Below are 69,167 nucleotides of genomic sequence, written 5' to 3'. Positions count from 1 at the left end.
TTAAGACGATGACATCATGTACCTACATGGATTCTTCAGATTCTAAGACTGAGTCCTTAGGTATTTACATAGGTAGAGACTCTGGAGTTCTTTGAGGAACTCTGAAAATAAACCTCCACCACAGGCTACAAGATTTAGTGGCTCTGTGAGAATCTGTAACTGAATATCAATATGTCACACTTTTTTCCTGATCCACCTGAAACCTCCTCCCAGGGTTCTTCCCACATAGGTTCCCTGGTATGATGAAGGATCCCTAACATACTTCCAATGCATTTAACAATAAATAAGAATACATTGTATGATATTGAAATATAGTCAGTCTTCTCCGGTATTAGGCAGTAGGAGACTCTTCCTATTTCTTGCCTTTCTGAGAAACAACATGGCAGTTTCTGCCATGGCCGCAGAAACATATGACAACTTCTGCGAAAGCATTCATTGAAAGTGTATTTTTGCAATCTTAAGATTAGTGTTTCTTCCAAGGAAGACCCATTTCTACAAACACACACACACATCTATGCATGTATGTGTACCTATACATTCTTATATTGGCATACACATATAACTATGCTTAATGAATGCATAAGTATATGTAAATAATGTATCTATAGGTACATAATTTTATATATATATACACATTATTTAAGTATATGTATACCCTTATACACATATGTGTATACATTATATATATGTATATACTTATGTGTATATATAGATAATGTATGAGTATGTAATGTGTACATATGTATAAATTTATGTACCTTTGTATGTATACACACATGAATGCATATTTTCATACAGAGAAAGAGAAAAATACATAGACAAAACACAAACATATCTGTATAATCAAGTGAGAATTTTATTTCAAATACCACAGAGATCTGGTTAGTTAAATTTTTTTAAATGGAATAGATAGATAAATCTAATTTTTAATGGAATAGAGTTTACACATACTGTTTCATCTCATTTCTTTGGAGGGATGGACCTTCCAATGGGAGTGGGCCATGTGAAGTCAAACATCTTTGAGCCTCGTTTCCCCAGGGTACAGGAGATGTCAAACAACTCTTAGATGAACTGTGGGAAGCATGGGTGGTGATGAGAGTATTTCTTTCTTCCTCTCTCATCCTTTTTTTCTCAGTGTTTTTCCCTTCTCTCTTTCTTTGTCCCCTCTCTCCCCCCTACATCTACTTTTTTGTGGTTCCAGTTTCTTCTTTCTGTTAGATATTTTTCTTTCTTTCTTTTATTGTGATTAATAGAAGGGTTACATTATATTTATCAGATAAAAGGTGCATAACTTCAGACATTGATACCCTTTCTCATGATATGGTCCCCATTTCCCTCCCACCCTCCTCCCACTTATCTTGATTTCGATCCTTCCCTATCCAGTTTCAAATAACCAATTAAACACATAAAATAAATCAGATAAGAAGGTGAAATATTGTAACAATATGAGATAACCAAGGAATGGCAAAAGAGATGAGAGATAGCATAGTGCACTAAGAGCAACAGTCATTCATTATATGGCTTTTGTTTCCCTATCCTGGCAGTCCTTATATTTAGTGTCATACTATTTGGACATTTATTATATTCTATGAGAGATTAATATTGTCCAGTGATATTTCTGTGGATGGCCTTTGTGGTGGCATTTTGTCACATCTTGAGGCACCCTCCAATTAGATCTTTAATGACCCCACTAATTTCTAGAGATTACTACTGGGTTTTCAGTTCTCTTAGGTCTTTTCCCATAATGAACTTGGGATACTTTAATGAAACTATTTGTACCGTATATACACACACAGACAAACTGCATTCAGAACATCTAAAATATCAAGTATTCTGTTAGGTCATATTCATGTTGGAGTAGTCAGTGTTGTGAGACTAACTGTGCTGCACTAGCTGAGTCTCTGTGAGGGGCCATCAGGGCAGACACCAACCTCAGATGTCTATGAAAATATTCCATTTCTCCACCTTCATGAGCTTCTCTTTCTATCTCTATCTCTGTGTCTGAATTTTTCTCTCTCCCTCCTAAGCAGAAGTTCCTCAACAGTTGCAGTCCTGGTATGAACCTCTGTCTCCCTACCCTACATATGCCTCCATCCTACCCCACCCCAAGTCCCACTTCCTACCCCCAGTGAGAGGCTGGCCCAATGGTCAACCTGGTTAGGATTACAACAACATATCCAGTCTGGGCTGCTCTGGGGTCCTGGAAGCTGCAGAAAGTATGGGACTTCTGAGCACTAGGAGCTTATTCAAAGGGTCTGGAAGGAGCCTCACTGGGAGGCTCTTCAGTCCTCCTGAATGTACCTACTTAAGGCCTTCTCAGCAAGTTTCCTGTGCTTACTACTGTATCTATACATACAGACACATACACACAATTGTGTGCACAAACTATGACACTAATGACAGCATTTGCTCCACTTGTCTGTATGGCTGCATCATTTGTCACTATCTCATGTACTTTTAGTAATTTGTGAATCTAAAGTAGTGATTATGATGAATACCTTAGCCTATGAATGTAGAGAAAGGTTGATGTTCCATCATATTCCAGTCCAAGTCCACAGATGTCCTAAAACATACTATATTCATTATCACTGGATAGCTAAAATTTGCTTTTTGTGTTACAGGACACTGGCTATGATATGCTAACTTCTTCTGAACTTACAGTGTCTTATATTTCCAGTTGTGTGAAGTGACAACAGTTTTCTACAACTCCATCCCCATTACTATACTGGCCACAAGCCACAAATCCACAGAGGTGAAAACAGGGTATAGGTACCTGACAAGATGTTCTACACAGTTCATCCCCACAGGTACTCATCTCTCTGCTCTCTCTTAATGCTTGGTCACCTTTCAAAAAATACACTGACTTTTTCACATTTTACAGTCTCCACATTCATATGTGATAAAAATTTCTTCTCTAAAAAAACAAAATTATTTTATGAAAGCAGATTATAAGAAGACACATATAAATAAAAGTTTGGCAGAATTTAATCAACTCCACTAGTTCATATCCTAAAAAAATCACTTTCTAAATTCAAATTTTGTCCAGGACTGTGGCCTAATCATAGCATGCTTGCAAAAGCCCTGGGCTTTATTCCTCAGTACCATTCACACAGAAAAAGCCAGTGGCTTCAGTGGTGGAGAAAGCCCAAGACAGTGCCAAGGCCCTGCATTCAAGATGAAGGGCTGGCAAAAATAGTAACAGCTTTATTATGTTATAACTTAACACTTAAAATATCACACTTTAGTTAAATAGAAAAGAAATAAAAGGAAATAGAAACACTTGGAAAAAATCATATTAACTGAAGTAAGCCAGATCCAAGGGAGCATACGCTCCATACTTTCTCTCATTTGTAATAATTAATACATAACTAGTATTCTCCTAGCAGAGGATTAAAATAGCTCAAAAGCTTTCTCAGACAGAATAAGACTAAAAAAATGAACTCTAGAATATAGATTGTTCTCAATGTACTATGTGCAGTTCTTTTGCCATTTTCCCCCTTAGTGTAAATCTCAAGTCAATCTGACTTCGTGACCTGGTGTATTATATGTGCATTTATTTATTTATTTGAAATAGGGAAGGGAAAGGGGGAAAACAAGATGATTGGAAAGAGGTTGTAAAAGGGAAATGTTGGGGACCGACTGTGGGGTCAATGACCTTGGACCTGACCTTGGACCTACACAACTGTATACACAAGGAAGTAACTCTTATCATGATGACTTTAAGCAATGTCAATCAGTTCTTATCATGATGACTTTAAGCAATGTCAATCAGTTCTTATCATGATGACTTTAAGCAATGTTAATCCTTTCTCATTTATCCTATATGTGATTTGTTTACTATTTTGTATGAATGTAGCCTCTGGCAACTCCCTAGTTTTAAGAAGAGTATTTAAGGTCGGAACTTAAAATAAACGAGAGAGTCTCTTAGGCGGCAGTCTGGAGCTCACAGTCTTCTTGGACTGCTGACTTGGGCTGTAGTCCTCCTGAACTCCATCTGTTTGTCTCTCTTCTATTTTTTCCTAGTCCTTGCCCCTATTTCAGGAATCCCAATCCGCGAACCCTGGTTTGCTGCCGGCTGGCCCCGGCAGGGAAAGGGTGAGAAAGTCATGAGAAGGGGAATCAATGTTTAAGAAATAATGCACCCACTACTGGGGCATATAACAATAAAACTCTAAATATTAACCTGACAATAAACAAATACCAGAATTGTGCCAAGACCCTAGCCTAGTAGAGTGCTTGCCTAGCATGCACAAAGATCTGGGTTCAATTCCTCAGTTCCACATACACAAAAAAAGCTAGAAAATGTGCTCTGGTTCAAGTGGAAGAGCACTAAAGCCCAAGGACAGTGTAAAGGAAGTGAGTTCAAATCAAGGAATGGCAAATAGTAAGAGTAATAATAATAAAAATAACAGCTCTATTTAGCATTATATGAATTAATATTTAAAAATTTATCATTAGTTTAATATTTCATCAATAACTGTACAAATAAATTATTACATAATATTCACTTAAGAAAAAGATTTTGTCTTTGATCTGAACAATTAATAAAAACACAGGCACTTTTATAGTGAGATAACAAAGCAATCACTATGCAATTATTCCATATATAAACAACAAAGTTGAAAATATGGCAAAAATAGAACATTGGAGTTTTCAAATGATAAAACATTAAGCTCTGGAACTTCTATCATTTTTTATTAAAGAATTTATTGACCCTGATTTTTACATCACATTTCAAATCACATGTTTAACAAACAAATGCTCAAGAAAGGAATCTCTATATATAATCACTGGAACTTAGTGTTTAGAACATAATCAAAATTAGGCTAGGGGTTTGTATATCATGGGTGCATATTAATTTATGAAAAAATATTATGTCTATAGAGTCATAGGTTTTTATGTCTATGTAGTTATGTTTATATTTCCAAAACCATGTCCATAGCATTGGGTATGCAAATATTGAGTCCTCACTCTTGTAATCTTTGGCTCTAATAGCCACATATTAAGAATACCATGTGCCTTTTGTTCCTTCGCTCTTGACTTGTCTCACTTAACATGATTCTCTCTAGATTCAACCACTTCCCTGCGAATGCCATTATTTTATCTTATGTGTTGACTATGTAGATATATACCACATTTTCTGTATCCATTCATCTATAGTAGGGTATCTGGATTGTTTCCATTGCCTGGCTATTGTGAATAGTGCAGACATGAACATAGCTGAGCAGGTGTCCTTATAATATTTTGGGTCAGGATGTTCAGGATAGATGCCCAAAAGTGGTATGGTGGGATTGTAGGGAATGTCTATTTTCAGTTCTTTAAGAAAATTCCACACTGCTTTCCAGAGTGCCTGAGCTAGTCTACATTCCCACCAGCAGTATACCTGGTCTGTGCCACTGCCTGTGCTGTCCACACCCTGTGTTCTGGTTTCTGCATCTGGATGCTGCTGTTTGCTGGCCTTTCTAGAGTTCGGGGCTTCCTGGCCCAGCTCACTTTGCTGCAACTTTTGTGGCTTAGAGCCGGCAGCAAGGGCAGGGAAGGGTTCCTCATGTTTTGGTTTCTTTGAGAACGGGTTGGATATAAGCTTTATCTGGATTTCTTTTCCAGTTTGAGTATTTCTCCATTGCTTATTGAATTTGTTGTTGTGGATTTCTTAAGGCGTTTGGCTCATGGGATTCACTGATTCTCTCATTTCGTGGGAGAGAGCTAGGCTGGGTCCCTATTGTCTGGGCGCCATCTTCCGATTCCTCCTACATCTTTTTTTAAATGTTATTATTCTTCCCTTTTTTTGCATTCTTTTTTTCACTGTGGTTGTTCCTAGAAACATAGAGACAGCACTGGATACAAATAACATTTGTATTGATACAGTCACCTGCTTTTAATCTGTTGGTTCTTAACCCTAGTATTTGTTGTCTAAGAACTCACAATACTGTGGGATCTCCCCCCACTTTTTTTCTTTTTCTTTTTTTGGTGTTGTGTTGTTTTGTTTATTTTTAATTTAAAAAACATTTGTCACTGAACTCTCCTATATAGACCTTCCTCTTTTCTCTATATATTCTTATCACTCTTCTTATTTTCATAAGTTTTATTGTATTTTTTCTAAACTTTGTACTCAACTATTTTACCTTTCTATCACCTTAGGTCAGTTCTCCCTACGCTATCCATTTTCTTCATTACACTCCTACATTACTCTTTTCTTACCTCCCCTCTTGTCTTTCATACTATTTTTCTATCTCTGATCCTCTGTTCATTCTTCGACTCTTATAATGCATGAATCTACATTTGATGGTTGTTGAACAAGACTGTATATGTAGGTGTTCAATTATGCTCTAGGTCCAGAGGGACTTAAATACAATAGTGATTGGATTGAGGGGTTTATTGTTTTGGTCATAAAAGTGATTTGTAAGTGCACAAAAACAGGGAGCAATAATACTAATCTGAAATTGTGAACATCTATTGTCCAGCCAGTTAAAGAGGGCTAGGTTGGTTATATCTTAAAAATTGTAACCTCGTTTAGTTTTAATCATGCTCCCATTTTCAAATAGGCAGAAAAACTCAAGAAAACTATCAAATCAATAAATGGCATCTCCCACCCACTATAAACAGGAAATAGAAGTCAATGGCAAAACTAGAAGAGAGTCCTCTAAGTGCTACACAAATGCAATTGATAAACATAATTAATGAAAAGTGTGAAAACATATGGAAAGAAATGCAGGAGGAAGCCATACTTAAATGAGATGAAACCATAAACAAGGAGATATGTGAACAAGAGGAAGCCATAAAGGAGGCCATAATAAAGGTTTTTCAAAGAAAAATGGACGAGTTCATAGAATCCACAATTAAAAGGCAGATCAAATTCCAACAAATGTCCAGTGAGAATAAAGCTGCTGAGCTAACCACTCAAATGGAAACCAAGGAGTTAAAGAATTCCTATGACCTAAAACAAGAGATGCAAGGCATCAAAAATGAGCAATTAGAAGACAGGGAGATGAAGAAAGAGGTTAATGGAATTGCAAATGTACTTCAGAAAATCATATCACAGAACTTCCCAAATATCCAGAAGGATAGATCTATCAAGATACAAAAAGCTTTTAGACCCCCAAACAGACCTGACCAGAAAAGAACATCCCACAGCCACATTTTAGTCCTTACAGGATCAACAGAGACCAAGGGAAGGATCCTTAAAGCAGCTAGGAAAAAGAGAACAATCACCTACAAAGGAAAACCAATCAGAATAACCACAGATTTCTCAGTAGAGACCATGCAAGCAAGAAGAGCTTGGAATGCTGTATGCTAGGCCCTAAAGACAAAAAAAAACACCATTTAAGAATACTAACCAGCTAAGCTCTCATTCATTGGTGAGGGAACAATAAAATCTTCCACAGCAAAGGAAAGTTGAAACAGTGTGTATCCACAGAATCAGCATCACAGAAAAGACTCAAATATGTTCTACACATTGACAATCAACAATAACATGTTGTTAACATGTTATTAACAGAAAAATGGCACCTAAAAAGCATACCAGCTAGTGGTGGGGAGTTTGGATTAGTGGTAGAGTGCTTGACTAGTATGGATGAAGATTTTGATTCAATTCTTTGGCGGATACCACATACATAGAAAAAGTCTGCAAGTGGTGCTTTGGTTCAAGTGGTAGAACTCTAGCCTTGAGAAAGTCCAAGGACAGTGCTCAGGGCCTGAGCTCAAGCCCAGGACTGGCAAAAAAAAGCATAGCAGCTAATAACAGGAAGAATTGACAAGGCACTGAAAAAGTAAAAAATGGCAGCAATTATTAAATATTTTTTGATCCTAATCCTCCATATCAATGGACTTAACTAGACTATCTAGGTGGATCACTAAGTAAGATCCATCTTTCTGCTGTCCACAAGAGACATATTTTGCCCCATAAAACATATTCTGAGATTGAAAGGCTGTAATCTCTACCAAGAAAAACCTGGTAACTCATGTAGACTGAACAACACATTGTTGAATCACCACTGGGTCATTGTGGAAATCAGAAGAGAAATTCAACAGTTTATGGTATTAATCAAAAAGGAGCACACAAAATACCAGATCCTTTGGGACACAGCAAATGCACTAAACTTTGAGGAAGATTTATAGCTCTGAGTGCCTACATTAACAAATTGGAAAAATCTCAAACCAACAATTTAATGGTTCCACTTTTAAGTTTTTGGAAAAAGAGCAACAAACCACTAGAAGGAAACATGATATTAAAATTAGAGCAGAATTAAGTGACTTGGAGCCAAAAAATAAAAGTAAAAACCATGAAAGAAAAAACAAGGAGTTGGTTCTTGAAAGAAATTAACAAAACTAACGGAGGCTTAGCAAATATGACTGAAAAAAGGGAGCATACCCACATAAACCAAATCATAGATGAGAATGAAAATTACCAAGATCCAGAGCATCATAAGGGGATGCTTTCCAAACCTTTATGCCAACAAATTTGAGAATCTAGAAGCGATGGATGAATTTCTAGCCAATATTAACATACTGAAATTGAACCAAGAAGACCTAAACCAACTAAACAGTACTATTTCAAGAATTGAAATAGAAATCGTAAGAAGTGACTTCCCGTCCAAGAGAAGCACAGGTCCTGATGGACCTGAATTCTATAAGGTCTTCAAAGCAGAGGTCACACCAAAACTCTTCCAACTCTTCAATGAAATTGAAAGTGAAGGCCCTTTGCCAAACTCATTCTACAAAGCCAGTGTTAGACTTCTTCTGCCCATTTCTTTGATGAACTTTGATGTGAAACTTTTCAACAAAATACTGGCCATTGTCTTCAACAACTCATCAAAAAAAATTATACACTATGATCAAACAAGATTGATCACAGCATGCAAAGCTGGTTCAATATATGCAAGTCAATTACTATAATCCATCCCATCAGGAGAAGCAAGGACAAGAATCACATGATTAAATCTCAATAGATGCAGAAAAAACATTTGACCAGCTCCATCAGAGCTTCAGGCTCTGTAGAAATTAGGGATCCATGGAACATTTCTCAGTATAATAAAGGCTGTGTATAACAAATCCACAGCTAGCATTATGCTTAATGGCCAAAAGCTAAAGTCATTTCCTCTAAAATCAGGAACATGATTTTAGAACGCTTCCACTCCTCTTTAATGTGGTGAGTAATAAGGCTAGAAGCAAACATAAAGGGGTCCAAACAGGGAAACTTTCTCTCTTTGCAAATGACATGACTGTATATTTAAAGAACCTTACAGACCCCACACTCCCAAGTAGCTTGAGCTGATTCAAAACTTTAGCAAAGTAGCAGGGTAAAAACTTAACCCTCAAAACTCAACTGCTTTCCAGTATACCAATAATGAGAAGAGTGAGGAGGAAATGAGGAAAGCAACTCCCTTTGCAGTAGCCTGAAAGAAAATAAAATACTTATGAATTAACTAAGGAGTATAAATGTTCTTTATGATGAAAACTTTTAAAACCTGAAAAAGGAAGTCAAGGCATATGGAATAATAAAAGAAGCTGTATAGCAAAAACAATCCTCAGCCGAAAGAATACTGCTGGAGAACTATCAATACCAAACTTTAAAACAGCTTGGCATGCAAACAGGCCTGAGGAACAATGGAGTAGAACTGAAGACCCAGAAATCCACCCACAGCCCTATGGCCACCTAATCTTTGACAACAGAGCAAAAAGAACAGGATGGAAGAAAGACAGCCTCTTCAACAAATGGTGCTGGCAGAATTGGTTATGCACGGGTAGAAAACTAACATTGGATCCTTCTATGTCAACCAGTACCAGAATTAATTCCAAATGGGTCAAAAACTCTTGAAGCAAAAACAGATACTATGAAAAAAAAACCTTTACAAGAAGGAATAGGAGATACAGTAGGGCTCCTTGGCACAGGTGGAAACACAGAAATATAACACATTAAAGAATGCTTGGACAAATGAGATTGCATTAAACTGCTGAGCTCCTGTACCACAACGGACGTCGCTAGCAAGTTAAATAGAAAGCCCACAGGGTGGGAGAAGATATTCAATGGCCATACAACAGAAAAGGACTGTTGGGAGCCGGAGTGTAGAGACAGAATCTGCATGAATCTGCATCACTGAGTAAGATAACTACACAAAGAAGTGAGCTGTCATGTATGATGCCATGCCTATAAATTTTGAGCTATACTGTCATTATTGTGAACTTCCTCACTTTATTGATGTATCTTTCTGCTGAGACTTGATTACCATTTGGTACAAATGTGTTATTGCCTTATCACATTCTGCTTAATTGATCTGAGACCTGTTTACCATTTGGTGCTGACAGTTCCCTGGTTTCAAGAAAGTACATAAGCCTTCTTGGGCTGCTGACTTGGGCTGTAGTCCACACCTGTTTGTCGCTTGTCTATTTCTTTTCCAAGGCTTCACCTCCTAATTCAGGGATCCCAGTTCGCTGCTGGCTGGCCTCGGAAAGTGGCAATGGAACAGAGACCTGAAAATGTGGGACGACGGTAGAGGGCCCCACAGCGGTGATGTCTTAAGAGAGTGAGAGAGTGGGAGAAAGTATATTCGGAGTAAAAATAATGGGACAAGATAATAGCCGCAGGCTTTATGTGCAGGCCCTTAGAGGGACACTCTAAGCCAGTGGATTGCGGGAAGGGCAGGGGCAGCTTGAAGGTGTCCTACAGTTTATTGAGAAAGTGTGCCCGTGGTTCCAGAGGAAGGAACCCTAAATTTGGAAACCTTGCTAAAGACAGAGAAAAAACTTGAGCAATTCTATGAAACTGTTCTGTCCATCTGCCCATGGATTCTTGCAGGATGGGATAGGTCCTTTGGGTGAGGGTGGCCTGGCAGCATCAGAAAGGGAAGCATACTAGGAGCCCCCTGGGAGAGTTCTCTGCTGCCCATGTAGATAAAGTCACAGGTCAGCAAATTTATCCATTACTGATTGATCTCAAACTCCAGAATGTAAGCCGACCTCCCCCTCATCCTGGTGGGTTCTCTAAGGAGTTTCCCTTTGCCCCTCAGGAATCTCATGGGATGGGAAGTCCATCCCTCAGTAATTCCCCCCTTTTTTGTACAACAAATGTTTAGAACAATGCCTACCACCTTGAAGACCCCCCTGAATTACAAAGCAATCATGTGGGCAATACTTTCAGTTTTTTACAGTGCAAAGTGGCCAGTTATAATGGAGCTCAGGCCAGGGGCAACAACAATGCCTAGCCTAGAATTTTGATCTCCTCCCAGGCCTTAAGTTCCCACCTCCTAGAAACTCATCAGCAGGTCCCCTCTCCAAGGCTTAGGCAGCCTACCAGCTCATACCCGCTGCACTGGTGAGAGTTGTTCAGCCTCTGTTCTTAAAGAGAACCTGCCCAATAATCTCTAGGGAGACAGTCAATGTCTAGTTTTGTTTGAGAGCCTTTTGTAGGTAGGTTAGGATGGCCTCTGCCTTACGGCAATCAGGAAATGGAAATCTCCTTAGGGGAGGTGCTCCCTGAGTTCCGGGTCCCATGGTTTTTCCATTACTCTGATAGCTTAAGGCCAGGGATACCATCAGAAGCTTAGGAGTTACATAAAAGTCTGTGCTTCTCTGTCTTGTTCTTGTTACATGTTTTTCATTGGGTTTCCTTGTGGGGTGTGTGTGTGTGTGTGTGTGTGTGTGTGTGTGTGTGTGTGCATGCTTGTGCACACATCTTTGTTATCTATTCAAATATATCTGGGAAGTAAAAGTTTTGGTCACACCTGGGGTAGGTATCAAGCCTGGTATGGCCCCTCCCACTCAGATGCAGTTCAGGTGAGCTGAGGTCAGACAGCTGCAGGCTTAGTCTAATTTTCCTTTTCCTAACAACCTGCTGAAGTGAGAGTCTGGAGACAATTGATGGCAAGACACAGACTTCCGTCTTAGTTCCCCTACGTTTAAGACTCCCACCCAGCATTCATCTGCAAAAAAAAAAGTGTGACATCAGGAACAAGCTCTGGAAAAATAAATTTCAGCTAAGTTGCCTTGTTAGAAAGCTTTGTTTTAAAACATGGTTGTCACCTGCAAGAGTAACATTGGCAAAAAAATTCTCTTGACACTAAAATGTATGGCTGATATTAATTTTATGTGCTTTAAGATCTTTTAGTATGAATGGGTGTGAGTGGGTGTGAGTGAACATGTTAAATTGTCAGTATGCTGTATAAAACAATGGATGAATTAATACTTGAAACACAAAGGCAATTGGGTAAATCTAAGTTTAAACTTCAAGAAAAGTATTAGGTTGGAATGTTTCTAATGTCTCAAAGGATTATTGCATTATTTTAAAGAGGAACTGCTTCAGAGTATTTTTCTAAAGATCCTGAAATCTGCAATTTAAAAACCTGGTATTGTAATGAAGAGTTGTTTACATTGTAAACATTGTATCCTGTTTAGCACAGAGAAACTAAGCTTGGAATATGGAATTTATTACCTTGAGTTAAAGTTCGGAAACAAGTATCAGAAATTTAAATGTGAATTTGGGTATCAATATCAGAAACTTTGTCTGTCTGTCTTTTAAAATTGTTTAGGTAATCAAATGCAAAAGAAAGGACCTGAAAACTTAGGATAGTCCTGTGAGCCTATCTTTGGGTGTTAGATGTGAACTGGCAAAAGTGCAGCTCTGGGTTCCCCATGGTGGGACAGGACCTAGGGAGGGTCCATGCATGGTGAAAAACTAAGCTGGCACAAAGGCTGTGCATCTAAACCTCGTCAGATGGGAACAGTGGACCATCTTCATCTTGTCTCTTTTTCCTTGGAGACTGACACTGGAAATCTGATGGTGAATGTGTAATGTGATTAGCATTTCTTAAACTGCCCCTTAAGTATATTAAAGTGGGAAAGGGTTTTAAAAGAATGTATAAATATTTATCTTATCATGATTGGGTTTCATGCTACTTTACAATTAGATGTATTTTAGAAAAAGAAGGAAACTCAAGTCTGGACTTTTGGTGCAATGATGTTTGTAATTCTTGCATTAGGAAAAAATTGTTATTTGAGTTTAAACTGTTATTGGAATTCTAAGCAGTAACTAACCAATACAAATAAACAATAAATAACTAAATATAGAAAATAAAAGAGAGAGAAAGAAGGGAAAGTAGGCTACCATAATGATTGCTTAATTGCTATTTCAGTTTGGTCTTTTAAGTTTATAATAATTTCCAGCAGACCCATGGAGGAGGACAGCAGATCCGTATTCAAATGTAATTTTGGCCCTTACCAAGTTCCAAGTAAGATCATGCTTAGAGAATATTTCTGTGTTGACCACCTTGTTGCTTTAATTGGAGTAAAGTGGCCTTATGAAGGACTCATTGATCTGAAAACTGCAGTTCTGAGTCAGCCCAGACAGAGCAAAGTCCCTGTGAAACTGTGGCGTCTAATCTAGCAGCAGTGTGCTAGCGAGTCAGAGCTGCATTGGAGCTAGCTACAGTGACAGAGTGCTAGCCTTGAGCTGGAGAGGTGAGGGACAGCACCCAGGCCCTGAGTTCAAGTCCACCAAACAACGAAGTGAAAAGCCAATTCCCGTGTGAGACATTCCTGGGAAAAAAAGCAATGAAGCATCCACATGCAGAAAGCCTCTGCATGGATGGCAGAGATAGTGTCAGAACTAGAGCGAGTCGTGGTGGCCACTCAAAATTACTCAGAGCTGGAAGGTTTTTTTCCTGCCCAATCAAACAAACTGATCAGAAAAACTGCAGAGCCAAATTGAAAGAGAGAAAGATGTTTTGAAGGGTTTGGATCCCGAATTTAGTGGAGACACAAGGTTCCTATACTTCCCAAATTTCCCGGAGAAAACCTGAAGAATACCCTTTTCTTCTATCTTTTTTTTCGTTTTCTACGCTTTTTCATTTGCATTTTATGATTTTTTTAATGTAATGATTCTTTCCAACCCCTCTCCCTTTCCTTCTGTCATTGTGATCATTCCTAGAAACATAGTGACAGCACTGGGTACAGACTGGATACAAAGGCATTTATCTTGATACAGTCACCTCCTTTTTAATCTGTTGGTTCCCAACCTTTGTATTTGTTGTCTAAGAACTCACGATTGTGTGGGATCTCCCCCCACCTTTTTTTCTTGTTTTTCTTTTTCTTTTTTTGTTTATTTTTACTCTTTAAAATTTCTATTATGGAATTCTCCTTCCTCTTTTCTCTATACATCCTCCTTATAACTTTTCTTTTTTTCATAAGTTTTATCTTATTTTTTCTAAATTTTGGACTCAACTATTTTACCTTTCCCCCTAAATCTTGTTTAGTATTAATCTTGCTCCCATTTAGAAATGGGCAGAACAAGAAACTCAAGAAAAATGGCAAACCAAAGAATACCATCTCCCACCCAATATAAACAGGCAATGGCAAAACTAGAGGAGAGACCACTAAATGCTATACAAATGCAATTGATAAACATGATTAATGAAAAGTGTGAAAATATACAGAAAGAGATACAGGAAGAAATACTTAAAGGTGATTAAACCATAAACAAGGTGATATGTGAATGAGAGGAAGCCATAAAGAGGCCATAATAAAGGATTTACAAAGAAAAATGGACGAATTCATAGAATCCACAAACAGAAAGGTGACCGAACTGCAACAAATGTCCAAAGAGAACAAAGCTGCTGAGCTAACCACTCAAATGGAAATCAAGGAGTTAAAAAAGTCCATACATAATCGAAAACAAGAGATGCAAGCCATCAAAAATGAGCAATTAGAAGCAAGGGAGATGAAGAATAAAGCAAAAAGCTTTGATAGCAGGTTAGACAATTCAGAAGACAGAATTTCTGGAGTTGAAGATAACCTAATTATTTAGAGAAAGAAGAGAAAATGAGTCAAACCAAACCTACGAAATATGAGAGAATACATCAGGAGGTCCAAGATACAAATAGGAATCCTAATTTAAGGCTAATTGGTATTGAGGAGGGCCTGGAGAAATAGGTCAAAGGTATTGGAAATACTCTTCAGGGATAATCTCAGAGAACTTCCCAAATATCCAGAAGGGCAGGCCCATCCAGATACAAGAAGCATTTAGAACCCCAAACAGACCTGACCAGAAAAGGACATCCACCATCATATTATACTCCAAACTGGATCAATAGACACCAAAGAAAGGATCCTAAAAGTAGCTGGGGAGAAGACAACAATCCCCTACAAGGGAAAACCAATCCAAACAACCACAGATTTCTCATCAGAGACCATGCAAGCAAGAAGAGATTGGAAGGATATATGTCATTCCCTTAAGAAAAATAACTACCATTCAAGAATACTGTACCCCAGCTAAGCTCCCATTCATAACTGAGGGAACAATAAAAACCTTCCATTCCAAGGAAAAGTTGCAACATTACGTAGCAACCAAACCAGCATTACAGGAACTTCTCAAAGATGTTCTACACACAGAAAACCAACACAAATGTGATAGTGACAGAGGAACGGCACCTAAAAATAATACCAGCTAATAAGTACTGCAAGAACTGTCAAGCCACAGGCCCTAATGAAAGCTTTTAAAAATGGCCGGAACTAGTTAATATTTTTCAATCCTAACCCTCAATATCAATCCACCTAACTCTCCAATTAAATAGCATAGACTGTCTAGTTGGATCAAAAAGCAAGATCCATCATTCTGCTGTCTTCAAGAGACACATCTTGCCCGCCCAAAACAAATATTTTTTGAAAGTGAGAGGTTGGAATAAAGTTTATCAAGCTAACGGCCCCCATAATCAGGCTGGCGTTGTCATCCGCATATCAGATAAAATAGACTTCAAAAGAAAATTAGTGAGAAAAGAAAAAGAAAGTTATTACATACTAAGAGAGGGTTATCTCCTCCAGGAGCACTTAACCATCTTAAATATCTACACACCTAATCCCAGAGTTCTGACGTTCATCAAGCAAACTTTACTTTCACTATATCCACACATAGATGGAAACATAGTGATTGCTGGCGACTTTACTGTCACCTATGGACAGATCAACCAGGCAAAAAAATCAACAGAAAGCTCAGAATTGAACAGCTGCATAGACCAACAAGACCTAATGGACATCTACAGATTATTTCACCCAGCAACATTACAATATACATTTTTTTCAGCAACAGCACATGGAACATTTTCCAAAACAGACCACATTTTAGGGCATAAAACAAACCTGGGCAGATTCAGAAAGACTGAAATTATTCCCTGCTCTCTCTCAGACCGTCAACAAGGGCATCAAACTGCAAGTACATACCAATGTCCACCAAGGATAACCTGGTAACTCAAGGTAATTGAATAGCACATTGTTCAATCGCCAATGGGTCATTGAAGAGATCAGAACAGAAATTCAACAGTTCATATTCAACAGTCATACAACAGAACAAAACCTAGATACTTAAGGCCATATAGAATGACACTAAATGAAAGGACCTCTAGGATATAGAAACAAAACCCATATAATGCGTGATTGCTGTTTTTAATGAATATGTTATCTCTCATCTCTTTTGCTCTCTTGGTTATCTCATATTGTTACAATATTTCACCTTGTTATCTGATATATTTTTATGTGCTTAATTGGTTATTTGAAATAAGAGAGGGGAACGAGGAAATCAAGATGAGTGGGGGGAGGGAGGAGGGAAATGGGGACCATGACATGAGAAAGGGTATTAATATTTGTGAAGTAATGTATCTTCTATCTGGTTAATATAATGTAACCATTCTATTAATTTCAATAAAATTGTATGAGAAAATATATGAGTAAAAAAAGGAACAACCATCCCAGTCAAAGATAGGTCAAAGAGTTTTTTTTCTTTTTACCATTAATTTTTTTCATATTATTTTATTATTAATAGAATGGTTACATGATATTTGCAAGGTAGGAGGTGCATTAATTCACATACATTAATACCCTTTCATATGTCTTGATCCCCATTTTCCTTCATCAGAAAGAACGACATTGCCCCATTCGTAAGGAAATGGAAAGACATAGAAAAAAATCATAGTAAGTGAAGTAAGCCAGACCCAAAGACACATAGGCTCCATGGTTTCCCTCCTTTGCAACAATCAGGACACATGAAGTACACATCTAGTATACAGGGGATCACAATAGCACAAAAGCTGTCTACACACGGCCACATGGAATGAGGCTAAGTTTAATGTACACCAGGATAAGGAAACAGGAGGCTTATCTTAGTGATAGTTGTTTTCAATCACTAAATTGTTGCATCATGTGAAGTTATTTCTTTTCTCTTTTGTTTCCCCTTATGCTTTATCTCATGTTGTTACTGTATCCAACTTTGGTACCTGCTATCTTATATATAAGTGTATTTGTTTATTTGAAAAAGGGAAGGTAAGGGATGAATGGGAGGTAGGGAAAGTGGGAGAAAAACACGGGAATGGGTAACAATGTTCAAGAAGTAATGTACCCACTACCTGATGAATATAACTGTAGCCCCTCTATATATCACAATAAAATAAAATAAAAACTAAAAATGAACTATTGTCTTAATAGTAAATATTTCACTTTTATTAGTAAGTTCCACTTGACCTCAAGACAGTTAACATGTTAAATAAAATAACTCAGCATCTTCCTTCTTCACAGCAATACTGAAACTGGTTTTTGAAAACAGATCAACCAACTCTCTACTCATGCAAATGAAACTGCCCTTTGCAGATGATGGTCAAGATCACAACTGTAGAACAATCCTTGAAGCCTGGAATAACATTTGTTGAGTTCAGCCTAGTTCTGTAAGTAAAAGAAATGACAGATCCAGTGACTAAAGATCACTACAATGTAATATTGTACAGCAAGATCTCTGTAAAGTTATCTGTATAATGCCATATGGATAATATTCATACATCCAACTTTCCCCTTTTTTCTGCCTGTTGCCAATGTGTCTTTCTTTGTTTCTATATAGGCAAATTTAGATTGCAGCATACATACTGATGGTGTGTAAATGGATGTTTACTTGAGTAAAATTCTCACAAACACATTTCTATTCATCTCATTATTACTTTATATTTTAACTTGTTACCAAACACACTGATCCATCAAATCAATGTAGTTATTACCTCCAGTTTTGATCAGTATATATGCTTATACAGAATATATATGTAACATATACTATACATAACTAATAGCATATGTTCATAATACATTAATTTGCATTCTGTAAATATTGTATGATGTATAGTCTAGGATAAATGTATAGTATAGGATATATAAAATACTATATATTCTACAGGTATATTACATACATGAAACATATATAAGAATACATCCAATCCTTCATAGGACATGACATTTACTCTATATTTCACCAGTGTATTATATACACACATCACATACACATTTATATCTAATCACATACTAGGTAACGTTATGTAGACATTCTTGCATTCTTTTAACCATCTGAAATATTCCTAGATGGATCTAACAAATTAACATTTTTGAGATGATATGGATGAATGATTCTCAAAGAAGTCTCAACATCAGGATCATGGTACAGAAATCTAACTTTCTCAAGACTACCGTATACAATTTTTGAAACCTCTCGCAACTATGTTGAACGTAAGAGTTTTTCAAAACTATCATGCACAGTTTCATCTCAGCAATCAGTCAAACTGTCAATATAAGGGAATTTTGTTCCAGAACAGAGATATCAAAACATATTGCTGGGTCAATTTTCTTCAAAACCATTTATGTAGGTTGATTTCCAATAGAGGTATATTTAAAAGGAGGCTGATAAAAGTAGAAGCTACACTATAATCCCAATTGCTTCTATGAATTCATATACTGATACATGTAACATATATACTATACATAGTGTGGTGTTAAGAATAAAAAAGAATTTTGTGTGTAATATTTTACAGCTATGGCCATGAAGTGTTAAAGCGTAGTTATGTGCCGAGTGCTGTTTGCTTACCATTATAATGGATTTATTTTCTGACTGGACCTTACATATATGGCTGTATATTGTGTCTCTATCTAATAAACACACCCATATATGTACACAAATGTACATACAAATATCTATGTATACATGCAAATCCAGGATTTATTCTGACCAATAAAATGATGGAATCTCCATGCTTGTCCCTACATATAACAAGGCTTTAGAGTATACCATAATTTCACTAATACCTTTTGTTACCCTAAGTCTAATACCCCTTAAGGAAGGTCTGGTTTCAAAGATGCTATGCTTCTCTCTCTCTCTGTCTCTATCTTCTCTCCTTTCTTCTTTCTTTTCTCCTTTCTAAGCCATCTCTAGGTTCTCTAGGTATTCTTTTGTTTGCATGAGTCAGTTTAGGGGCTTGAACTCACTTTCCCTGAGATATTTTGCCCACAGCTCTACTTCTGGCATTTTGGGGGGACAAATGGAGATGTGTCTCCATGCCATGACCCTCAGATCTTAGCTCCTGAACAGCTAGCATTACAGATATGTGCCCACCCCTCTAGATACTCTTATTTAAACAAGTTAAGCTTATAGAAATGCCTTGTACTAAAATCCATACATGTTGCTACAAAAAGAAAGCATTCGAAATGGGTTTCAAACATAAATTGAGTAACTAATTCTGAACAATCCCAAATTTACAATTTATGAACAAGTATCAAACATGCCCTTAACTTTAAACAGAGGACATTCTTATGTTAAAAATTGTGTTGGTGGACGCTGGTGGCTCATACCTGGAATCCTAGGTATTCAGGCAGCTGAGATCTGAGGATTGGTCCAAAGCCAAGCTGGACAGGAATTCAATAAGACTCTTATTGCTATTAACCACCAGAAATTGGAACTTGAGCTGTGACTCAACATGGCAGAGAACTAGCTTTGATCAAAAGTGCTCCATGATCAAACATACACATATGCATGTATGTATGTAGGTATGTATATATGTATGTATGCATACATGCATGCATGTATGTTATTCAGGAAAATGTTTTCCTTATAGATAAAATTGTATAAAAGTCTACTTACATCATCTAGGTCTTCATCATCATCACCAATATCATCAAACTGGACTTCATCATCCTCTCCAGGACCAAATGTGTCAGATTCATTGATTTTAGCTAAAAGTAACAATACATTCTTCATATAAGCAAAGTATTTTCAAAATATATGTATATTTTGAAATATATGTATATACATATACGTATATATGTATATATATACGTAATTCTGTATATATATGTATATACACACATACACACAAATGTGTATTTATTTATAATGGTTTTCCCTACAGAAATATCCATGAGGAATAAATCAGTAGAGTGTTAAATCAGTAGAGGAATACAAAGCAGCTCAAAAGTGTTTAACATTCTAGGTGCCATCTCCAGCAGGGCAAACCACAAGTACCTCAAAAAAAACTCCTATATAGAACAATGTCAAGACCATATGAACTTCATTTCCTACAAAAATAAGCACTCATCTAGGGGATGCTGGCTCATACCTGTAATCCTGGAATACTCAGGAGACTGAGATCTGAGGATCACAGTTCAGTGTCAGCGAGAAAGTCTCTCACTCTCTTATCTTTAGTTAACCACACAAAATAGCAGGCAGTCATGTGGTAGAGTTCAAGGGGTAGAGTATTAGCCTTAGCACACCAACCAGCTCTGAGTTCAAACCCTTAGGACAGGCAGGAAGAGAGACAGTAAGACACATGACACATACACAGAAATGTACATACGCAAAAATATTAAGATCCTATTTCAAAAGAAAAGTTGGAGTTCTGATACTAGGGGTTCATTCTTGTATTCCTAGGCTGGGAGATTACAGTGGATTGCAGTTCAAAACCAACTCAAGCAAAAGAAGTTCATAACACTACAGTTCCAATGAACTAGTAAAACAAGGCTAGATAGGCAAGACTTAAATAGCAGAGCACCAGCTGTGAGCAAGCAAGCTCATTATGAGGCACCAAAATTTGTGGCTCAACTGATAGCCACAAGAAACCACCCAGATGCATGGCTCACACCTACAATCTATTTGCTATTTGCGGACAGAAAATTATTTAGTTGTTTAGGCTCATATTTATAATCTCAGTTATTTGTTGATAGAAAGAATCATGGTTCAAATCCAACCTAGGGAAATAGTTGGCAAATCTCAATTCAACTAACAAACTGGATGTAGTTGTGCATGCCTTTGGTCTCATCTTACAAGAGAATCAACAGGTAGAAGGATCTCGGTATTCGTTTAGTCTCTGGTTAAAAAAATGTTAACAGCTTCCCTGAAAAAAAAATACCCACTGGAGATTTCACTCAAGTGGTAGAGTACCTTTCTAGGAACCTAGAGGTACTAGGTAAGCAAATCCCAATAGTACCAACTGGAACAGAAGAGGAAAAGCCTTCTCTCTGCATATTTGCAACACAACACACAGTCAGACAGCCAGACACATATACACATGTACATATTTATATACTATATACCTATTTTATTACAATTATGTATATGTATCACATACATATTATATACATTAATATATTGTCATGTATATATTATTCCCTATATATTATAATGTATGTATGTTAACATGTATATCATAGACTATTTATGTATATGTATATTATTCCTTGATACATAAACATTAGGAGCTTACAAACTCACAAATTCCTCCACAAATATTGTTTATGAGGCTGGGGAGTAGTGCCACATGCGTATAAGTCTACTCAGGAGACAAGAGATCTGAGAATCACAGTTTGAAGACAGCCCAGGCAGGGATGTTCATCTGATCCCTGATCCTATAAACTACTCAATAGGTGGAAATGAATCTGTGACTCAATGGGTAGAATGCTAGTCTGGAGAAAAAAAGCTCATTGGCAGAGTCCATACTTTAAACTCAAAGCTCAGGATTGGCAAAAAAAAAAAGTCTGCTGGCAATTTTATCACAACTTGTTCAGCTAAACCCTTACACACAATAACAACACATAACAATGTAAAAGAAGAATGGAAAATTACCATGTTCTGGAAGTTCTTCATATGCCTTCAGATTTCTAGCTTCATCAGCATTATACTTTAAAATCACATCAGCTTTGTTATCCTTAGGAATAAACAAACAGCCTTGAAAGTGCTTATAACAAATATTATCAGTGGTTTCTTCAATGACAGGCCTTAATATAAAGCTCAACTGGCCAGGCTAGAGAGCTAACCAGCCTAATCCTAGCTACTCAGGAAGCTGAGATCTGAGGATTGCCATTCAAGGCCAGCGCAGGCACTGAAGCCCCATGAGACTTATCACCAATTAACCACTGGAAAACTGGAAGTGGCCCTGTGGTTCAAGGGATAGGACCAGACGCTTGAGCGGAAGAGTGGAAGGACAGTGGCCAGGACCAGAGTTCAAGCCCCATGACTGAAAAAATATTGTCTGGGTTTAAATTATCAGGAAAGAAGTATGTTACATACTTATGGTAAGTCATAACATGTAAAGGATTACTGCACTTTCAATCTTCATAAAAACAAAACAGAAAAAGCTTTACATTTTATTATTTAACGCTGTTTGTTGACTGGAAGGCTGCAAAACAGCAGTGTAGTTTTTTGGTCAAACCAACCTTTGAAAACTGACTGGAGGCAACTCAATCAGTGCACAACACCAAGTTCAAGGGTGTTTTACCGCTTCCTTATTTGCTTTGAAGTCTGTGAGTATAAGTGTGTTTTTGCCCTGACCCCTGCTTTGAATCCAGCAAACAGCTATAGAATGGTCTTAAAATGCAATGGTCCTTTGCCCTATGTTCTGTCATTCTCAGGATATGGAAAGGGTCACAAAAAGGAAAGTTGTTAGGAAAGTGGAAGAGTCACTTTGGGAATTACGGCCAACAACAGGAAAAATTTCAGCCACTAGAATGGTATCTACAAGGAGTAAGAAACTCGACCTACCACGTTTTAATAAAGTTAAAATTTAAAAAAACTAAGGGCCGGGAGTTTGGCCTAGTTGTACAGTGCTTGCCTAGCATGCACAAGACCTGGGTTCGATTCCGTGGTAACACATACATAGATTAAAAACCCAGACGTGGTGCTGGGTCTGAAGTGGTAGACCTGTAGGCTTGGGAAAGTCCAAAGACAGTGCTCAGGCCCTGAGCTTGAGCCCAGGACTGGCAAAAACTTTAGAAAGAATTAGAGTAAATGTATTAAAAAAATGTTAAGATATGTTAAGATGTTGATGAGACTGCTGTGTCCATAAGTGGAAACTACCAACAAAATATATTTCTGTTGTTTTTTTTTTAAACGGGTGGAATTGTGGGGTCAGGAGTTTAGCCTAGTGGTAGAATGCTTGCCTAGCATGCACCCAGACCCAGGATCAATTCCACAGTACACAGAAAAAGGCCAGAAATGGTGCTGTGGCTCCAGTGTGCAGGTCCTGAGATTAAGCCAAAAGACTGGCAAAAACAAAACAAACAAAAGAAAACACATGGGGGGTGGGGATGAGTTGTAGAGGTAAAAAATTCTGGGAGGATACTGATTTGAATACTTTGTTTTCAATGACAATTATAATTGAACAAATGATCAGAAGAAATAAAGGAATTGGGCATTAAAACCAAGAGGAGATAACAATCATCTACAGATTATTCTACTGAGCAATAGCAAAACAAAACTACTACTTCTAGTAGTGATACTTTCTTACATAGTTATATTTTTTTTTAACTGATGAAAATCAAATACACTTTTTTTGCCAGTCCTGGGCTTGAGCTCAGGGCCTGAGCACTGTCCTTGGACTTTCTCAAGGCTAGCACTCCACCACTTGAGCCTCAGCACCACTTCTGTCTTTTTTCTATGTATATGATACCAAGGAATCCAACCTGGGTCTTTGCATGCTGGGCAAGCAATCTACCACTAGGCCAAACTCCCGGCCTCAAATATACTTCTTAAGTTTGAAACTTATAGAGGACTCTGCCATTTATTTTAGTAGACATTTTCAATTTATAGCAAACAGTTAATAGTTGGCATGCATGTCTCAATGTTCACGAAAACGCTGTAATATTTTTATAATTTTACTGCTTCATGTAGTCATGAACCATGTTCCCAGCCCCACACTTGTGATTTCCTCAACTGTGTAAAGTTCCCAGATTTGGATTTCTAAACCCAGTAAATAATGAGCCTGGGCCAGTGAAATACTCTCTGTGTACAGCAGCAGTTACTCAGGAGATTCCAGGAAGAGGATCATTATAATCTACAAGTCAAAGCACACAGTGGGCCAAATCCTGAGATTCCCATTAAACCCAACAGTTTGTTCATATCCTAGGACTGGCACCAAAAGAAAAAAAATGGATAGAACATGACTTGGGCCTCTAGTGAAACAGAGGTTTAAGGTGTGTATGTATTCAAAGATCAATAAAAATTCATTTTTAAAACACTGCAAAGAAAGAAGACAAAAAGCTCATGTAATAAAGAGAAAGTAGGGAGGTGAATATGATCAGCATAAATAGAATGTACAAATGGAAATGTCCCAATGAAACCTCCCACATATAATCAATATGCACTAATAACATTGCAAAGCAGTGAGAAAGACCAACTTGTCTGTAAAATTAATCCACTCATTGAAAACATCACCATAAACTGCCATTTTCATTTTAGAGAAGGTAATTTAAACAGCAGTAAAGACAACACATATGATAACAGCAATGGGAATATCAACCAACACCATTCTTTTATCACTGACTGATGCTTAACACAGAACTTTTAAATAAATGATGATATTTATCTAGACCTACTAGAGATTTAAAAGAAACAAAAAACATTTTCCCACAAAAACACGTGTATCTGAATAGCCATTATGGAAACCCTTGTGGATAAAAATAATCCTGTGTCTTCAAATTCAACTAGCTCTTAATAAATATCAGCATGAGGAGAAGGGACAGGGCCTGGAATTGATCACAGATGCTAATTCTGTTACTAAGTAATAAAGACACAGGAATTTTTACCTGATAGTCTCACAGACCAACCAGTATAATGTCTGAGGCATTTATCCAAACCTGTAAAAGCAATTTATTGCATATTACCACAAATGATAAAGAGCAGTGTTAGATATACCAGTCATTATTATTCGTCTATTTTGGGCAAAGTACCCATGAACAACTGGAAGATGAAAAGGTGCTGCAGAAAGCCAACACAACCAGGACCACAAGTTCAAGTCCACAGCACTTTCCTGTTACAATGAGACATTGTCTTTCACACAGTATATAACTACTTTAAAAAGAATTAACCCACTATAATCAGAGGTGTAGCTCATTGTGCAAACATAACTTTCCTACTATGCACAGTCCCTGGGCTCAAATCTCATCAGCAGAAAATAAAGGGGGAAGACATAATAAAGCAAAAAATATAAGATGTCCTGACAGTCATACATGAAGCCTTGCATGACATATGCCAAATTTACTTCAAATCCTTGGCAGAAAAATTATTCTTTAACAAAAAATGAGACCAAGTACCACAACTGTTAGTGATGACAGTTTGTTATCCAAATAAACAAGAATTACCCATCGAAACCAAACCTCTACCCTCCATCTACAGAAATGTAGGTCCTGTCATTGGCAGAACAGTGTGTTGCAAAATGCTTACATTAACAATCCTTACCTCAACCCAAGGTGAGTGACTCATGACTGCAATCCCAGCTACTTAGGAGGACTGCAGTTCAAAGCCAGCATGGGTAGGAAAGTCCATGATGCTTTTAGCTCCAATTAACCACCACAAAGCTAGAAACAGATCTGTCACTCAAGTGGTAGAATGCTAAGCCTTCAGCAAAGCCCTGGGTTCAAGTCCCACTATTGGCACAAAAATTAAATTAAAAATAAATAAATACATAATGGGGAGGAGTTTAATTGTGGTGAATCATGATGAATCAAGATTTGTGCCCATACCAAAAAAAAAGGTCCAGAAAACACTTTGGTCACTTTCACCATGTCATCACTCAACTAAGATTCAATTAGCAAGTCTTCACCATACATGCTCCAACACCAATGGTAATAGTCTCATACACTATAATAAAAAGCCACTCACACAGGCTTACTCTCCTATAGTAGAGCAATACAAATAAAGTAAGATAGCTCCTACAAATAAATGCCAGTAAGTTGGAGAAGAAGAAACTCACAGACCCAAGTGTGTGTATCACATATGTATGTCAGATAGATGATTAGACGTAAAGCATCTATCATGTGGCATATATACATATATATACACACATGTAGTCCATCCTAGGATATATAGGGCTGATATGTACATATGTATCACATATATATATGCATCTCCTACACATAATGTAATTTATAAACCAGTCTAATTCAGAATTGCCTAATACCACATACATTTCCAGGAACTGACAAAATGAACACTGACTTCTTTAGTACACCCTGCAGTCTCTTTCCATCTGAAATAATTCCTACGTTTTTTATTCCTTACTACAACCAATACTTAATTCAATCGAGACCGCTTGTTTTATAGATTCATTTTATTTGTTTCCTCAGTGTTATATGCATAATGAATCTTTCTACCCAAATACAATAGAGATGGGGAAAATGAGAGTGATCAAGGATCTTGTTTTACTTTCTATATCATAATGCACATCACTCTTTTTCCAGAGAGTTTTGAGAGTTCCACAAAAAAATCTCTTCTTACTTTAAAAGAAATTACTTTTGTGTTATTTTGTTGTTAATATGAAGATGCTATACAGAGAGGTTACCATTGTATAAGTCAGGTATTGAATACATTTCCCTTTTTGGACAAGATCACCCCTTACTTAGCTTTTAAAAACCAATTATTTTTATAGCAAACCCATATTACAGCACAACAAGGGGATGGGCCAGAGGACCTGAGTTCAAAGTCCAGTACTACCACCACCCTCAACAATAAAACGAATCCATGAAGTAAAGAAAAATCCATACTGTACCTTTTTCCTCAGCTTTCCTCTGATATGACATAGCCTCCTTACGCCATCAAAACACATTGCTTCTAATCGTCCATTTCCCAACATTTTGAGAACTTGTGCATACTCTGTAGTTGGGATATAATTCAACATTGGTCTGAGTTCAAGACCCAGGACCAGTGTAATACATATATATGTACATACGTTTATACATACTAGTATCACTCTCTGCCAAATAAATCTCCCTTGCCTCAGAGAAAGCTAAAACAAACAGCTTCATTATTAGTAAGTCCTACGTTTACACTATCAACTAGTCTATAAGATAAAAACACTGTTCAGAGGTAAAATGTCAGATGTTGAGTTCAAGTATTCCTCAAACCATCCCAATGTTCTTAAGAAGGGTACTGTTAAGAATAGAAGCCATGGACATCTTGTGGGAAAAGAATAAAAGTGGGGTAGGAGGGGCTAGGTGTTTGGCCTAGGGGTCAAGTGCTTGCACACTCAAAGACCCGGGTTTGAGTCCTTGGTACCACATACATAGGAAAAACACAGAAGTGGAGCAGTGGCTCCAGTGGTAGAGATTTAGCCTTGAGAAACCCCAAGTGCTCAGGGCTTTAGATCAAAGCTCTGAACTGGCAAAAATAAAAAGGAGAGTAGGAAAGGGAAATAAAATGTAATAGAACCTACACAACACTCCATAGCAGAGTTAATCCAGAGAAAATCTGACACACGAAAAGGCTGTCTACACAGCGGTGAGATTCTTTTCTGATAGCTACTGAATATACATGTGCTCCAAACATTTCCAGCATGTGGCAACAAAAAAGAAATGTATGAAAGTTTGCTGTTAAGTTCCACATCTTATACAAATAAGAAATTCAAAGGCAAATATAGAAAGGCCTTTGGTGATAGAAAAGCATGTTTCATGTGATTGAAAAATGTGAACATTTCAGAAGATGGTGGTCACAGTGAGAACTTTGCAGGAACAGCTAGAAAAGGCCAAAGAGAGCCTAAACAACGTAGATGAAAACATCCCCAAGCTCACGGGGTGAGATCCAAATGACGTGAGACCCATGCAAGCCGAACAGCTGGCCCTTTCTGGAGGTAGAGGACGTGGTAGTTTATTGCTGAAGCGTGGATTCTCTGATAGTGGACGAGGACCCCTAGCCAAACAGAGAGACTTGAAGGGGCAGTCGGTAGGCTGGGTGGGGAGCATCAGACAGGAAGAGAATCATACCAAGAGAGCAACCCAGAGGAGGAGGATGTCAATAAGCTGGCACTACAGTCTTCAGCTGTAGCTACCTCTGAAGAACACACACACAGAGACCGCCTTATCCAGGATCAAAATATGGATGTAAAGGGAAAGTAGAGGTATCGATGAATATTTGGCTTATTGTTGGGTACTCTTCAGAAATTTAAACAAGAATCTACTGTTACTACTGAAAGGCAAAACAGACGTCAGGAAATTGAACAAAAACTTTAAGTTCAGGCAGAAGAAGAGAGAAAGCAAGTTGAAAATGAGAGAACTACTTGAAGAGAGACATGTAAAACAGACAGATGGTGGCTTTTGGAAGGTTGGGCTTCCGCAGCTGCAAGAAGAATGCAATGAACATAATGCCAAGGTAATTAAGTATAGACAAACTAACACAGATCTCCATTTGTTCTATATTCCTGGAAGAATGTGTCCAGATACCTCACAGAGACAAATGAATGCGTTATTTGAAGGTAGACGCTCAAATCTGCAGAACAAATAGGCCTAGAAGGCACACCATGAAAGAAAAAGACCATCAGCTAGTGCACAATGAAGAACAAAAGTGGGAACAAGAAGAAGGTAAGGTGGCGCAGCCAGAGGAAGAGTTGGAGGAGACAGGTAATCAGCACAATGATGTAGAAATAAAGGAGGCAGAAGAGGCAAAGAAAGTAGGCATACTGCATAGTGATGCAGAGAAAGAACAGGAGGAGGAGGAGGAGCAAAAACAGGAAATGAAGGTTAAGTTGGAGGAGGAAACAGAGGCAAAGGAAAGTGACAAACAACAGGATAGTCAGCCTGAAGAAGTTATGGATGTGCTAGACGGTTGAGAATGTCCAAAATATAATTGCTGAGCAGAAAGTGATGGAAACTAATCAAGTTGAAAGCATTGAGCCTTCAGAAAATAAAACTAGCAAAGAATTGGAGCCAGTGATGGAATTTGAAGTTGAGCCAGATAAAGAATATAAGTCTCTTTCTCCTGCAAAAGACAATGTTAGTGTTATAGAAGTGGAGAAGAAATCTGAGGAAAAAGCATTTCAAAAAGAATCTGAATCCCAGCCTGAGCCTGTGGCTCAGCCTCATGCCCTCCCTCTAACCCAGGCGCAGTCTCAGCCCCATCAATTTCATCAACCCCAGCCTCTTTCTCAGCCTGAGACTTTGACATTAGCTGTTTCAGCTCAGGTTATTCAAGAACAAAAGAATCAACTACCTGAGAGGAAAGTGTTTGCTGTTGAGCCTGTACAACTCGCTGAAGTGCCAGTAGTGGAACCAGTTTAACAGCGCACTCCACAGTACAAGCTGAAGCAACAGCAGTAGTAGCAGTTCTAGTAGCAGCTCAACCAGTAGCAGCAGCAGAAACAGTTCTAGCAGTGGCAGCGTAGTAGTCAAAGCAGTTCTAGTAGTAGCTCCAGCACAAGTGGTAGTAGTAGCCAAGATAGGAGCAGCAGTACTACCAGTAGTAATGAGAGTAGAAGTCAAAGTAGGGTCCGGGGACACAATAGAGACAGAAAGCACGATAGGAGCATGGATCCGAAGCGAATGGATACGTCAGGATTAGAGAGAAGTCACAAATCTTCCAAAGGTGGTAGTGGCATAGGCACAAGAAGATTGAAGGATAAGAATTCCAGGTCTGACAGAAAGAGATTTATATCAGAGGGTAGTCGACCAGGCAAAAGATCTTCAAGAAGTGAGAGAGACCGAAAATCAGATGGGAAAGACAAAAGGTTTTAACGGAAGAAGCCAGGCTTTCCTAGCCTATTCTTTGCAGCAGAAGATTTCTTGAGTTAAAGGATTACCTTTCCTTGTATGGAGGATGCTGCCTTGAGAATTGCAGGTTGTAAAAAATCTTTTTGGAAAACACAGACTGTTTGTTTACCAGACATTCTTGTACTTTTTGCATAATTTTGTAAGAGTTATTTATGAAAATTATGCGATGTTCCGGAATATGTAAAAATAATAATAAAAAGATTAACATCTCTTGTCATCTTTTCTAAATATCCTATAGGCTTCAGTAAGAATCTGTATATCTTAATAGGTAAATCTATTAAGTCTGTTCCCTTCTAATTCTGTATCGTACATTACTTTTTAGGAATAAATGTTCATTTCATTACTTTGAGATGCCTTTTTGACCCTTGTATAATCATTTTCAGTTTTTACCACTGCATACTGAATAGGCTTAGGGTGTTTCTGGAGACTTCCTCACTTACTTGGCTTTAGCTCTCAGGTCTTTGCAGCTTAATAATCATTTACTATTTTCTGATCTCCCTTGTTCATCTAAGCATTTTCCTATTTTGGTTGTCATTTTCCTGATGATGGGAGCATCATACATCTGTCTTTGATGTTACCTCTGTGCTAACAGTATATGCAATCTGTTAAACTAATGGTCACTTTTTTCTAAGAAATCTTCTAAACTTGGATTTTGAATTTGTGGTCTTGTGTTAACATTTCTGTTGGCTCTAAATGAAACATGCCAATATGTGTTTTAGAGAATTTTTGTTCAAGGAACCACTGTATGGAAGGCTTGACTATGTAAGTAAGCAAAATAACACGCAAGCGTACCAAGTGATAACTTTGGAGTTTTATAAATCTGTATGGAGTATTTGTTGCCATTACAATACATGTGCAAATAAATGTGGCTTAAGTCTTGTGTGACTTCTTAGGATTAGTACTTGTGTTTTGATATGGGCATACATTGCAAAATGGCCTGTTTTTAGTTCATAAGAACACTATAGCTTTGTATATTCAAGTTAATGGTTTCCAGACTTAGTTTTTTTGTTCTCTGTGCAACTTGTATAAGTGTGAGTATGTTAAACCAACTCTTAAAACCTCTTTCAGAAATAGAAGAGGCAATCCAAAATTTCATATGGAGTAATAAAAGACCCCATATAGCAAAAATGCTTTTTAGCAGAAAGAACAGCGCAGGAGGAATTTGCATACCAAACTTTACACTCTGTACCGAAGTTTTATATAAAATTTCTGGATGAATACTGAAAAAATACAAAATGTAAATCTGGACAACTGATCAGAAATTGGGATTAATATCTGTTTCATGCCTGGTGTGGTAAGAATTTCCCCATAAACAAGCCAGCAAAGAGACGGACATTAGTTGGAGCAGAGAATGGTGAAGTGTCAGCAAGCCTCCCTTCCATCTCAAGAAAAATGGGTACTTCTCCTTACGACCCAATTACACAGGAGGCAATAAGAAGAAGGAGGAGCCTTGACAACAATAACAATAGTAATATAATGACAATGATAGTAATAATAAGAGGAAAACAACAAATGAGAGAGAAAAAATTACAGAAAGATTCTACCTTACTGAAAGTAAAGGGCTAGGGATATGGCTACAGTGCCTCTCATCAAGCACAGTCACTCAATTCAGATCTCATCTACATTCGGTTTGTAAACAGTTTCATACCGGGCTGCAGTAGGAATTTGTCCATAAATCAGCTGCCAAAGAGGTGGATATCAGCAGGATCACAGATGTAAAGTTTTGAGTCCAGCCTGGACAAAAAATTTAGCAAGCCCTTTCCTGCTCAAGACAAACAGGTGCCTCTCCATTACACAGAAGGCAAGAAGGAGGAGGAGCATGTGATAATCATGGTGCTGCTGCAGATGATACAAATTAAACAAAAATATAGTAAGATTCCTTCCATCTCAAGAAAATACACTGTGTTGCTACTCCTTATTACCCTACTATCCAGGAAATAGAGGATCACTAATGAAAAGATTCCCACCCGCCTGAACAAAGGACTATCACACAGTTTGAATGTCACTACTCCAAGTTTGCTATGTTTTAAAAAAGATCCTTTGAGGCTAAACATCTACAAAGGTATCATTAATAAGAGAAGCCTAACTTTAAAAGACTTACTTACCTTGTCCAGCCTCTTTAAAGACCAACTCTCTTTTCTGAGATTCATTCTCATTCTTACCTCTGCGCCTGTTTTTACCTCCTTTACCTGATTATAAAAGTAAATGAGAGTATTAACGGTCGCACTTTATCTACTTTTTAAGCGTCGTTACAAGTACTCCGGATGGCTGTACATACAGAGAGGAAAAGGGAAGGGATGTGGAACGGGTATACAATGGCTCCGGTGTAATTTATCCTTTTCTGTGATTGGGAGTTCCAGGAGTTCCTTTTATTGCATGCATGTTTTTAGTGTACCTTAAATAAAAACCTAATTTGTGATCTGCCCACTGGTTTGGAAACAGCAGAGTGGCAATGGCATGCCTTTGGGATACTGCACTGAATCAGGACGCATAGGACTGGGGGCCTTATTTGGAAGTGGTGGAACACGGCACGTCTTAACAGGTCTAGGGAGAAATGAAGTGGCATTTCTGCAGCCAGCTGTCAAACACAAAGAGCGTACAGAGCTCTGGGCTCAAGAGCATGAACATGGAAGACTTGTTCAGGGTTATGAAGGATGGATCTGTCCCGTTAAAAATAAACACACACATAAAAAATCACCCTTTTTGGTATTTAAATGTTCACGAAACGATCGGGATAATTCACAGGACCGCACGCGTTAGGTCTGTCTACAAGAGGAAGTTCAGTCGATGCCCACGTGTTGGCAGTGCTTAAATCGAATCTGTGGCGTTTCGGTGGAGAAAACAAAGGACCCTGCTGGTCTTTAGTCGCACACTATCCAGTGCTGGGAAAGGCAGGAAAAACCTGGCTAAGTATGCCACAGTGCTCCGAATGTGAAAATCTTACTGTACTGTATGAAGGGCTGACCTCAGAAAACTTTGCTAGAGATAAACCCACACAGGATGGGTGTCGGGCGAGGGTGGGTCAAGGCCCCACCCAGGGCTCGGCTGGAAGTTTCCTGCCATATTGCTAACCATCTATGCGTCTGAGGCACAGACGCCAAGCAGGCCTTCAGGTTGAGAACGACTTCCAGAGAGTTCCCGGAAGGCCCGGCGCCCCACGGGCCAGGCCCGGACGGCTCCCAGCGAGCCTGAGGTGCAGTCCGCCCTCAGTCGGAGGCAAAATCCTGCATTCTTGCCCAGGAGACCTACACAGGAGGACGCCGGCTGCACCCAAACGACCACACTCGGAAATGGGCCAATCGTCCCGGGGCCTCCGCCCAAGCCCAGTCAGAAGCAGCAGTCAAGCCGGAAGGAGAACTGGCTGTCTCGGGCCTAAGGAGGTTCAAGGCCCGCACACGAGACGGACGAGCCGGCCCGGAACTAGCCGCATTACCTTTATTTTTCGGCATGGTGGGTGGGGGAGACTGGAAGCGCTCTCGGCAGGTGGCCACGAGCTCCCAACACGAACACCGGTTCCTGGTACTGTGTGGTGGGCGGCAAGCTTAAGAGACACCGGAGGCAACAGTGGCAGTTGGCCTGGCTTCCGCTGCCTGGGGGTCATGACCCTGCTCCTGCGCATGCGCAACTCAGTCCTCATGCCAGGCCAGGCCCACAAGGCCCCGCCCCTCCCCAGCCCACCTTTCCCACCCCCCCTTGCCCCAGGCCCTCCTGTGTCTCGGGGAGCATGACCCTGCTCCTGCGCATGCGCAGGTCAGGCCTCAGGTGAGGCCCACAAGGCCCCGCCCCTCCCCAGCCCACCTTTCCCACCCCCCTTGCCCAGGCCCTCCTGTGCCCATCCCCGCCCCGCCCCCTCTCCGGCCTCCACAGCCAGTCCTGCTCCAGGGAAAGTCCCAGACCCGCAGACAAAGGGCCCTCACCACCCGTGCCAAAGAACCGGGCCACACTCCACACATCAGCTCTTCCTCCCGGGACACCTCCACGTTTAACCGCTCCGCACCAGGATTTCCACCTTTGCTGCCTTCTACCAGCCCCACAGGGGAGGGAAGGGCCCCGGGCTCCCCTGTCAGCCCCTCCCTTCCCAAGGTGGCTCCCGGGTTCCTCCTCTCCTCCCCTCCCTTCCCAGGATAACACACAGCCCTCTCCTTCCCCTTCCCCTGCTCACTTACCCATCCAAGCTGGCTCAGAACTTGCACCTCTCCTCCCCTCCCTTCCCACGGTGGTTTCCAGCTTTCTTCTCTTCTCCCGTCGTCCTTCCCCGGGTGGCCCCTAGCCTCCCCTGCCCTCCCCACCCAAGGTGGCTCTGAGCTTCCACTTCCTCTCCCCTCCCTTCCCCCCTGTGCCTCCCAGCGCCTCCCCTTCTCCACCCTTCTTCTACCGTCCCAAGATGGGGCCGACTTCCCGCTTCCCCAACCCCCTCTTTCTCCCGCTGCCAACCCTGAAGGCATTCCGCTTGCACGCTGTGCCTGTGGGGCCTACATCCAAGCCTCCCTCCCTTTCAGAGTCCTGTGGTCACTTAGGTCCTCTTCTTCCCTTCCGGCCTGAGCCCTCCATCTCAGGCGAAGCTGAATGATCAGACTTGCAGCAGACAAGACCCTGGGGTGCGAACCCTATAGCCTCATGGGAACTGGGGTGCAAGAAGGACGAGGGTAACACTGTCCATACACAGTGTCCGATACCAGAGGAAAATTGATGTTGCATGTCTGCTTGCCTTCTGTTTCACTATACATGTGGGATACTGCCTGTCTGACTTTCTGCAGTAATCCTTTCTAAAGAAAGGTTATGAGCCTGTGTGTATTTACCTTAGGCTTCCTCAAATTCTGCTAATTACCTTGTGGAAAGCCTCCTTTGATCTGTCTCCAAACCCGCACCGAGAAATTGAACTATAGCCTGTGAAAGGGGGAGTGTAGAAAAGACTCCTGCAGTTGAATTATATCTGCCTATTAAACTTATTCCTCAACCTACATGGTAATATTAAATATGGATATGGACTATCGATGTACACAGAATCCCTCATTCACTACCACAGAATGTGAGGGACGCAGATGGCACATGAAGCCTCTGGTGAACATGTGTGTATAGAGTTCTGCATGATAATTGCTCATAGGTAGGTAATGCATGCCATTAACCCTGCTTTGGTTAACTACTACCATGTCTAGATTCTGAGGAAATTCTCAACTCCTTTTCTGTTCTCTCTAAAATGAGCAACAAAGACTGTCATGTAAAAAACAGCAGAAGAAATTCAGGTAATTGAGTGTTAGTGGTTGCTCAGCCTGAGTGATTCCAAGAGCACTTTCTCCCCGTTTTGCAAAAAGAAAAAAAATATTTTGAGAAATGAAAATATTGGGGCAATGGTGATACCCACAGATGAGGAACCATGTCCAGGTATTTGTCCAGTCAGTGAACTCATATAGTGCACTGCTCTTCCCCAAACACAATGGGGAACCTGTGTCTCCCAGGTTCTCTAGCAGTCTCAAGGTGCTCAAGGCTAAGGTCAGGCAGTCATCTACCAGCAAGGAAATATGAAGTAAGATGAAGCTGAATGATCAGATTTGCAGCAGACAAGACCCTGGGGTGGGAACCCTATAGCCTCATGGGAACTAGGACTGGGTGCAAGAAGGACGAGGGTACACAGACAGCGTTCCTGTGACCATTGAGGTCAGAGGGAAACTGATGGTTTTGTTACTGCTTTTCCTCACACTGACTAAACACATGGGATACTGCTTGGCTTCTCGAGTAATACTGAAGGATGAAGTAATAGTGCAGGATAAAGGAGGAGAGAGGCCTGCTTGTCCAAAGGTGGTCAGAAAGAACCCTAGAAGGTATTTCTGAAACCCTGGACAGTTCAGCCAACAGAGAAGAAACAGAGCTGTCTGGCAACCTATTTTGGCCAAGCCCAGGAGCCCATCCTGCAGAAAGAAGGTACTTACACAAACTTCCTGCAAATGACCAGGAATGTTACATTTCAAGGGGTCCCTCAGATTCCGCTGCTATGCTTTGCCCAGCCTGATTTCCTCCTTCCCAGAAGGGAAGGCAATCCTTTGCAAGAGTAGTTTCTAGCTCCACTGTTTCAGATCTCTCTCAAAATTGTCAAAGGAATGCCAGTCTTTCAAATTCTCCTAGCTTTTGGGGCTGCACACTTTGGATCCCTCTCCTTGAGTATTTGCTTTTAAAAATAGTAATGTATCAGTCTCTTTAAAGTGTGTTCTTGGTATCAATGACTGCTTTATATTTTAAAGGACCTTACCAAAAATACCTCTGTTCTGTTGTTCATTACTTGCTTTTTTATACATTTAAATCACTCAACTAGTTTCTCTTACCTTGATTGTTACCTTTTATTTCCAGGAATGCAATTCGAAGAGTGCTTACCAGCAGAGCCATGTCCTCAGCTACAATTTGCTTTATATAAATCAAGGGACTTCGGTCTGTGGTTTCCTAGGAGATCCTGGAGCTTTGCTGACCTAAAGTTTAATACTGCTTATTCACGCTCGGCAGGGAAACAATTGATCACACAACTAGTTGACAATAATTAACTGTAACTATCTAATAAAATTAATTACTAACAATAATTAAGGACTGTGCTTGCCTTTGGAATAGCCGAACTGTGCAATTTGTCCTCCCCCACACCATTGACTAAAACCAAGAGAAAGGAGGGCTTTCTGTATCCTTTTATTTTGTTTCTGCAGGGCTGTGGGGCTTATTTCTTCCTGGCATTGGATTGTTTTGTTACATGTGCATGCTGGTTCTCTTAAGAGAAAATCTTCAGCAGAGCTCTTAAGGTTCCTTTCTCTTTTTATTCTCTGGTGATGTGTCCTGGACTCCAGCTGTTACATACAATGCCTGAATGCTTAGACTGAGCCTTGTACTCAGCTTTCAAGTCCTTCTTTTTTTTATGCACCTCAACAATAATCAGAATGTATTACAGAACTCATTCCAGTTGTTAATCTTCTTTCAGGCCTGCTTGTCACTTGCTTGGTTTTAAACTAGCATCATTTGTTTAGTGTCTTAGTTTTGCTCAGAAAGAAAGATACATGTGACCAAATACAGAAGTTCTGAATCAAGCTTGGACCTGCTTCTTGTGTGTTTATTGCACCCTAGTTACATCTCTCTTCCATTTTCTGCACATGGAGGAAAAGACCAATACATCCCCTTAATTTCTCCCTAATGTACCCCTCTCTGGTGACCACGAGTTACCATGATTGGTCAAGACTATAATGAGGATGAACAATTCACAATAAGCAGATGTGGCATCATTGAGAATTCCAGATTGAAGCCGGTATTTTCTCTACCATCCCACGATGTTACAATGAGTGAGTACAGTATGGAGTTCTCACTATTGTCATGTCTTTCTCTTGTTTCTGATCATTTTGCCTTTCTTTTTAGTTTGTTTAGTTTATAGTTCCCGCTCTTGCCTCATTTCTTTTTCTCAGCCTTTCAGTTCTTTTAATGAACAGTCTTATTATAATCTTCTATTTTACAATCTTTCCTTTTTCCCCTTTTATTTCCCTTTTGTATCTTTTCTTTTTTTCCTTTACCTTTTGTCTTTTTTGCTGCTATTGGATGTTACTCTCTCATCTAGCTCCACTTTAGCACCTGTATGGTGCCTGAAGGCGTAAGTATGATTTGTCTTAAACCACTGCAAATGTGAGAACATGAGGCAATGTTGCAAGTATGAGAAGTCTTCTGTAAAGATCAGTATTATGTTGTTTGTATAGGAGCTGTCATAATGTTTATGTTTTTTTAAGTGTAATCTGGAACTGGTGAACCTAAAATTAGGTTCTGGTCTCTTAGAGTATGTAGTGCAATAGCTATTAATATGCTGTAGTGTTAGGCACAGTGGTTCACATCTGGGAAATAGAGCAAGGAAGATTGAGTCAAAAAGTGAGACCCTGGAAGGTACTTGGGACCAGACAGAAGAACTTTCCAAACAAGAGAGAAGGCCCACCCATTGCTCACACCCTAGAATGGTGGGCACAGTGCTTGGATTGTACACAAAACACAATTGGTATCAGCCAAAAGACACCCTCTGGGTGACTCAGGAATCCAGTGGAACACCAACTCCAGACTCGTGAGTAACCCAAATTCCCCAGACCTGAGCTCCCACCATGTAGGAGAGGAGTGAACCCAAGGGGAGCGCAGGACCAGATGCTCTTCCTAGATTTTCGAAGGCCTGGGAAAGCACAAGTTCGCAGCTCACGCCTAGCTAAAGTAACTACAGATCTCAACTCCCAAGTTTCCCTTGCCATCAGGCCCAAAGGCAGAGTCCAAACTGGGGAATGCAGCCCAGTACACGAGAGTGTGCTTACCCCTCGGAGAATCCACCCACTTGCTCAGCAACAGCATGCCACCCGAGCATCACAATGAAATCAGAGGTTCCACTAAGAGATTGGATACTGGACACAGGGAACACTGAAGATCAAGACCTTCCCAATAAACTGAAGAATTCCTTTTTTCTAATTGCAGTTCTCAATTTTTACTATTTTCCCGTTAACTTTATTTCAATATTTTATCCATTTTTTCCTTTACTACTACATCCTCATTCAGGTCAATCCTAGAAAAATACCGAAAAGTAACTACTAGACTTTCTCCATTATTGAATACATAATTAACTCAAGCTATAATTTTGAATCCCCAGTCCCACATATTTTAATCTTTCTGTTTTTATTTTTATTTATTTACTTTTTGTCAGTCCTGGGCTTCAGCTCAGGGTCTGAGCACTATCCTTGGACTTTCTCAAGGCTAGAGCTCTACCACTTGAGCCTCAGCACCACTTCCGGCTTTTTCTATATATGTGGTATCAAGGATTCGAACCCAGGTCTTCATGCATAGTAGGCAAGCACTTTATCCACTAGGCCAAATTCCTGGCACCCTCTTTATGTTTTTAATGTCTTTTAATCTTAATGATTTTAAGTTTAAGATTACTTCTTTATTTGCATAATTTTTATGATTTTATTACTGATTTCTGTATATTTTTCTTTTTATTATTGTTTTTTTTTTCCTTTAACTGATTTAAGGTTTGATTTATCTTCCCTCTACTATTTTCCTCCTGTAAGTTCCTCCTCTCTCTTCTTCTGTTACTTTTCATTACACTTATTTCTGGCCCTTATTCTAATTCCTTAGCTTGTTGATTTACAGTTATTTGTTGTTGACACAGACTATACCTTTCTGTCTAGATTGACTCAATACCACAAGGATCAGGTTGGTTTTTGTCTTAAAACTCTGGTGGCATTGGATCTGTTTTTAAATTGACCAAAGGAGAGAGAGGGAGGTTGAAAATACAAGTCTAAGATTGCAGCCTTGTAAAGTTTGGATTGGTTCTTATCTTAAAATTATTACCTGGTGTAGTTTTAGCCCTGCTCTCACTTCCAAATGGGAAGAACAAGACATAGGAATTCAAGAAAAAGGGCCAGTCAAGGAACCTCGTCTCCTGCTCAAAATAAATAGCCAACAGATGATAATCCTAGAGGTTTGAACCCTCAAAATGAATGGAAAGATGGAAAGCATGAAGAAGACCATATGTGAGGAATTCCAAAATGGTATAGAATATGAGAGTGCTCAAACAGAAATAAACCAGATAAAGAAGTTCATACAAGGCATAAAGCAAAAGATGCAAGCCATTAAAAAATGACCAACTACAAGGAAGGGAGATTTAAAACAAAGGAGAAAGTATTGAAAGCAGAATATGTGATGCAGAAGAGGGACTATCCAGAAAGAAAGATTATGTAAATGGAGATCATGTAAATATATATGTCTATATTATATAAAGACCAGAAAATTATTCAAAACAAATCCAAGAAATATGACAGAACCCTTTGGTAGCTCCAAGATACAATTGGGAAGCCTAATCAGTATTGAGAAAAGCCTGGAAAAAGGAAGAAAATGTAGTCGTATATACATTAAAGAGAATCATCACTAACAATTTCCCAAATATCCAAAAGGACAGACCCATCCAGATATAAGAAGCTTTTAGAACCCCAAACATCAGAACCAAGCATTCTTTCACTACATTCTGATCCGTATAGAATCAATAGAGACTAAGGGATCCCGAAAAGCAGCCTATAAAGGCAAACCAATCAATATAACCACAAATTCCCTATGCTGTTTGAAATAAACAAATGAAGGTATATACAATATGCCAGGTAACAAAGTCAGATACTGTAACAATATGAGGTTAGCCAAAGGGCAACAAAAAAGAAAACACAAGCGGGGCAAACATGTTTGGGAGGGACTTGGGGAGAGAAATGGGGACAAAAACATGAGCGAAGCTATCCATGTGTGAGAAGTAATGCATCTGCTATCTGGTGAATATAGCTGTAACCCTTCTATACATTACAATTAAAAAATCCCACAGATTCCCCAGCAGGGATCATGCAGGCAAAACTAGCCTGAAATGATGAATGTCAGGGCCTAAAGATACATAACTACCAAACAAGAATAGTGTGACCAGTCAGCTTTCTCAGCTATGGGAAAAATAAAAACTTTCCACACCAAAGAAAAATTGAAACAGTATATTTTGACCACACCAACATTATAGAAAATTCTCAAAGATATTCTACACAATGAAAACCAACAGGAATAAGCAATTTTCAATTCTAACCTTCAACATAGAAACAAATGAAAGGCTATACGAAACATAGCACACAAATGGCCCCCCATGACTAGAGTCACCATGCTGCTATGAAATAAAGACTTCAAACTAATATTAGTGAGAAGAGACAAAGAAGGATATTACATATTAATAAAGGGATCTCCCCTTCAGGAGGATATAACCATTCTAAATGTCTACACACATAATGCGGGAGCACCCAACTTCATCAAACAAACTGTATTCACACTAAAACACACACATAGATCCAAACACAGTGATTGTTGGTGACTACCAGACTGGTGTCACCTCTGGACAAGGCAAACAACTGATCAGAGAAACCTTCGAACTGAACAACTGAATAAACCAACTAGACACAACAGATATATCTGCAGATTATTCCATGCCAAAACACCAGAATATGCCTTCTATGCAGCATCACATACAACATTTTCCAATGTAGATCACATTTTAGGGCATGAAGAAATTTGTGCAAAGTTTAAAAATACTGAAATTATTCCCTGCATTTTCTCCGACCACAATGAAAAAGCCCAGGATCTAATGGATTTACAGCTAAAATCTATAAGAGCTTCAAAACAAATCTCACTCTAATACTCTTCAAACCCTTCAATGACATTGAAAATGGAAGTTCTCTACCAGACTCAGAATGCCAGCATAACCCCCATTCAAAAGCCAGACAGGTGAATAGTGCTGCAATGAATATTGTTGTGCTAGTGGGTTTAGTATGTTTTTGTTTCTGGGTGATTGGGTAAATGCCAAGTAGTGGAATTGCTGGGTCATAGGGGAGTCCTATGTTTAGCCTTTTGAGGCACTGCCACACTGCTTTCCATAGTGGTTGAACGAGTTTGAAATTTGATAGGGAAGGGGGGAAAACCAATACGGGTTAGGGGTGTGGGGGGGGAGGGAAACGGGTACCAAGACATGTGAAAGGGTATCAATGTATGTGAATTAATGCACCTTCTATCTGGCAGATATCATGTAACCCTTTTACTAATTACAATAAAAAATGAAATATTAAGCAAAGAAGGTCATTGTAAGGTGAAAGTACCTTATGACTCATAAGGCCTGTTTTGCTTATATTATTGTGTAAGCATAAAAACAGATTTTTTTGCCTATGCTTCTTCTAACAAGAATAAAGAAATTTTCTTACAAAAAAAAAAAACAAAAAAAACCAACAAACAAAAAAAAAGCCAGACAGGGACTCATCAAAGAAAGAGAAGTATAGACTGATGCAAAAATTTTCAACAAAATACTCAACAATTCATCCAAAAAAATCATACACCACAATCAAACAGGATGCATCAGAGTGATGACACAGAGCTGGTTCAATATGCACAAGTCAAATAATACAATTCATCACATCAACAGGAGCATATACAAGAAACACACAATCATCTCAACAGATGCAGAAAAAGCATTTGATTAAGATCTAACATCCCCTTATGATAAAAGCTGTGAGAAACTAGGAATCCACAGGACATCTCTCAACATAAGAATGAATGTGATAAACCGACAGCTAGCATTATATTTTAACGGCAAAATGTTAAAACCATTTCCTCTAAAATTAGGAATGAGCCAAGGATTCCCACTCTCTCCACTCCTCTTCAATATAGTATTAGAATTCCTAGCTAGGGCAATAAGGCAAGAAGCAAGCATAAATGGGATCCACAGGGAAAGATGAACTAACGTTTTCCCTCTTTGCAGATGACAAGATTATGTATTGAATGAACTTTATAGTCCCCACTCCTAGGTAACGCAATCTGACACAGTAGCAGGCTATAAAATTAACTCAAAAATCAACTGTTTTACTGTATGCCAACCATGTCTAAAATCAGGAAACCAACTCCATTGTAATAGCCTCTAAGATTTAAATAAAATGAAATAAACACTATTCAGGAGGCTGAGATCTAAATGTTGTGCTTCAAAACCTGTCCAGGCATAGAAGTCCATGAGACTCTTCCTTCCAAATAACAACAGGAAATCCAGAAGTGGAGCTGTGGCTCAATGTAGTACAGTGCTAGAGCCTTGAGCTGATGAGCTCAGGGACAGCTCCCAGGCCCAGAGTCTAAGCCCCATGATGAAAAAAATAAATAAATGAAATGTAAACACTTAGGAATTAGCTTAACAAAAGAAGGCAAAAACTGGCAGTGGTTCAGGCCTTTCTGAGCTCTCACCAAGATACCACTTCTAGCATCCTAGCAGAACGTTCATACCTAAAGATCAATTCTAAGTAACCTTGAGCATCACAGAGATCTCATTCAGAGAGGAAAAAATCAGGCAGCTAGCTCACCAAGGAAGTTTGGAGTGAATGGCTCCTCTCCCCAAACAAACAGCTGTGGAAACAAAGCCTCCCACTGGAACGTGAGTGGACAGCACTTCTCGGCAGCGTGGACCTGCCAGCTACAGACAGAGCCTGACCGAGCTGTGAGCCATCACTCATCCACAATGCAGACCTACCAATTTCATGGACTCAGACAAACAAGGGAGTTTTTATTTTTATTGATACAGTCCCCTGCTTTTTAATCTGTCAGTTCTTAACCTTAGTAATTCTTGTTTAAGAACTCACAATTGTGAGATGACACCCCTTTCTTTTCTTTTTTAATTTTTCAAAGTTTTATTATTGATCTCTCACATATGTACTTCTCTCTTTATTTATATATTCTTTTTATCCCTCTTTTTACTAATAAGTTTTATCTTACTGTTTTCTAAATATTGTATACAATTATTATACCTTACTATCTTTTTAGGTCAGTTATTCTCACTCTTCATTACTAAATTATTCTTACTCTTCTACATTACTCTTTTCTTATCTCCCCTCTTGTCTTTCATACTGTTTTTCTATCTTTGGTCCTTTGTTACTTCTTCAAGTTTTATAATGCATGAATCTACAGTAGATTGTTGGTGACCAAAACTCTATAGCATGTATTCAATTACACTGCAGATCCAGAGTGACTTAAATATCATAGAGTTTGGATTGGGGTTTTTTGGTCATAAAACTGTGTTCTGTGGGGGTGTCAGATTTGTGTGTAAGGGCACAGAGAGAGAGAGACAGCGAGAGAGACAGAGAGATAGAGACAGAGAGACAGAGAGAATAATAATACCAGCCTAAAATTGTGAACTTTTATTGTCTGGCCAGCTAAAGAGCTCTAGGTTGGTTTTATCTTAAAATTGTAATTGCGTGTGTGGTCTTAGTCTTGCTCCCATTTTCAAATGGGCAGAACAAGAAACTCAAGAAAAATGGCAAATAAAGGAATAGCATCTTCCCACCCAATATAAACAGGCATAGAGCAGTTAATGACAAATCTAGGGGAGCAGTTGGTAAACATGTTGAATGAAAAGTATGAAAACATAAAGAAAGATATACATGAATGACTGGTTTGGATCACCAGTGGTTCATTGAAGACATCAGAACAGAAAATCAACAGTTTATGAAAATTAACAAAAAGAAACACAAAATAACAGCTCCTTTGGGACACAGAAAAGGCAGTCCTCAGAGGAAAATATAATGGTTTCCCTTATTTGTCATAATCAGTAGAGACCTTGGGCTCTACTAGCAGAGATCTGCAATAGAGCAAAACCTTGATACATAAGGCCATATAGTATGAAGCTAATGGAAAGGACCTCCAGGATATTGAAACAAAAGCCATATAACAAATGATTGTTGTCCTTAATGTACTATGTTATCTCTCATCTCCTTTGCTCTCCCTTGGGTATCTCATATTGTTACAGTACCTCACATTGTTATGTGATATATTGAATTTATTTGTATTTGGTTATTTGAAATTTCATACGGAAGGAGGGAAAAACCAAGATGGGGGAGGCGTGGGGGGGAGTGTAAAGGATACCAAGACATGTGAAAGGGTAGCAATGTATGTTATTAATGCACCTTCTATATGGCAAATATCATGTAAACCTTTTATTAATTACAATAAAAAATATTAAACAAACAAACAAAAACAAATTTAAAAAATCACAATCCAACACATTAATGGTGCACCTTCAATTCTTGGGAAAGGGCAACAAACCACCCACATCCCAGTAGGTGAAGGCAAATTATTAAAAGTCAAAGCAGAATTAAATGAATTGGAGTCCATAGAAACTATAGAAAAAAGTTAACAAAATGGACATTACCTTAGTAAATCTTACCCAAAAAAGAAGAGAAGACACCCCAATAAACAAAATCACAAATAGAATGGAAATATCAAGAGTGAAATTAACGAGCTACATGGCAGCATAAGGGAATACTTTTTGAACATTTATTCCAACAAATTTGAGAATCTAGAAGACATGGATGAATTTCTAGCTAAGATTAACATTCTGACACTGAACCAAGAAGACTTAATCCAACTAAACAGACCTATTTCAAGCACTATTTCAAGAAATGGCAATAAGAGATCTCTCATCCAAGACAAGCCCAGAGCCAGATGGATTCACAGCTGAATTCTATAAGGTCTTCAGAGTTCACATCAATATCCCTCAAGATCTTCAATGAAACTGAAAGTGAAGGCTATTTGCCAAACTTGTTCTATACATCCACTCATCCCAAAACCAGACTCATTAAAAAAGAGGACTATAGACCCATTTCTTTGGTGAATATTGATGCAAAACTGCTCAACAAAATACTAGCCAAACATCTTCAGCAACTCATCAAAAAATTATGCACTATGATCAAACAGGATTCATCACATGGATGCAAAACTGGTTCAATACATGCAAGTCATTTAATACACTTAATCACATCAACAGTAGCAAGAACAAGAACCACATGATTGTTTCAATAGATGTAGAAAAGACATTTGCCAATATCCAACACCCCTTTATGCTAAAAGCTCTGGAGAAACTGGGAATCCATGGAACATGCCTCAATATAATAAAGGCTGTGTATGACAGAACCCATACCTAGCATTATACTTAATGGCCAAAAGCTAGAGCCACTTCCTCTAAAATCAGGAATGAGACAAGGATGCCCACACTCTCCTCTCTACACTCCTCTTTAACATAGTACTAGAATTCCTAGCCAGACCAATAAAGCAAGAAGCAAGCATAAAGGGGATCCAAATCGGGAAAGAGGAAGTGAAACTTTCCCTCTGCGCAGATGACATGATTCTGTATTTAAAGAACCCTACAGACACCAGTCCTAAATTGCTTGAGCTGCTTCAAAACTTTGGCAAGATAGCAGGGTATAAAATTAGGCTGCAAAAGGAAAGCGCTTTCCTATATATGCCAACAATGAGAGGAATGAGGCAAAAAATAGGAAAGCAACTCCTTTGGCATTAGCCTCAAATGCAATAAAGTACCTAGGAATTAACTTCACTAAAACTGTTCCTGGTTGGGAGAATTAACATTGTGAAAATGTCGATATTGCCACAGCAACATTCTTTAGTGAAACAGAAAGCAATCCAAAAATTCAAATGGAATAATAAGAGACACCTAATAGTAAGAACAATCCTTAGAAGGAAAATAGCACTGGAGGAATATAAATAGCAATCCTCAAACTCTATTACAGAGCTATAGAAATAAAAACAGCTTAGCAGTGACACAAGAACCAGCCTGAAGACCAATGGAATTGAGACAGAGACCCAGAAAATAAACAGCAGATCTATGGCCACCTAATGTTTGATAAGGAAGCCAAAAACTAGGATGGAAGAAAGGCAACCTGTTCAGCTAATGGTGCTGGCAGAATTGGTTAGCACCTGTAGGAAACCAAACTTGGATCCTTCTTTGTCTCCCTGCACCAGAATCAACTCTAGATAGATCATAAACCTCGAGGCAAAAGCAGATGTCCTGAAATGTTTATAGCAAGGGTAAGAGATACAATGGTGATCCTTGGCATGGATCAATTCCAGAAACAACCATCTCATTTGAACGTGGACTAAAGGCTTAAAGAGAGTTCTCTGAAGAATAAATCACACTGACCAATGAACATATAAAAAAATGCTCAGCAACGCTTGGCATAAGAGAAATGCAAGTCAAAAAAACTTTGGGATTCCACCTCAATCCAGTTTCAATGGCCATTATGAAGAAATCTAATAGCAACATATGCTGGTGGGGATGTCACTAAAAGGGATCCAAAGTTCTTCAGCCACTTTGGGAGAGCTCCCCTATGACCCAGCAATTCCACTCCTGGGCATCTACTCAAATATCCAGAAACAAGGGCATACTAAACCTACAGTACAGCTATGTTCATTATGGCACAATGCAATTCTATACTGCCATCAGAAAGAACTATATTGCCCCATTTGTAAGAAAATAGAAAAGACTTAAAAAATCACAGTAAGTGAAGTAAGCAAGGCCCAAAGATACACTTGCTCCATGGTTTTCTTCATTTTTAATAATTAATATGTGTCTAGGATTTTCTTAGCAGAGAAATTGTTCAAAAACCATAAATATGTATTCAAAAGCTATGGGTATTTGACCATATATGATTAGGCAAACCCAAAAAACTTCTCAAATAGTTTTGTGGTTTTTAATGTTTTAAATTTGGGTTTTATTGGCTGTCTTGGGACTTGAACTCAGGGCCTGGGCACTGTCCTTGGATACAAGCCTAGTGCCCTCCTACTTGAGCCACAACACCACTTCCGGCTTTTTCTGTGTATGTGGTACTGAGGAATCGAACCCAGTGCACGCTAGGCAACCACTCTAACACAACTTATTTTTCTTTTTTTCCTCCTTATAATTTATCTTCTGTTGTTGCTGCAACTGACTTTGATCCCTGGTGTATTGTACATGTATTCATTTGTTCATTTAAGTCAGGGAATTGAAGGAGAAAAACAGATGATGAAACAAAGGACAAGGGATGAACCAGTGAAGCAGAGATGTTTACAAGATATGATGGAAATGAACTTCACAACTTGGGATGGTTGGGGGAAGGGAAAGTGGAAGCAAAATATGGGAAGGTGTAACAATGTTCACAAAGTAATATACTCACCACCTTATGAATGTACCGCTAACCCCTCTCCACATCATGCTGACAGGAAAAAAAATGTAAGATCCTATCTTGATAAAAGTCTAGATATTGTGTGGGTGCAAGCTAGAGGCATAGCTGTGGCATTGTAGTATGCCAGCTGGAATGAAAACATAGACCAACTTTTTATTTGTTTATTTGTTTGTTTATTTATTTTGTTGGTCATGAGGCTTGAACTCGGCCTGGGTGCTCTGCCAGCACGAGGCTATTACCCTCCCCCAACTAGGAATTCAAGCACTGAATTGATAATAACATTTGTTTATTCTCGAGATTAGAAGAAATGTTTTTATTTCCTTGACTAGCATGATATTGGCTTTGGGTTTGCCATGCATACCTTTTATTATGTTTAAGTGTATTTCCTCTAGCCCTACTTTCCTCCAAACAGTTATTGTGAAGGGATGTTTGAATTTTTTTGCCAGTCCGGGGCCTGAGCACTGTCCTTGGACTTTCTCAAGGCTAGAGCTCTACCACTTGAGCCTCAGCACCACTTCTGGCTTTTTTCTATGTATGTGGTACCGAGGAATAGAACCCTGGTCTTCATGCATGCTAGGCAAGCACTTTAACCACAAGGCCAAACTCCTGGTCCTGTTGTTTGTTTTGCAAGCATTCTTTTTGCTTCTTTTTTTTAAAATATATTTTTATTGTAATTAATAGAAGGGTTACATGGTATTTGCCAGATAAATGGTGCCTTAATTCCCACACACTGATATCCTTTCACATGTCGTGGTCCCCATTTCCCTTCCCCCCTCCTCCACCTCATCTTGTCTTCCCCTCTTTGACACAGCCGTGTCAAAGGAAAGGCTGCTGGGTCCGGTGGGTTGCAGCAGGGGCATGCTGGGCTCCAGGGACCCCTCCGCAGAGGCCTTCAGGCTCTGGTGTCGCTTGCTCACATATAGCCAGTGCCCATCATGGAGAACCTGCCTCGGCTCTTCACACAGATGGGGCACCTCAGGGGCTGCACGGGGCCACTTCGGGGAACAGCAGGTGGGGAACACACCCATTCCTCTTTTGGGAGGCTGCTCTTATCTTCATGAGACCAGGGTGGGATGCTACGGGGTCTGGAGAGGTGACCTACTTCCCGACAAGAGCCCTGGAGTGTCCTGTCGCTGGGATTCCTCACAGGTGTGTTCAGGATCCTGTAGTGTTGGGGAGACAACAGTTCTATGTGGTCGTCGCGATTGACAGACTCAAAGGAGCGAACCCTGTGGAGTGGGGGTCTACCTCGGGAAGGATGCCAGCCCTGCCGGGCCCTAGCTGCTGGGGCTGTGCTTTCTTCATCTCCTGGGAGGTGAGACGGGGATGAACTCCACGGAAGATGGTGCCACCCAACTAGAATCAGAGGTTTTGTGGAAAACATTGTGGCAGCGACAGGAATCGTTGTCAGGGATGGCAGACCTCGAGGCCTTCAGGTCCTTCAGCAGGGCTTTGATGTTCTGAATCTGCGAGAGGAGGGACAGCGAGGGTGCTTTGTGTGAGGGCAGGTTCCTGTCCAACTTACTGGAAAATCTGATGAAGAAAATGCCCTCTTTTCTTGTTCTTTGGGCTTCTTATCCTGCACAGCAGCATGGCTTTCCAAGTCTTTTCCGGGTGTCCACTGCCTCTTGGTAGGGCTCCTGTGTCTGGTAGAGCTGGTCTTGTAAATGGAGCACATGGTGTCCTGGATTTCAGAGTTTCCTGACAAGTAGAGATCGCGTTTCTTGTTTAGGAGGGAGTCGATGGCAAGGACGTGGCAGGCATGGTTGGACAGCATTGTGTTCATGACATCGCTGTTTTTGCAGCCCGGCTTCTCAGACATGTGCAGCACCATGCTGGGGACTCAGGCCTTCCAGAGAAATCCTGCAGAGATAAGGTGACATTATAGGGCACTTTCCCGGTGTAATTCTCATTGAGCTGCAAGTTGCCAGTGCCTGGTGGATATTGGTCCTCTTCACGGGGTCAGAAGAGAGGGAAGGAAATTGATGGCCCCTGTGAAGAGCTCGATGGGGAGGGGCTTCAATTCTTTGCCCACCATCTTCTGGTATAAAGCCTTCGGGCTGAAAGGCTCCACAGTGAAAGGGAGGATCCTAGCCAACATGAAGTCCACGTTCACGCCAATGGAGTAGACATCGAATTGGGGGTCATATTTCTTCCTGGCCAGCAGTTCGGGCGCAGCACAGGCAGGACCCCCACACTGGGTGCTGAAGGGGTCCAAATAATGCAGAATCGCTGCACCGTTGGTCAATCCGACGTCAATGAGCTTGATATTGTCTTCATCCAATACCAAATTCTGTATTTTCAGGTCTCCGTGCACCACCCCAGCCCCGCGCAGACATTCCGCTACGGAGACGAGCTGCCAGATGCATCTTGGGGCTTGCGACTCCTCCAGCCTCTTGTCACAAGTCACTTGTTTGGTGTTAAGTTGCCACCGGACACAGCTCCAACACGAGATAATACCCAGCAGCTGTGTGATGTTGGCGTGGCGGATCATCTGTTAGATCTGCTCCTCTCCCCTCAGATTTTGGATGACATAAGTGTCCTTCTTGGCTCCCTTCTTATTCATGATTTTATTGTTACCATCTCTTCGGTCAGTCCATGCAGCCCCTTGCTCTCGCCCAGCTTTCTGCTGCCATGAGATAGTTACCCACTTGCTTGTGGTGCTGGAAGCTGCAGAGCAGCTCACAGAGCACACCACTACCCAGACTGGCAAGAAACTTCCCTTGCAAGCCCTTGGAAGGCCACTTCCTGCCGGGCCCGCGTCCTCCGAGCTCAGGCCGCCCCGGGCGCTGCCGACTCGCCCAGGAGCCGGTCCCCAACTTCGCTGTCATGGCACTCGCAGCTCTTAAGCTCCTCGGGGTCCAGTGCCCCAACTGCGGATATTGCTTTTGTGGGTTGATTTTATGACCTGCTACTTTGCCAAACTTCCAAACCAACTCATGTAGCTAGGATGAGGAAATCTATAGGGTTCTTTAAATACAGGATCATGTTGTCTACAAAAAGGAATAGACTTTCTTCTCTTCCTATTTGGATACCCTTTATATGTTTCTCTTGTCTTACTGCTCTCGCTAGGAATTCCAGCACTGTGGTTGAAGATGAGTGGGGAGCTAGTAGAAACCTCGGAAAGCAATAAGAGTTCCTTCCTTAAAAGTAAACGGTCCTGAGTTCAACCCCAGTACCACCATTGGGGCAGGAGGGTTGGGGTAATACAAACAGTTTTTGTTGTTGTTGGTTTTGTTTGTTTGTTTGTTTTTTGCCAGTTGTGGGCCTTGCTCAGGGCCTGAGCACTGTCCTTGGACTTTCTCAAAGCTAGAGCTCTACCACTTGAGCCACAGCAGCCCTTCCACTTTTTCTGTGTATGTCGTACTGGAGAAATGGACCCCGGTCTTTGTGAATCCTAGGCAAGCCCTCTACCACTAAGCCAAACTGCAGGCCCTGTAAGCTTGTTTTTAAGGACATTTTTTGCCTCTGTGTTCATGGAAGAAATTAATGTATAAAAATTCTGTTTTTCATTGTGCCCTGGACTGCTTTTGGAATTGGGATAACACAGGATTCAGCAGTTATGGTTTGGTTTCTAGTGTTCCTTCCTTTTCTCAGTTTTGCAAGAAATCATGAAGTGCCAACAAAAAACTCAAAGCAAATTAGATTACATTACTGGTCAAATTCTTTATTTTTAGTTTTTCAGTTGTTGGATGGGCAAGTAATTAAAGTAGAGCCATGTTATGGCAAACCATCTTATGCCAGTCATGGTAGAGACAGAGGACTACCTGTTTCAAGAACTAGAGTGACTCAAAGAAGTCTGATCTATGGAAGAGGAGGAAACTATGGCCATTCTTCGTCTGAAGGGAACTTTGGTAATGTTTTAAAAGAGAAACATACACACATAGGATTGAAAGCCAGGAAGTTTGTAGAGACAGAATTAATTCTCACTCACTTCCTCATGAGCAGAACTTAAATTTACTGCTAAAAGAAAGCTAGTTTTTGGTGTTTAATTGGAGGTAAGAGTTTCACTGACTTTCCTCTCTGAGCTCTCTTTGATCAATGATTTTCAGATCATAGCCTTCTGAGTAGCTAGGATTACAGGTCTGAGCCATCAGTGCTTGGCTTGCCTGCCTCCCTTGCTTGCCTGACTGCCTCCCACCTTTCCCTTCCTCCTTCTTTACCTCTTTCCTTTTCTTTCTCCTTCCTTCCTTCCTTCCTTCCTTCCTTCCTTCCTTCCTTCCTTCCTTCCTTCCATCTTTCCTTTTCTTTTTTCTTCTTTTCCCTAATCCTATAGCTTCAACTCAGGGCCTGGGCACAGTCCTTGAGCTTCTTTTGCTCAAGGCTACCACTCTACCACTTGAGCTGCAGTGCCACTTCTGGCTTTTTTGTTTTCCATAGTACTAAGGAATCGAACTCAGGATTTGATGCATGTTAGGCAAGCACTCTACCACTAAGGCACATTCCCAGCCCCATAACTGTTCCTTTTTAAAAACATATTGCCCAAGTCTTTAGTGCCGGGGCTGGCTCTCTAATTAACTACCAGAAAGCTGGAAGTCGAGCTGTAGCTCAAGGAGTAGGGCAGTAGCCTTGAGCTGAAGAGCTCAGGGACAATGCCAACGCCCAGAGTTCAAGCCCCATGACTGACAAAAATAAACAAATAACAACAACAACAACAACACAAAACTGTATTGCAGGACATGGAATACTGTCTCCTTAGGGGCTGGAGGTAGGAGGTTTGAGCATTCCAGGAAAAGTCCGTGTGAGATCCTATCTGAAAACCAGAATGAAAAGGCTAGGGGAGAGGCTCTAGTATCTACACAGCAAGTCCAAACCCCAGTACTACACAAAGACTAAAGTGCCTGCCTTGTTACTTGTGTTATGATATGCAAACTTAAATTAATGTTCTTTATAAAACTTACCAAAAAATTGTTATACCTTTAAAATGTACTGAATATTTATGAAAGCACCAAAATCTAAATTATAGAAAATAAGATCTTTATTTTGTAATAAAACAAAAAAAACCAGAAAATTAAAAAGAAAAAGAAAACTACTTCTAAGCATTTTAATAAGTAAGATTGACTTCATAAAATACTTTTAAATTCACTGTGGTGTTGCCAGACCATTATAGAAATACCACAAAAAGTAAAATTTTGTCTTTACTCATTCAACAAGTTTTCTCTCTTAAAAGTCATCAGGTGCTGGGAGCAGCCTAGTGGTAGAAGTGCTTGCTTAGCATGCACAAAGGCCCTGCTTCCATTCCTGGGTACCACATACATAGAAAAAAGCTGGAAGTGGAGCTGTGGCTCACGTGGTAGAGCTCTAGCCTTGAGAAAAGTTCAGGGTCATTGATCAGGCTCTGAGATCAAGTCCCAGGACTGGCAAAAGAAAAAATCATTTATAATGCCCCCACACTGAAGCAGTGTTGTAGCTTAAGTTATAGAGCAATAGCCTTGAGCTGTAGAGGTCTGGAGCAGCAACTAGGCATAGAGCTCAAGTCCCACAATCCACCCCTCCCCTGACCCTGGAATGAAGGCATTGGTGGGGAGAGAGAGAGAGAGAGAGAGAGAGAGAGAGAGAGAGAGAGAGAGAGAGAGAGAGAGAGAGAGAGAGGGAGGGAGGGAGGGAGGGAGGGAGGGAGGGAGGGAGGGAGGGAGGGAGAGAGAGAGAGAGAGAGAGAGGGGAGGGAGAGGGAGAGGGAGTGGAGGGGGAGCGAGGGAGAGAAAGACAGAGAAGGGTGGGGAGGATCACTATTCTCTGATGAATATATAAAGTTGAAGGGTTAGTCATACAATTGGTTTGTTTTTGTTAAAAGTCATATAAATGTGCTCTTTTGTGATTCTGTTCACAGCTTGAGCAACAGCCTGAAATTTCAATTTACTTTGTGACCTAACTAGAGCCTTCCATTCTCAAATGTGCCTTTGGTTTGTGAAAGACATAGAAAACTCATGTTGTATGTCTTTGTTGTGTTGTATGACCAGAAGAGAATGAGCCATAAAAAAGTTGTTCCATAAGATTTCCAGGTATTTCTTTTTCTTGTGTTTGGAAAAGTGTGTCCTTACTATTTCACTTTTTCCAGTCCTGGCTTTGATCTCAGGGCCTGAGCCCTGTCCTTGGACTTTCTCAAGGATAAGTTTACCATTTGAGCCTCTGCAAAAATTTCAACTTTTTCTCCATGTATGTGATACGAAGGAACGGAACCCAGACCTTCATGCAGTGTAGACAAGCACAACACCACTAGGTCAAATTCCCAGCCCCACTATTTCACTTTAAAAGAACAGTTTGGCCTTAAAAAGGAAATTATGAAGTATGTACTGAACATTTCATTTATTTATTTCATGAAGGTACCAAGAATATAGCTGTTAGTTCTAGTTATTAATTGCAGACACCTCTGTAAAGTATTACAGCGTTTGTTGTGAGCTAAGATACATAGATTTAGATTTTTCTTCTCTATTAAATTAATCTTGAGAAGCAAATTTAATTTGAGGATCAGTGTGTATACATTTGGTTTTTCTCAAAGAATTTTCCCCAGTCTTATGTATGGACACATAATGTCCAGTTACACAGACAATAGAAGTGATAGAATTATTGTTATACTGTGTAGGATGTTCATTGTATACACATTTATAATTGCATACTTTATTTTAAAACCTTGCACTTTTGCTTTCTGTGTGTTCACACGTCTTCATTAAATGGTTTTTGTGTGTGATGACAAGAACCCAGGGTCTTCTCTTATTCAACAAGTCAACCTTGAAACCACTGATCCTGAGCACCAGGGGCTTCCTAGACAGGTCATCTGTGAATGGAAACATTTTCATAGGCAGACAAGAGATTCCTGACATTCTTTATGAACTACCTAGACAGTTGTAGTCTGATGCCCATTCGGTGTTCTGGTCCTTCTGAATGGGTCCAGGACATCAAGACTTGAGGGCCAAATGCCTTCCACTGCCAGGCACAACCATCAGAGCTCCTACTCTGTGGTAGGAATAGAGGAGGCAGCAGCTTGGTGTCTCACACAGGGTCCCAATAGCACAGCAATAATATAGAGAGGCCATAGGTAAGTCATGGGTCTGAAGAGTGTTGAGCAGAGACAAATGGTTCTAGAAAATCTTACCAGATGAGGCCCAGGAGACTTTCATCCCAACATTGACAGATAGCAATAGAAACTTGGCCACTCATGGACTGGGACAACTCTCCTTCTAAGCCTGGAAAAGGTTTTGGATAGGGAGAGTCCAAACTCCTGAGCAAAATGAGGAAAGGGATTCCATTAGCAAGAACAGGTTCTCCTGAAGAATAAACATAGGCAACCCTGTGTTAGCTGGACGTTGTGGTTTGCAAATCATCTGTGCAACCACCCTGGTTGGCTATGAGAGTGAACAGGATGACATAGCACAGATAGCTTCTGCCCCTTTTTTTTTGGAGCAGTGGCAACGTATGTGCTCATGGACCTTTGTGGGCAAAATTATTTATTTAATAACCACTCTTATAGGTAATTTTTAGTTTTCTGAGAATTATTAGAAATAGTGTGAACTACAGGAATCTGTTTTATTTGAGCATGAGTTCAAGCAAGGGTGGATTCACAGACCAAGATATCCTAGCATATGTTTCAGACCAGGCTATCATGTGATTTTCCTGCTGGGATACAGAGGATCCCATGTAAGGCCGTCTCTAGGACTCTGGGAGCTGAGTCCAGACAGAAGCCTATGAAACCAGAATGCTGTGCTTGAGAGATCCACAACTCCCTATCTTGGACTCAAGTACCCAATAATGCAGGCCGTGCAGGAGAGAACCAGCCCTCAGGTGTGAGGGCTTTCTCTCTCAGTAGAGAAGACCAGTGCTCTTCACTCTGATACTCTTCGTATCTTCCCCTGGCCAAGTGACACTTGGCTCCAGAAGGCTTCTTTGACTGTCCACTTCAATTTCCCTTCACTGAACTTTCAGAAATTCTTGGAATGCAGAACAGTATAGACCCTTGGGTCAGAAGCTCAGACCTGGAGCATTCTGGCTCCTAGACATTGGAACAACCATTTCTGGTATCACGTGGTGACTAACCTGGTGACCAAAGCTGTGGTGAACATGAGCTAGGGGTCAACCAGAAGCTTCCAGGCTCTCAGGCTTTGTGGGTTTATGTGTCTTTTGTTGTAGCTGCTTTTTGCTGAACGGAATGTGAGATGCCTGTTATTGTCCATGGCTCTACTTCATTCATGAGCAGTACTATCACTTGGTCTGAAAACTTACACAATCCCCTACAGTCCTTCCTCCAATGTCTGCTAGCTCCTGAAGACCCCAACCCACTCCAGGTGAATATTTGAGAAAAGTGCAATGTTTTTTAGGCTTCTGGAAAGGGCAGGTGATCACTGTTTAATGGCATATTGAAAGCAAGGCCGAGCCTTCTCCTCTGTCTGCCAAGAGAACAGGGACAAGTTATCAGCAATTTACCACTTTCCTAATTAAGGAAAACAGAAGTCTCTGCTTTCTGTGGAAAAAAAGGAAAAAGGTGTAAAAAAAGAAACAAGAGTTATGCTGCCTCAGGGTTCCCACTATTTGGCGTTTTTGTTCTCAGCATACTCTGCTATTTGTAACATTCCAGAAATCTTTGAGCACATCCACCTGTGGTGCTAATGATTTTCTCCAGGAACATTAGATGGGAAACTTGAGGTTTCAAATGGAATCAAACCTTCTTGGGCTATCCATCCCTAAAGTAAAAGCTGTCAAAGGCTTCATGTTTTCTGATTTTACACACAACCTTCATAAGGATACGGAGGGCAGATAACTGAGATTCAAAGTGGTTTGCACTTGTTTAAGGTCTCTTAAATAGTAATTGTGCCTGCATATCCTGAGCAGGAGACGAAGATTATAATCCTATCTATGCCATTTGCTTTTAAGTACTTTGAAGAACTTATCCAATCCAAGAGCCTCCTGTCCACCTGTGCAGTTGGGATCTCTTTGTAGGCTGTTATGACAGTCCCAAGGATAATGTTGGTGGAGAATCTGATGCAGCATAAAGGGGCACGTGTTCAAAGCGTGTGTGTTATTATTGGTGAGGGTGTTCTTTCATAGGAAACCTGGTCTCTCCAGCTGCAAAGCTATAACTTCTCCTTCTCAGTCCTTTGGAGCCTAGACATAAAGCTTCCACACCTGACTGCCCTGCAGGAGTGTTCCCTTACCTGACTGACTTGATGCCTCCATTGGTGGGGACCCGATCCTTCTTTAATTTCAGCTGGGCTGTGCATAGACGGACTATGTCTGATGAACAGATCTTCTGCGGTACCTTCCCTGGTGGCTCATATTAAGCATTTACTCCTTTCTGAATTTGTCCCAATAACTTCAAAACATAAGGAATATCTATGTCTGTGCTCATGTGTCAGGCTGTCACAAAGTGAGTGAGGGGAAACTGAGAGTGACAGGACACTACGTTTCTCACTGCCACGTAGAGGGTATGCTGTGAAATCGTACTTCAGTTCTCTGGACCCAATTCAAGAAGAATCCAGAGCATACACAGGATGCAACTCCATCTGGCAGGGAAGATCCCCAAATCTTTGATCCTCAGAGACATCTGTGTGTGGAGAGGGGACTTGAGGAAGGGCTGATGTGCTGCTGTGAAAAAGGGAAACGAGTGGATTCATGATGACACACAAAGCAAATGGGCAGTGTATATCAGTACTGACAATAGAAGACTGAACGTATATATCCTGTGCAGCTTCTGTGGGCACACCTGGGACTGAGGTAAATTCAGAAGGAAGAAAAACTCACTTACTAACAAAGAACTCTTTGGCAAACAGCAGCTGACACTGGTATGGTGAATCCTTGCACTTTCTTTTTGCCTACTTCTTCTGGACTTTTCTTTTCTTTTTGTCCTTTAGAACCAGCACCATATGGTGGTTTGGGGTAAGTAGGAAGAAGAAACAGTAACACAAGAGACCCAGACACTGTGACCAGGCAAGATGGAGGCCTGCTATTCTCAGGTGCTTCAGTAAGTAGGATTATGTGTGAGCCACACTTCCTGGCTAAGGCTACTTCTTGGTGTGGAGGCTCACATAGTCAGAGAGGATTCCAAAGAAACATCCCCAACCCTAGAGATTAGTCTAAGACCTCACATGTGACTACTGGTGTACTTTCATGCACACATATCCCCTCTGATCACCATCTCAGCTCTGTGGACACTACAGAAAGAAGCACTCCTGAAAGGTTAGGCAGAGCACCATAGAGTCAGACAGACTGTTTTCAGGAACACATGTGCTCTTTATTTAGGCCATATGGTTGTGAAAGAAAAGTGCTTAACAGATGGTTCTTAGGATGAGAAGTTTCTTGGAAATGCCTTCCTAGTTTTTAGAGATTTCCCCACTTACTTTTTTTTATATGATCAACAAATGCAGTCCATAAAGATGCCTGTCTGAGGGCTTTAGCCTGTGTGTGGGTTGCCAAATATGAGTTGGGGTAGCAAGCAATGAGACATGGATTTCTTGTCCACTTTCCAAGAGACTGAAGGAGCTAGACATGTTAGAGAGTGTTGACATGGGCCTATCTAGGGCTGAGTTTATATTCCTCAATTGCAAGAAGTCGAGACGCTCAAAGAATGCCCTGATAATGGCTTCCTACTTTTGTTTCAGCTAGTTCTCCAGGAAGCTGTTAGAGTGGTCATATGTTCAATGAAAACATTTTGGCCAATGTTGTTATCTATTTTAGCTTAAATAATACTTTGCAGGAATGTGCAATCAAAACAGGAGTCAGGTAGCTTGTGCTTGAGTTTAGAAGTATCATTTCTATTAAAGAAGGGAAGATGAGCTTCTTCCAAGAGATGGGGTCTGTTAAAAAATGGCAATGGGCACTGGGGACTCATACTTTTTTTTTGAAGTTAAAATATCTTTATTTTGTTTTTGCTTTATTTTTTTATTGTGATTAGTAAAAGGGTTACATCATATTTGCCAGATAGAAGGTGCATTAATTCACATACATTGATACCCTTTCACATGTCTTGGTACCCGTTTCCATCCCCCCCCACACCCCCCATCCATCTTGGTTATCCCCCCTTCCCTATCAAATTTCAAATATCCAAATACAAATAAATTCAATATATCAGATAACAAAGTGAGATACTATACCAATATGAGATAACCAAGGGACAGCAAAGGAGATGAGAGACAACATTGTACATTAAGGACAACAATCTTTCATTATATGGCTTTTGTTTCACTATCCTGGAGGTCCTTTCAATTAGCTTCACATTATATGTCCTTATGTATCAAGGTTTTGCTCTATTGCAGATCTCTGATAGTAGAGCCCAAGGTTTCTACTGATTATGACGAATGAGGGAAAACATTGAGCCTAAGTTCCTTTGAGTCTGGCTTACTTCACTTAATATGATTTTTTCTAACTCTTTCCATTTCCTAACAAATGGGGCGATGTCATTCTTTCTGACAGCAGCATAGAATTCCATTGTGTACAAATACCACAACTTGTTGATCCACTCATCAACTGAGGGACATTTAGGTTGATTCCATATCTTTGCTATGGTGAATAGTGCTGCAATGAACATTGTTGTGCTAGTGGGTTTAGTATGTCCTTGTTTCTGGGTGGTTGGGTAAATGCCAAGTAGTGGAATTGCTGGGTCATAGGGGAGTTCTATGTTTAGCCTTTTGAGGCACTGCCACACTGCTTTCCATAGTGGTTGAACGAGTTTGCACTCCTACCAACAGTGTAGTAGTGATCCCTCATGGCCACATCCCCTCCGGCATCTGTTGTCATTTGTTTTCCTGATCCTGGCCATTCTAGCTGGAATGAGGTGGAATCTTAGAGTTGTTTTGATTTGCATTTCTTTTATGACCAGAGATGTTGAGCATTTCTTCATGTGTCTACAGGCCATTTTTGTTTCTTCTTCAGAGAAGACTCTCTTTAAGTCTTTGGCCCATTTTTTAATGGGATGGTTGTTACTTTGGAGGTTAGTTTTGGAGTGATTCAATTTTTTGAGTTGTTGATATATTTTGGATATGAGGCCTTTGTCTGTTGTTTGGTTGGTGAAGATCTTCTCCCATTCTATAGGCTTCCTGATTAGTTTAGTAGCTATGTCCTTTGCCATACAAAAGCTCTGCAGTTTAATGCAGTCCCACTTATCCAGCCTTTCTCTGATTTGTTGTGATTCTTGGTCCTTATTAAGAAAGTTTCGACCTGTGCCAAAGAGGCCTAGTGTATCTCTTATTCCTTCCTGTAGAGTTTTCAGTGTGTCAGCTTTTACCTCCAGGTCTTTGATCCATTTGGAGTTAATTCTAGTGCAAGGTGACAAAGCAGGATCCAGCTTTAGTTTTCTGCGGGTGTTCACCAGTTCTGCCAACACAACTTGTTGAAGAGGCTGTCTTTCTTCCATTCTATTTTTTTGGCTCCCTTGTCAAAGATTAGGTGGCCATAGGTCTGTGGTTTAATATCTGGGTCCTCAGTTCTATTCCATTGATCTTCAGGCCTGTTCCTGTGCCAGTACCAAGCTGTTTTGAGAATTATAGCTCTGTAATGGAGTCTAAAGGTTGGAATTGAAATTCTTCCAGCGTTGTTCTTTCTGCTAAGAAGTGTTTTTGCTATACGGGGTCTTTTATTATTCCATAGGAAATTTTGGATTGCCTCTTCTATTTCTTTAAAGAATGACATTGGGATGTTGATGGGTATTGCATTGAATTTGTAGATAGCTCTTGGCAAGATTGTCATTTTCACAATGTTGATTCTTCCAATCCAGGAGCATGGGAGGTTTTTTCCATTTCCTTAGTTCTGCTTTAATTTCCTTTTTTAGGGTTTTAAAGTTTTCATCAAAAAGGTCCTTTACATTCTTAATTAAGCTAATTCCTAGGTACTTTATTTTCTTTGAGGCTATTGTGAAAGGAGTTTCTTTCCTGATTATTGCCTCGTTCCTCTCACTGTTGGCATAAAGGAAGGCAGTTGATTTTTGAGGGTTGATTTTATAGCCTGCTACTCTTCCAAAGCTTCGAATCAGCTCAAGGAGCTTGGGAGTAGAGTCTATAGGATTGTTTAAATACAGAATCATGTCATCTGCAAAGAGGGATAGTTTTATTTCCTCTTTCCCTACTTGGATCCCCTTTATGCTTGCTTCTTGCCTTATTGCACTGGCTAGGAATTCTAGTACTATGTTAAAGAGTAGTGGAGAGAGTGGGCATCCTTGTCTCGTTCCTGATTTTAGAGGGAATGGCTTTAGATTTTCACCATTAAGTGTAATACTAGCAGTAGGTTTCTCATACTCAGCCTTTATTACATTGAGGAATGTTCCATGGATTCCTAGTTTCTCTAGAGCTTTTAATATAAAGGGGTGTTGGATCTTGTCAAATGCCTTTTCCGCGTCTATTGAGACAATCATGTGGTTTTTGTTCTTGCTCCTGTTGATGTGTTGAATTATTTTAATTGATTTGCATATGTTGAACCAGCTTTGCCTCCCTGTGATGAATCCAGTTTGATCATAGTGTATAATTTTTTTGATGAGTTGTTGTAGATGGTTGGCCAGTATTTTCTTGAGAAGTTTTGCATCGATGTTCATCAAAGATATAGGTCTATAGTTCTCTTTCTTTGATGAATCTCTGTCTGGTTTGGGGATGAGGGTAATACTGGCTTCATAGAATGAGTTTGGTAAGGAACCTTCATTTTCAATTTCGTTGAAGAGCTTGAGGAGTATTGGTGTGAGCTCTGCTTTGAAGACCTTATAGAATTCAGCTGTGAATCCATGTGGCCCTGGGCTTTTCTTAGGTGGAAGTTCTCTAATTGTCATTTCTATTTCAGAGCTTGAAATAGGCCTGTTGAGTTGGCTTAGTTCTTCTTGGTTCAGTGTGGGTATGTTAATGTTGGCTAGGAATTCATCCATTTCATCTAGATTCTCAAATTTGTTGGCATAAAGATTTGAGAAGTATTGCCTCATGATATTCTGGATCTTGGTAATTTCTGTCGTGATATTACCATTTTTATCTGCGATTTTGTTTATTTTGATATGCTCTCTTCTTCCCTAGATTTCAAGTCCCACGGCCAAGAACACCACCACCAGAAAAATGGAGTACACTGGATGAATTTCATGTAGGAGTCCTCTAAAGAATGGATCCTTGGGGGCTAACTTGGTGAGACCACTGCTCTAGGGAAGCTGAAGCAGGAAAGCCTGCTTTCTTCTGCTAAGTAGGGCCACAGAGTTGACCTTGAGGGCTGGTGTGAACTGCCGGGGGAGGGATGGAGTTGTACAGTTTGTAAGGGAAGGTTGGTTTCAGGAGTATGTAGGCATTTCAGTAATTAGGTCATACAGTTTTGAAGACAGTGACAAAGGGTCTTAAAATGAGAAGTCAAAGGTTCTAGAAAGCAAGTTTTCCAAGCAAACTGAAACTGCAATTTATGAATGCAATTTTCTTTGAATCCTGGTCTGTTTCAATAGCTCATTTATATTACTTTATATGAGTCTAAGGAAATCAGTTGTAAGTGATAGATTAGTAAAACCAGAAGCTTAATTTTGGCCTTGTATGCATGCGTCCATGTGCAGGAGAGACCAAGAGCTCCCCTGTTGCAGGAGGAACTCTTGCTAGGAGTCTGAATGCAACCTCCTAGTTTCCTCACTATTTCTTAACATTTGTAACTTCATATATTTAGTAGTCAACAAAGCCTGCTCAATATCAACAACAATAAGAAGTTGATAAGGATAAGAAGAGAGTCAAGCTGCAGCACTGAGAAGTTCTGGTTTGTTCACGTAGACAGATCATCTTCAGGGAGAAGAGAATTGAAGTGTGACATGACAGGTATAGTAAAGCACAGGTTTCTTTCCAGTCAGTCCAGTCAGGGGTCATGAAAAGAAAAGCTGATGATGCACAAAGATCCTGTCCTTGTATTCTCCACAGGCGGGGAGGACTACAAAAATGCAAAGTAATGTGAAGCAAGAAGAGAGGAAGCATTTGTATGGGTAACAAGGTTAAGATGAAGAGATTCCTACAAGAACTTTAAGGGATGCTATGTAGTTTGAGCAATGGAATGTATGATGATGTTTTTCTTATGTCAAAAATTGTATTAGTCTTTCCCCCATTGAATATGATGGAGTGGATGGAGAAGGCAGATTAAGAAGTGAAAGCGCTGGAGGAGTGGCTCAAGGATTGGGGCACCGAGGGTACCAAGCAATCATGATTGCTAGGCATGGAACCACAAAATTGTGATTTCAGTCCTCATTAGCACAGAACAGAGATTGAAGGGAAGAGAACGGGGTGAAGGAGAAGAAGGAATCTATCTATGTATGTGAGATAGGAATCTGTTGACATGTGGGAATCTTCTGTCACTGGAGAGCTCAAAGTATGATTTTTTGTTTTATTCCATTTGAAAGAAGGGTTTAGGTAGAATTCTGCTACTGTCTCTTTGTGTGTATGTCAATATTTGGGTTTGAATCCAGAGTTTCTTGATCCAAACTTTGGCTGCTAATAGGAGACAGTAGTCTCTCAAACTTATCCACTTGTGTTGATTTCAAATGGTGATCCTCAGATCTCAGTAACTAGGCTTTCACTTGTGAGCCCAAGCACCCAGTTTATTGCCTTTACCACCAAATTACCTTGGTTATGAAGTTGTACCAGAAAAGGAGGATGATATAAAATATGCTGCATACTGGGATCCCCTTAGTTTTGACATTGCTGGGGCCTGTCTAGATTTCTTGAAAAATGGATCTCTAGATATACATGGAATCTTTAAGGAGTGAATCAAAAGGTGTTTGTGACATCAACTGGGAAAGCCTTCGGCAAGAATAAAACATCAGGATTGAGGGCCAAGTTTGGGGGAACACACAGAAAGGACTGTCCATTACTGTAGGAGTCTCAGGGAATGGAGAGGCCACTTAGGTGCAAATCCAGAAATCCTTGCACACAGAGGCATTGGTAGTTTGAAGCAATGGGTATTTTATATTTCTGAAATAATGAACAAGAAGAGTTAGAACAGAAAGAGGAAAAAGAATGCTTTTAATTGCTAGTAGTACAGATAAAGCAAGGGGCATAGCGAGGTCCACACCATTCCAGCACCATGAATGATACTAGACCCAGCTGTCTCAAGGAGTTATGGCCACAGGTGTGGAGCAAACACTCTAAAGAAAAGGGAATAAGAAAGGAAGATTACTAGGTAAAGTAGGAGTAAGACTGTGACGTTTCCATGCAAAGTCAAAGACAATCCTTATTTCATTTTATTGTATTGCAAAGGTGATATACTTAGGAGGCAGGCATTGAGTCCTTTTCTTTTTGACCAGTGTCACCACTTCCTACATTTCTCCCAGCGTTTTTGTTTTTCTTTTCTTACTCTGGACCCCTGCCGTCCCAAGTTGTATTGTTCCTTTCTAACATAGACTCTAGTGAGTATCAGTATAGCTCCCCAATACTAGGGTCCATGATCAAAGGATCCGACACAAAAGCGGAGGTTAGACAGAGTTTATTCCACGCCTAGCATCTAGAATCATAGAGAGCAACCCTGTCCAATCTCACAAGCTACTTGTATAGGCTACCTGCCATGTGGTTGGGTTTGGCCATAAACAGGTGGCCAACGTACTTGAGTGACTGCTGAGGCAACACCTTTGCTGTTTGAGCCAACCTATCATCTTTAGTGGTGGGGGGCTCAGGGGTGAATTGGTCTGACAATAAAGGAAAGGGGAAGAGGATTTCCTAACCCTCACCCAAGCAAAGGTGAGGAGCTCTGGTGGCTTTCCCATGGTCAGGCTGCTGCTGTAATCTGAGCTCTGTTATCAGGGAATTTACAGCTCCCAACTTTATGACCAGCAAGTCACATACTGGTTTGTCATGAGGACTGGAAATGTCAATAGGGGTGTAAGAGAGGGAAAATCTAGAGAGGGGTCCTTTGCCACGACTTTGGGCCTTGACTTTCATGAATTATTTCTTGAGCTAACAACCGAACAACTCAACCAACAATTACTGACTATCCCTAATGTTTCCATACTCTTTGTGTCTCTCTGTGCTATGGGATATACAAGCAAAGGAAAAGCACGTTGATTTTTATTTAGAAAGTGAGGGAAAATCCTTTTTCAAAATCTATCTGTTGCAAAGGTAATAACAGAGGTCACAGATACATAATTCAGGCATTTAGTAATTTCTTTCTGAAAAGTGTTACCTCTTCCGTCTTTTTCCACTGTTTAAAAATTATTTTTCCATATATTTTTATTATAGTTAATAGAAGGTTTAAATTATATTCACCAGATAGAAGGTGCATTTCTTCACAAACATTGATACCCTTTCTCGTGTCTTGGTCCCCATTTCCCTCCATCCACCCATGCCCCACATCCTGTTTTCCCCCTTTCTGATCCATTTTCAAATAACCAATTAAGCATATATACAATATATCAGATAACAATTTGAAATACTGTAACAATATGAGATACCCAAGGGACAGCAAAAGAGATGTGAGATAACATTAAGGACAATAATCACTCTTTATATGGCTTTTGTTTCTATATCCCGAAGTCCTTTCATTTAGTGTCATTCTATATGGCCTTATGTATCTATGTTTTGTTTTATTGTCAATCTCTGCTTGGAGAGTCCAAGGTTTTCTACCGATTATGAAAAATGAGGGAAACCATTGAGCCTATGTTCCTTTGAGTCTGGCTAACCTCACTTAATATGATTTCTTTTAAGTTTTTCCATTTCCTTACAAATGGGATGATATCATTCTTTCTGACAACAGCATAGAATTTCACTGTGTATAAATACCACATCAAGATGATCCATTCATCAACTGAGGAGCATCTGTTTGGTTCCATATCTTTGCTATGGTAAATAGTGCTGCAATGAACATCGTTGTGTCAGTGGATTTAGTATGTCTTCTGGATGATTGGGTAAATGCCAAGGAGTGGAATTGCTGGATCATAGGGGAGCTCTATATTTAGTCTTTTGAGGAACCACCGTACTGCTTTCCACAGTAGTTGAACAAGTTTGCAATTCCCCCAAACAATGCAATAATGATCCCTTCTGGCCACATCCCGGCCAGCATCTGTTGTTATTAGATTTCTTGATCTTGCGTGGATTTTCACTAAAAGACTGGGTTCTACAACTTGAACCACATCTCTATTTCCAACCTTTGGCTGCTAATAGGAGACAGTAGTCTCTCAAACTTATCCACTTGTGTTGATTTCAAATGGTGATCCTCAGATCTCAGTAACTAGGCTTTCACTTGTGAGCCCAAGTACCCAGTTTATTGCCTTTACCACCAAAATACCTTGGTTATGAAGTTGTACCAGAAAAGGAGGATGATATAAAATATGCTACATACTGGGATCCCTAAGTTTTGACATTGCTGGGGCCTGTCTAGATTTCTTGAAAAATGGATCTCTAGATATACATGGAATCTTTAAGGAGTGAGTCAAAAGGTGTTTGTGACACCAACTGGGAAGGCCTTTGGCAAGAATAAGGCATCAGGATTGAGGGCCAAGTTTGGGGGAACACACAGAGAGGACTGTCCATTACTGTAGGAGTCTCAGGTAATGGAGAGGCCACTTAGGTGCAAATCCAGAAATCCTTGCATACAGAGGCATTGGTAGTTTGAAGCAATGGGTATTTTATATTTCTGAAATAATGAACAAGAAGAGTTAGAACACAAAGAGGAGAAAGAATGCTTTTAATTGCTAGTAGTAATACAGATAAAGCAAGGGGCATAGCGAGGTCCACACCAGTCCAGCACCATGAATGATACTAGACCATACTCTCTGGGTACATTCTGAACTATTAAAATCAGAATCCTCAATCATAGGAGTTTGTGAGGATTAAGTTGCACGTATTGAACATACTGCCTAACATTAAGATATTGATATATAGGTAACCACCTTGTCATTCATCTCCCCAAAAATGTGATGGATAGGACACCTGAGGCTGGGCTTGCAGGAACAAGGCACCGAAGTGCTCTCCCATTTCTATCTACACTTGATGAAAGCAATGTAACTCTCCTGTCTGAGGTTCCCTAGGTTCATGTGGCTTTCAGTAGGTGAGAAGTGGGCAGAGACTCATCCACATGCATAGGCAGATTTGCCCAGTTTTCCTTGGTTGCTTTCTCCCCAAACATCTACATCTGGACTATGTGTTGGCTACTCCAAGCCATTTTGTCTAGTCACATGAACTGACAAGGACTCTGGACTACACTGTGATGGCCAGCCTCCTATACCCTTGGCAGGTCCTCAAATTGATTCCCAAGTCTGGCATCAAGATCCATGTTTCTGATCAAGAGCTGCAGAGCACCAGTGTCCAGAAGTCACTCTTGGCTGGCAAGAGACTTCATTCATTACTGTCAACCTGTTGGCAAAGCCAGGTAGAAGCCCTTGTAATTTTATCTCTCCAGTCCCAAATATTTCTATTCTTCGTGTATTTTTATATCTCCAATCTCCAAATTATTCACTCTCCAAATTATTCACTGGTTCATTAAGCAACTATGCTATGAATGAGTACAGGCCTGAGAAATTGGTTTCTGATCTGCATGCAGACCTGCAGATTCAGTAACAGTAGTTAATAGTAAAGAAGACTGTTCAGAGAACTTTGAACTCTTTTAACTTGCAGCTGGCATAATAACCTTATAACACAAATCTTCCCTCTCAAGCAGGGAGCTACCAGAACTGGGGAAGAAAGAGAACAGAATTTAAGGATTATATCTTTTTTGACTTGTATTTGTCAAAAGATGACAAGTCCACACATGAAAGGCAATTCTACTTGCAGATACACTCAGTCTCTTGTAAGAGTTAGCCACCTGTGTGAATATGATGAAAGCTGAGCAGAGACCAATGTGTCCTGACCAAAGTGTCAGGACCAACAGTGCCAGCTTCCCAAGTACAGAATTGTTTAAATTTTGAGACAGAATCAATGAGTGAAAAGACAGAGATACTTTCTTTTCTCTTTTTTCTATTTGCTTGAATTCTTCTCTTGGTACTAAGATTTGATTCAGGGATTCCTGCTCTGGGCTTGCACTGTACAAGCTATAAAGCTGCACCTCCACTTTTTCTTTTGGAGGTGAACAGACTGCAGGATTTGTCAATCAAGGATGGCTCAAGGCCCTAATGTTCTGACCTCAGCCTTTGGATTCTTGAGAGTTATTGGACTACATCACACCTTATGCACCTGGCACTTTACTATTTGTTTTTCTGCCAGTTCTGGGCTTGAGCTCAAGGCCTGAACACTGTCCCTGGACTTTCTGAAGGCTAGAACCCTACCACTTGAGCCTCAGCACCATTTCGAGCTTTTTTCTGTATATGTGATACTGAGGAATTGAACCCAGGTCTAGGCAAGCACTCTACCACTAGGCCAAATTCCTGGCCCCCACCTTACCATTTCTTTTAAAGGTGAATTTATTGGGGAAGTAGATGATGAACTGACTGGCCAAGAAGATGGTCCAGACTTGGGAGCTGACACTGTGACCCTGAGCAGTTCTCACCCAGGGTTTTTAAGTTCAAAACCCATGGTTTGGCCACACACAGGTAACCAATGGGATTGTTACATACACAGAAGGGATGATATAGCCAGCTTCAGCCACACACAGGTAGCCAGTAGGGTTGTAGTCTAGTGTTTGAATTTACCTATCACATTATTTGGAATTGGCATGTGAATTTGGCTGATCTCCACAAAAAGAAGCCTCCCTCCCCCAAACCAAGCAGGTATCCCTTCCTCATGAGGGTCAGGGATCCCTATTTACCATTTTAACAAGTATTAAAAGTGCTGGAAGTGTCATATTGTGGGGCTAGCTCTCTGGCAGGGGGTAAGTGTGAACGATGTGCACACAGTACACACACCAGGAGAATGATTGTGAGCAGGTCTCTCGATCAGGAATTATACAGTCCAAGCACCACAACGTCCTGAGCCTCCCCTGCCAATCACCTAGCAGGGAGTTGACTAAGGCACTTGGTCGTTTGGGGGAGTGCAGGGAGCATGGACAGCTCATGGCTGGCAAGCTAGGCAGACGTGCCTGTGGGCTACATCTCTATGAGGAGGAAGTATGCTTCTGCTGTCCTCTAGCATACTCGGCCAGATCTGACCGGCTCTACCCACACCATATGCCATTTATTCTAGCTACCCAGAAGACTGAAATCTAAGGATTAGTTTTGAGCAGCTTGGGCACATAAATCAGGGTACATTTTCCCACAATTATAATTACTGTATATCTAGGATAATCCTACCAGAGATTCACAATAGTCAATAGCTGTGTACATTTGACATATAAGATTATTCTAAGTGAAATGAACTCCATGGTATGGAAACAAGAGGTTTTTCTTTGTGGTTGCTGTTTCTAAGCTACTATGTGAAGTTATTTATTTTCTCTTTCATTCTCCCCCGCTCCCAGGTGTTTTATCCCCTGTGCTTCCTGTAATTGATTTTGCTGCCCAGTGTAGTGTATATATAATTATCTGAATTAGGGAAGGGAAGGGAACAATAAAATGGTGAGACAAAGGACAAGGGGTGAACTAATGCAACACCAATACCCACAAGAAAATAGTTGGAAATGAACTTTACAACAAATGGTGGTGTGAGAGAAAGTGGGATAAAAACGTGGGAGAGGGTAACAATGTCCGACAAGAAATGTACCACCTTACATCTGTAACTGTACCTTCTCTGTACAGCTCCTGGGTAATACAATTCCATTTAAAAGAAGATGAGCAAACGCCAATAGGCAAATAAGGACATAAGAATGATAGGAGAGGGCAGAATATGTCACTGTCAGTCAAACATCAATGTGAAATAGATGGGTACAGGTGGATGCAATGTAGGTTCTTAAGCCCTCGTATTCACCTGAGAAAAATGTAACTATCACAGAGATTGCTAATCATATGGACCAGAGCCCACACTCATTCTTAAGATTAATCTTCAGTCA

General features: G+C 40.1%; 2 long non-coding RNA genes and 2 pseudogenes across 2 annotated transcripts; 1 reads left to right on the top strand and 3 right to left on the bottom strand.

The window, feature by feature from the left end:
- Positions 1-17,478: 17,478 nt before the first annotated feature.
- Positions 17,479-24,914, bottom strand: LOC150040295 (uncharacterized). Its single transcript, XR_016534028.1, has 4 exons — positions 24,862-24,914; positions 21,905-21,986; positions 19,928-20,019; positions 17,479-17,697 (listed from the first exon to the last, which is right to left on the bottom strand). It is a non-coding gene; the product is annotated as an uncharacterized LOC150040295 (long non-coding RNA).
- A 1,912-nt stretch (positions 24,915-26,826) lies between these two features.
- LOC150040293 (uncharacterized) lies at positions 26,827-33,330 on the bottom strand. The gene is made up of 3 exons (XR_016534027.1): positions 33,245-33,330; positions 31,917-32,000; positions 26,827-26,926 (listed from the first exon to the last, which is right to left on the bottom strand). It is a non-coding gene; the product is annotated as an uncharacterized LOC150040293 (long non-coding RNA).
- On the top strand, positions 27,752-29,775 carry LOC150040294 (pinin pseudogene; annotated as a pseudogene).
- Positions 33,331-35,408: 2,078 nt separating the features above from the next.
- LOC150040292 (hormonally up-regulated neu tumor-associated kinase-like) lies at positions 35,409-66,875 on the bottom strand (annotated as a pseudogene).
- Between the last annotated feature and the right edge of the window lie 2,292 nt (positions 66,876-69,167).

The sequence above is a fragment of the Megascapheus bottae genome, chromosome Y, assembly GCF_031878675.1.
Source record: "Megascapheus bottae isolate mThoBot1 chromosome Y, mThoBot2.hap1, whole genome shotgun sequence".
NCBI lineage: Eukaryota > Metazoa > Chordata > Mammalia > Rodentia > Geomyidae > Megascapheus > Megascapheus bottae.
Note: the sequence above shows the minus strand (reverse complement) of the source record. Positions and strands in the feature narration are given on the sequence as shown.